The sequence below is a fragment of the Dermacentor silvarum genome, chromosome 5, assembly GCF_013339745.2.
Source record: "Dermacentor silvarum isolate Dsil-2018 chromosome 5, BIME_Dsil_1.4, whole genome shotgun sequence".
Taxonomy (NCBI): domain Eukaryota; kingdom Metazoa; phylum Arthropoda; class Arachnida; order Ixodida; family Ixodidae; genus Dermacentor; species Dermacentor silvarum.
In genome coordinates, this window is record NC_051158.1 from 91,050,445 (window position 1) to 91,122,533 (window position 72,089).

Consider the following 72,089-nt stretch of genomic DNA (forward strand, 5'->3'; position numbering starts at 1 on the left):
GCATGCTTAGAAGTATTTAAGCTGTTAGACAGGGGACGCTTAGGAGTGAAGATCAACGGCGAATATCTCAGCAACCCTCAGTTTGCAGATGACATTGTCCTAATCAGCAACAATGGGGACGAAATACAGCAAATGATTGAGGACCTTAACCGAGAAAGTGTAAGAGTGGGGTTGAAGATTAATATGGACAAGACAAACATGATGTTTAATACCCTGGCAAAGGAACAAGAATTCAGGATCGCCAGTCAACCTCTAGAATGTGTAAAGGAGTACGTCTATGTAGGTCAATTACTCACAGGGGACCCTGATCATGAGAAAGAAATTGACAGAAGTATAAAATTCGGTTGGAGTGCATACGGCAGGCATTGCTAAATCCTGACTGGGAGCTTACCTTTGTCGTCGAAAAGAAAAGTGTACAATAATTGCATTCTACCGGTGCTAACAAATGGGGCAGAAACTTGGAGGCTCGAGAACAAGGACCGCACAAACAGCGATGGAACGAAGAATGTTAGGCCTAACAATAAGATACAGAAAGAGAGCGGTGTGCATCAGAGAGAAAACGGGGATAGCCGATATTCTAGTTGACATAAAGCGGAAAAAATGGAGCTGGGCAGGCTATCTACTGCGTAGGATGGATAACCGGTCGACCATTAGATTTACAGAATGGATACCAAGAGAATAGAATCACAGTCGAGGACGGTAGAAAACTAAGCAGCTTGATGAAGTTAGTAAATTTGCAGGCGCACGTTGGAATCAGCAAGCGCAAGAAAGGGGCAATTGGAGATCGCAGGGTACAGTGGACAGTGGACATAAATACAGTGGACAGTGGACAGTCGTCCTACAGTGGACATAAATATATGCTGATGATGATGAGCACCACGAAATGAACACAGTATAAATTAGACTGAAACCATTCACAGCGCAAAACGACAAGAACACAGAGAAAAGATACATGTGCAAGCACTAACTAGGAACAGGCAACTTTATTGAAAGCACACATATTATTACGCGCTTACGCACGGGACAAAAACCAAGAAATCGACAACGAGAACGACAATGTGTTCGTGTCGTTTTACGCTGTGAATGGCTTCAGTATGGAATATCAACATGCCCCACGTACCGTCCTTTTGTAAAAATTAAAGACACATTGCACCAACCATAGACAAAATAATAATGCATCGCGATCGTCCTGGTGGCAGGACTGTATATCGTATCTTGATTTAAAATATAGAAACAAGTATACATAGCAAGTGATAGCTTAGATTTGAAACGTAGCTTTAAGATTGCATAGAAAAGTGCGACATCATGTATATTATTCATTATACTGTGACTATACCTTATCATACTGTCCTATGCTATACTATACAATAGTTATACTTAACTAGTACCACTATACTGTCACTATACACTGTCACTACAACCGCACTGTGGTAGTGATGCAGATGCACCTCTGGCAATGCTCTAATGACTATAAGGCGGCACACTCATGAGTCGAATCGCTCAAACTTACTCAGACCGACCAGCGTGTCTGAGTATGACTGAGCAAGACGGAGAATAATTCTGGTGAACTTGAGTCCAAGCGAAACTGGCTGAAGAAAATATTGGTGACTTGGAACCCGTGTGAGCCAGACGAAGCAGAATTCCGATTAGCCTTAGTGCTAGTGGGCAAATTTGATTAGAATTTTTGTGATTCTGAGCCCGAGCGAGCCCTAAGCGAAACTTTTCAGTGATTTCAGGTGCTGGTGTATTTAGGCCTTCGAGCCGCATCACAGCATTGCATAAAATTCGTATTCCACCCACTTTGGCATAAAAGCCTGAGTACGCTAGAAAAGACACAGAGAACAAATCAAACGAACCGATCAAAATATCATTTTCAAAGAAACTCATGCTGATTGTCTTATGCACTTTCGCTTAGGCGTTCAGAGCCCTCTCCATAGCGTGACGCAGGTTTTCGAAAACATTACGAAACTGACATGTTTCGTGGCATTCATGTCCCTTTGAATGTGGTCTGCACGAACCACTTTAATTGCCATACTCACGCACAAGCGCAGTAATGTGCTGTCTGAGTTAACTTTCTTGAGGACTTCGAAAGTCTTCTGTGGGCCTGCTATCTGTACTAGATCCGCAAAGGCACTCTACACTTGCCGTGCGACGCGAGCATGGAGCCTCGGGCCCTACTTGGCGTGGGGAGAAGCCCCACCTGCACGTTGCAAACACGCGTTTGCTTTTTCTGGCGCGCAATAGGGCTCCCTAAGTGTATATGCTTATTCCGGGTCTATATGCTTATTTAGTGTATGTGTGCTTGTCCATGTGTGCAATCACCGTTCATTTGTTTGTGTGATCATATTTCACAGAGAAAATAAAGTAGCTTGCCAGGACGCCAGTCAGGCCAGCTACTTCATAGCTATATTATAATTATTGTGTTGTTTGTCTCCTTTCATTTTCGTTATTTCCCAGTTTTTGGAGTTCCGTTGGTGCTGTGCAACATTGCCATTGGACTCTTCGCAACTCTCTACACTGCACTGGTGAGCCAAATTGTTGCTGTAAATTCCGATGCCTTATTCTATGCAAAATTTCGCGGTATAACATGCCAAACTTTAATCTGATTATGAGGTAAGGCATAGTGAGAGGCTCTGGAATAAGGTTGACCACCTGGGTCTCGTCAATATGGGCCCAGTGCACGGAGCGCATGCTTTCGTACCTTTCGCCGCGGCGAAATGCAGGTTCAATGCTTTGGCCGGCATTGAACCTGGGTCATAGTGTTCAGCAGCACAACGCGATGGTCACCGATCTAACATGGCGGGTAGGCACATGAAACACACGAACTATCGTGATAGGTCTTCAATCATTTCTCACAGCAACATAGTTTAGTAGAAGAAATCTACTTCACAAATAAAAAGAATATTGAACGCCCTGAATCGACGCACATGAAGCAGATGCACATCAGTGCAGTTCAAATTGCTAATTTTGCGGAAATTGTATTTCTTTGGAACCTTCAAACCAAACCGCATGCCCAAGACGCCCAGACGGTTATATTTGTGTGATAAGTAACGTCCTTTCGTTTTTCTTTTCATATTGTTTATCTGCAAAATTTTCTGCCTCACAAATTTCAATGATAAACTTGGCACACATGCGAATTCCAAAACGAGTGAATATGAAGTGACAACATGTACCATATAAAACAAGGCTTGAAATTTCATTATAGAGCTAGAAATACGGTGTCGAATGACATGATGGTAATAACTTTTTCTTTATCATCTGAACTTTCAAATTTCCATATTCCTTTTTGCTGTAGGAAAGACAGTCTTGCTGCAATAAACAATACGCGCATACTCAATGCTCCAAGTTCAATAGTTCTTACGTTTGACATAACAATGTCCAACTGCGTACACCGGCTTGAACGTGACAAAATGGCTTCTTTTCTTCGTTACTGTTTTCTTTGTCACAAGCTTTGTTAATGCCCATACTGCATTCTGCAACGTTATTGTTGCCTTCAATGCAGTAAAGCCTCATTAAGCGGAACCTCAAGAAACCGAAGGCGTAATTGTGTTTCATTTAAAAAGAGCTATGTTTACTGAAAAAGATGTGCAGTGCTGTATGTAATACTCCGTCTTGACGCTGAGGCCAGGGACGCTAAGCATCAATAAGTGAATGCAACAGGAACTCACCTTTGGCGAGGACCACCTAAACGTCCAAATAAATGCGATTCCGAAACCCTGGGTGGTGCAAAAAGTGACATTCTGAGTAAAACAAACAACAAAAAAAGCGCTTGTCAAAAGCGTTGGCGCGTGCACGTATGCTAGCATGCGTCTAGACAACTTGTATTTTGACCAACGTCATGCTTCGCTAAAGAAAGAAGAAAGTATACGTGGTCAATGCGCGCAACAAATCTCCATCCCTTGTCAACTCGGACACCATCGGCCGCGCTCCGAAAGCAGAATGATAGCGGGTTCCTTCGAAAGTAATTTCATGGTATTTGCCTTTCTCTATCGCCGGCCTCGTCGTTGCAAAGATTGATTGTGAAGTTAGCGTTAGTTGAAGCTGCTTGATGATTCTTAGAGACAAAAGTAACACCCGTCCAAGGAGTCGTACATAAGACCAGGTCACTCCTTAACAGGTAAAGGAAAACTGGTCGCACTGCCCACACTAAAATCAGTAAATGAAGCTATCACAGCTTAGCGGCCGGCTTGGCTTGTTCTGTAGTTTGCGCGCGTTCGGTGACAACTGGGTTGACTAGACTATCACATTGCTATCAAGGAGGTGCCAGGAACCCGTATCATACAAATAATAATCTTTCTTCTAGACTTGTTTGCGCTTTAAGGTGTCCGTATAATCGAGCATGTCGGAATTATCAATTGGTGACTGCACGTGATATGCATTAAACTTTATGAAGCCTTAATTGCTAGAGTTCTTGCGACAGCTTTAAAAATGAATTCCTTCTGAGAAGACTGGTGTTACAAAACAATTTCAAATCCTGGTTCTGTCTGCAATAAAGTAATTTAGTGCTTGTGCTCCCAGGTATGCTTCTAGACAGGTATCAAGGTCAGTGGTGTCCTTCAGAGACAAATACGAAAGTTTGCTTCCTATTAGCGAATGCTTTTTGGTTCGCCGAAATATAAAAACCAATTATTTCATAGGCTGTCGTTCCGTTCAAGGGGCAGTTCTGTTTGAGAAATTCTCATTTACCGACTTCTACTGTATACTCGTAAAAAGTACCCTATGCTATATAGTGTATACACTTTATTTTCATTTATTTAGATAATACGCCTTCTAATGTATTGCCGTTGGGTATTAAAATACTGCAGCAAGCAAATATTACATGACTGTATTCTTAGTTTTCCATAAACTGTCACCATTTACAATGCCAAACCTGCTCTATAAGGTATTCCAAAAAATGCATTACTAATGCTCAAGCAGTAGCACAGCCTCTACCTGTGAAAACTTCAAGGTCAATACGGGCGCTAATCGTTGGTTGGCTCATATGTGCCCTGCAGTTGCTTTACTCATCGGCCTACAATAAAGGGGCCCTGAAACGATTTTGACGATTTTGTACAAACGTACTGAATCGTTAGGGTGGGTCCTTCTAATTTTTAGGCGACACAATAAAGGGCCCCGCGTGAAGCGTGTAATTTATAAGAAAGTTTTATAAAAATGTGTATGGCTACAAGTCGCGGCACCGCCACTCTACTGAATTTTCAGACGCTTCACCACTATCTACATAGCGAGCCCGCGTGACGTCAGTAGGGCGAGCTATGCGATTGGCTGCTCACGTTCTGTCATCGATTATTTTCCTAATTTATGGTGAGCAAATGTTCTTAGTAATAGTTGGAGTATTGGTTAAATTGGTTCTATGAAACGTAACGGAAAGGAAGTACACAACCACAATTTATCACTGCGCTCAACCACTTCTGGCACACAGCAAGTGTCGTCTGCTTGTAATACAACCTGTCCCTGTTGATGGGAGCTGCGTGGTAGTGTTAGTCTGGCGGTTTCTTTTCGCGAGGAGCATGAACCCTGATGCGTTGCGGACTGCAAATCTAGCGATTGGCGACATGACATGCTTCGACATTGTGTCTCTCAGCAAGGCAAGAAACGAGCGCAATGGCTGCAGCGCATTGTGCTGTCGGTAAACGATGAGCGCCAGGATCTACACGTTTACGGCCGTTATTTCACGCCGGAGGATTACCACCATAATAGAGAGTTTCAGCGAGTCCACTATTCCGGTACATGCAGGCGAACTAGGCGTATTTCGAGATGGGTGAAGGCGCAAACGTGGGCGGCCTGCAGGGTGCGCCCACCAAGCGGATAGCAGTAACAAAGTGTATTGTACTTGGCTGCTGGCGTGAATTTTCGTCAGCGGCCTGAGGCCTTCTTAAATGTTAAAAATGACTGATACTTGGTTAAGACAAGACATAGGACCGGACAACATGTACGCACTGAAAGATAAGCAGGGTAATATCATCAGCAATTTCGTTTACATAGTTAAAACAGCGGAATAATTCTATGCCGACCTGTAGAGTCCCCGGAGCAGCCAAGCTGCTTTCATTCGAAGCAGTGATGAACAGGATACAGAGGATCCTTCTATGACTAGTGATGAAGTTAAAAGTGCTTTCAAGACATGACCAGGGGAAAAGCTGCGGGAGAAGGTAGAATAACAGTCTATTTAATCAAAGATGGAGGAGAGCTGGTGCTTGAAAAGCTTGTGGCCCTTTATACACAATGTCTCACGGCTTAAGTGTACCACAGAGCTGCAAGAACACCAACATTATACTAATCCATAAGAAGGGAGACGTAAAAGAATTCAAGAATTATAGACCCATTACCTTACTTTTAGAATTGTATACAATATTCACCGAGTAAATTTCCAGTAGAATCAGTGCAAGACTACACTTCAGTCAACCAACAGAACAGGCTGGCTTCAGGAAGGAATATTCTAGGTTAGATCATATCTATGTCATCAATCAGGTAATTGATTCATTAAATTTGATTCAGTAGAGATACCAGCAGTCATAAAGGCATTGCGCAATCAAGGACTGCAGGAGGCATGCGTGAATATCGGGGCAAATATCTACAAAGATTCCACAGCCACCTTGGTTCTTCACAAGAAAAGTAAAAAAGTTACTTATCAAGAACGGGGTCAAGCAAGAAGACACAATCGCTCCAATGCTACTCACTGCTGCTAAGAAGTATTCAAGCTCTTAGACTGGGAAGGCTTAGCAGCGAGGATCAACGGCGAATATCTCAGCAACGTACAGTTTGCAGATGACATTGTCCTATACAGCAACAACGGGAATAATTACAACAAATGATTGAGGATCTTAACCGAGAAAGTCTAAGGGTGGGGTTGAAGATTCATATGCAGAAAACGACGTAATGTTGAATAGCCTGGCAAGGGAGCAGAAAATCAGGATCGCTAGTCAGCCCCTAGAGGAGTAAAAGGGTGGAAATTGCAGTCGGCTAGCGCAACACAGGGGTAATTGGAGATCGGAGGAAGAGGCCTTCGCTCTGCAGTGGACGTAAAAATAGGCTGATGGTAATGATGACAATGATGATGATGTTTATGATAATAATAAAACTTCGTTATAGCAATATTAGCTCCGTGTTTGGCTGGTTGAGCTCTGCGCCACCAGATGACTCCATCGTGCAGGCCGCTGATGTTTACGCCTCCAACCATCCGTCAAAACACCCAGCTTGCCTGTGTTTACAGGATTACCAGACACGCTTGACGCTGCGACAGAACACTCACAATGCAGCTGCTTGGATATCTGTTGCTCGGAATCGACGGCGAGGCGGCTAGTGTAGAGACTGGAGAGGCTTGGCGCGATGGCTTCAAGACACCGGAAGTAGACGACACAACGTCACGTCGTGGCGCAGAGCCAGTGCAGGCGGAACTTAGCCCCGATCACTAAGCGAACTAGTTGAGGAGAAAAAAAACATAGCTACGGAGAAGAGCCACTTGTAATCGTCCGTAGATCTCTCAACATGAGACGCTTCACTTAAATTGTGCCGCGAATGTTTTATTGTAACTGTACCCTACGCGTCAACACAACTCGCACATATATTTTTATGCACGCTTTAAGCACAAAAAGAAAACTTTCATTCGCTATGTGCGCATCTACGTTAAGCAAAACACAAAACAGATTTACTTTTCTAACGCTCTCCCATTTTATTGATCTTATTTTGCCCATAAATATCCGGTTTTGAGTACAAGAATCACACGCGAAATATTAATCATGATGGAGTGTGAATGGCTAGTTCAATTATTGTTTTCAACAACATTTTTAAACCGTTATGTCAGAGCAAGCCACGAAATTTGGTTCACATCCTAGTTCAAACTAACGCGCGACTTTTATAAAAACTCGTACTTAAATGTACTTATATTGAGTTTGTTTGTGCACTGTGTGATTACATTGCTTGTTTCTAGTAAAGGTTATGAGACATAGTAATTTGAATTATGGAGTTTAACAGCCCCAAATCGCACACTGGGTTATGAGTGACGCCGTACTGCTGGGCTCCGACCATCCGAGGTTCTTCAAATAGCAACCTAAGTATGGTATACTGCGTTTATTGCATTTCACTCCTATCGTAGTGCGGCCGCCACTGTCGAGTATCGAACCCACGACCATGTTATCAGCAGCGAAAGCCACGAACCACCGTGGGTGGCTGGAATATTGTCCAAACCGCAGCGAATATCTTGCTCTTTTTTATTTTATGCACTTTGAAGTTCTATTACTAAAAATCGAGTCCAGTGGTTACGAGGATGAGATTGGAAAAAAAATTATACGAAAACTGCTTAAATACGTAAGTACCAGCGAATTAACTTTCTACACATGCGGAAAGCCCTAATGTGGCTGTATTACACGACTGGTTAGTCTCGTACTGGCAGCCACTTCGCCTTGAGTTCATCGAATTCTTTCAAATTGAACATTCTATTGTACATCAGGCCGCAGAAATCATTTCTGGGCTTTATGCCAACTAGAACCGGTTGTGAAGAAAATAAAAGCAACACAATTTATGAATACCACTACTACGCCTGGTTTTCTTGTCATTTCTTTTGTTCCCCGTACCCTTGTTCACGGGTATGTGGTACAAATTGACTTCGACTTCTGGTATTCATAATACAGCTGTTGCCATGCGAATATATTACTTTTCTTTATTCTTAAGTAGCCTTATTAAAACTGGCTTTTGATGCAATAAAGTATTTGCATAAAATAAAACGGCACTGACAAAACGCAGAATTGTAGTGGGAGGTGCAATTGATATTCACCTTTCCATCGCATGGAGAATTGATTGTGACCACATTAGCACTCGCATGGTCCTCTTTGGCTATAGTTGGCCTCTGCGCCACTAAACACCACAGATCAATCAAGAATACCCAGTTGGAGGTGGAACTGACGTGTGACTCCAAGTAAACCTCATGTTTAAGCAAAGGTAGCCTCCTAAATAGCCGAGCAAGTGAGGTCCGATTTCTTGTTTCGCCCAGTATAGACCGCAACGTTTTACAGCGCAAGCTGTTATGGGCTCATTCAAATAGCTGTTTCGGGTCGCGATGATGCCACCGCCGGTGGCGTTCGCCGCGTAACCTCTATCGCCAGAAACGCGAAAAAAGTACCCGATTCCCGCCGAGATCGAACCCGCACTCCCTGCGTGGGAGCCGGACACTCTACCACTGAGCCACGCAAGCGCTTGCTATCCGGCCGCGGAAAATACCCTATAAGGCAAACGCAGGGGGAGACGACTCGAGCCTCCGCCAGTATGGTGGCGCCATCTAGTGAAGGTACCTGCAAGCACGGTGCGCCCGACATGTAAGTTGCAATTGTAAGGCTTGATGGGGCTCAGCAGACTGCTGTGCAGAGATCATTACAAGCCGCAGCTCGCCCGTCGATGCCGGGCGGACAGTTCAGATCGTTCTCGTGAAAACGAGGCGAACAGACTGCCGCGAAGACCCGGTTGTGCGTGGTGCCCAAATTGGAGCTACCTTTGAGCCGCTCTACCAGCTCACGCTGTGACTGCTGCCTGTGCCGCGCAGGCCTGTGACTTTTCTATTTGCGATCGGGAATTATACTTAGTGATTGTTTTATTTGCTTAGGTGTATTGCCCTAAACTTTTTCTTGCGTCATAGTCTACAAAAAAAACATCAAAAGGGCCGAAAGGATCCGAAGATGGGCAGTGAATTCTCACAGGCAAACAGCCGTCATTCGGGAGTATAAATCTAGATTTCCTCGCAAACCACGGAGAAACATCCACAGAGGCTTAACCAGGGCAATTTTTATATTTGCGTCTTGCGAACACACATTCGTCAAGGTTCTCCTGAAGTGTCAGGTCATGCGAAAGAACAAGCGTGCGAGCAGTACCTGGTGAAGAGAAACCAACGAAGAGAGTATTATTGGAATCTATAGCTTGCTAACACACGTTCATTCAGACGCACTTTTATATGGTGATCGTTAAATGTTTCTAACAATGTTACTAAAATATACTTATATATATACGGTACCTATGGAATCTTGTAACGTTCGTTGCGGACGGCATGAATTCGAAAATAGTTTTGAGATCTTTGAACCAGCAGCCATGGTAGTTTATCTTTTTCTCAATTGCTTCTCTTTTGTATTTGAAGGGAGGTCTACGAGGCGTTGTGTGGACAGACTGCGCCCAGCTAATATTCATGTTTTTTGCTCCGGCTACTGTCATCGCCAAAGTGATCATCGACATGACCGCTTCCTACGGCACATTTCAACCTGTCACTGATTTTGATGCTCGTGCATTCATTGGCAAGTAAGTAACTTTCTTCGCCGTACTTTCCTTGTGTACTTTTTCGAACACTTCTACAGCGTAAGCTGCTATGGGCTCATTCCAATAGCCATTTCGGTTAGCGATCATGCTGCCGCCGCCGGCATTTTTGGCGCCGTAACGGCTATCGCTGGAAATGCGAAAAAAAAAACACCGCATATCCACTGGGGTGAATGATGATGAGTGGGCGAAGCTCCGGAGGGAATCATCGGTAAAACGTGAATCTTCCGTGTAATTCGCCCAGTCTCGCCGCACTAAATCGAACGATTGACTTTCATCAATGACACGCGCCATATGTGACGTCATTCCTGTTTTATAACAGCGCAGTTGATTATAATTGCACCATCTCCCGCTTAAGGGGACGCTAGCACAAACGCGTTAGAAACGTGCAGTACTCTAAGGGGAAGAGGCCACAGCGTCTTACGCAGCCGTTTACACATGCCGGAACGTGCATCGCGTTTGCCGCCGCCATCAGCGTTTATGAATACGGGGGTAAGACGGAGAGGCCACAGCGTCTTACACCAGCTTCTTACACGGGCCGTAACGCGCTAGCACAAACGCGTTAGAAACGCGCAGTCTTTCGTTAATGTTGGGTATTTATTGCCATCGTGGTGCGTCTGTCCATGTGCGCTTCGTGGTGTAGTGGTTAGCGCCACGCGTTCAGGTCCGTGGTTCGATTCCGCTACGGACACAATTTTCGGAATTTTTTTTCTCATAAAAGTAGACGTGGCTACCTACTACTACTACTACTACTATAGAGGAGGGACAGACCCACACCCCAAGGAGCTTCGCCCCAAAAAGTACGCATTTCCCGCCGGTATCGAACCCACGCCCTCTACCACTGAGCCACGCAAGCGCTTGCTATCGGCCAGCGGAAATGCCCTATAAGGTAAGCGCGCAGGCGCAGACAACCCGCGCCTCCGCCAGTATGGTGGCGCCATCTAGGTAAGGTGCCTAAGAACGCAGCGCAGGCGCAGACGACGATATGCGATTCAGACGAGGCGCGCAATGAACGCGCTCACGAGCTCCCGAGCCCCCGCCAGTATGGTGGCGCCATCTAGTTAAGGTGCCTGCAAACGCGGCGTGCCCGATATGTAAGTTGCAGTTCTAAGGCTTGATCGGGCTCATCAGACTGCTGTGCAGAGAGCATTACAAGCCGCAGCTCGCCGTCGACGCCGGGCGGACAGTTCAGATCGTTCTTGTCAAAACGAGGCGAACAGACTGCCGCGAAGACCCTTTTGTGCGTGGTGCCCAAATTGTAGCTACTCTTGAGGCGCTCCACCAGCTTACGCTGTTACTCTGCTGCGTGTGCCTCGCAGGCCTGTGACATTTTAAAACTGCACGACGCCTGTAAACAATACGACCTGTTCAGTTAAGAGACGCACGTTACTTGTGCTGTCAATGTAAGTAATAAAAGATACACTAATAACATTTATATTATTCCTTTTGGAGCAAAAGTTACAAATGTGGAATTTATATGTAGCTCTAGTGCAAACATGTGTACTTAGAGAAAGTGCTATGACTAAGGTCACATTTTAGGTGTCCGTCCCCAAAGTCAGCTAAATATTGCATTGGTGTCACATTTCTGGTGATCCCGCGCGGCGTGGCGCAAGATTTCTTAGACTGTTAACTAGAACACCAATGCATATCGCAGCACACTTTCAGGATAAATGTATCAAAAGCTGTGATGAGTACGTAGATATTTACAGAAATGGCAAGCAATAAATCATGATAAAAAATTTGCACAATAATTTATAAGGCAGTGCATCGCTATTCTAGGCCCGCCGTAGATGCCTGAGGACAAAGCCATATCGGAGCAAATATACGCAAAAGGGTGAGGCGTGTGTCTGTTCTGCTACAGCAAACTTCTGGAGAAAATTCAGCGCGTTGTAATACCAGTATTATTCGAAGATATTCACCCAGCCAGCACCGTAGAGCAGCTCCATCATACAGAAGTGCGATAGTTAGAGGGGATGAGCGTGTTAACTGGACCGTGGTTCAAATAACAATGGAACGTTTACAGTCGTGGGAGAAAATGCTGTGGTTTAGGTTTGGTTAACCCTGGTTGACCGCGAAAGCTTCTCTACACTGGCTAGGCCCATTGTCGAACTGTGGCCGAGGAGTGGTTTCGGCCAACTCTACTCGGGCAACGGTGGCAATGTCTCCTTTCAGGGCTCCGTAAAGGCCTAAATATAGTCCGACGTAGCTTGAACGCACGCACACGTTATGTCACGTAGGCGATAACAACAGCGGCGCCAGTACGTCGAACCATCAGTCGAACTATGGACCCTTTTCGCGGCGATGCCGTGGGCGCTGCCATGTTTGATCACGTGGTGACGCGTCCATTGCTTGCCTTAACTGCCTCCGTTGCATCCTTGTTTACAATGGTAGTGTATGACGCCGGCGTGGCTTAGAAAACCTCTGTTTTCGGAGATATCGTAGACGGTGACTAGGTGGACGACACGAAGTTTTGATGACAGCTTCAGAGAACATGCAAAAGCGCTTTCGGAGCTGATTAAGCTATGTCCAAACGGCGCAAGCAGCGTATATGGTGCTTGTTCTAAAAGCGGGGCTAAATATGTATTCCAAGCTATCCAAACATTTCGCTCATGAATTCAGTCCGGATTAGTGTGTTTTGCTCTTTGTTTTTTATTGGGCAAACATTTTGAAGCAGTGGCTTGTCAGTGTCTGACTCAGTGAAATTCTTCGGTGCGACCACTATCTGATCATTTCCTGTCTAATCGCTCGCGGGTGTGCTCAGTTCCAATAGATTTGTTCTTGCTGCGCACAAGGCTTGAAACGTGGCTGTTTTGTACATTGTAATACTTAGTAGCAAATATATATACTACAGCTAGTAACTCGCTTAATCTTGTGGACCATCACGAAACATTCAGCTTCGACCATTCGTGCGCCATCGGTGTAGTCTGTCATTTATTGTGCGTATTGAGTGCGCATATATTCAAGTGTGCGCCCACTCACTTCTTGATACGTCGGTGATAGAGTGGGCGTAAGTTTTCCTGCCATTTGGGACAGAAATGTGTAGATAACGTTCGCGAAACTTACTAAGACAGGAAGTGGCGCTACTCCCTTTGTCATTGTTAAGCGAGTGGTACTCACTCTTGCCGACCTTCTGGGGATGAGGCCCTTTCTCTGAAGGTCAGCCATACAAGGCTGGCGGATGAGCAAATTTCTGTATCCTCGAGGAAAGCCGTACATCTTGAAGTGCCGGTAACACGTTCGGACAGTTGCAGCAGCGGTCCGCGAACTTGGCCACACAGATTCATTCCCTTGCTTTACATGCCAGTCACTATTTTTGCAGCCGACTACTGCACACGTCTTCAATCCACATGATTATTTCTAGCATGATTGGAGCAGTGTGATATCGAAAACTCAGTTGCATTTCCGACACCTGATCACACAGAAGAAAGGTAGAAACGGTAATGGTTTCGTATTCGTGCGCGGTTGCTGAGGAGACGTATGACGCGCCGCCGTGAGCGCCATCTCGTTTCTCTAAAACAAACTGCTCCGTGAAAAGGGTCAATAGCCGCTGTTGTTATCGCTAACGAGACATAACGTGTGCGCGCGTTCACGCTACGTCGGACTATATTTAGGCTATAGTTTGACCGATGGTTCGACGTACTGGCGCAGCCAACGTAACCGGACGCGCGGCCAATGCGCTCCGACGCGCCCGGCGTCTGATGTCACTCGCCCGCGTGCCGATGGGCTATAAACGCGCCTTATAGCTCTCGTGTGGTTTGGCCTCTAGCTCTCAAGGTGAAAACTGTTGAGTCGCAGACGGCTGCGCCAGGTAGCGTAATGAAGCTTTCGCTTCAAAAAGCAGAGACCATTAGAGGCATAAGTAATTTCACATCATACTGTAAATCTCTTCTAGTTCGTGGGCTCAATTATTTTCGATACGGTGATTAAGAGAATATTCGTGGTTAATCAACATCGCCATTTCAGGCTTCTGTCAGGTGACATAGTTCTCCAACCCATAGACGTGCATCTGAGCTCTCAGTTCAAGCTCTGAGTGAAGTCCGAATTAGTGCATTGGTAGGCTGGCACAATCGCAATGCAGCTGAAGCAGGGGAAAAGTGAGAAAATCTCTCTAATGGCCTCACTGATGCAGACAGTGCTGCCTGGCTCGGTAATTAAAGGGAAACTGAGACATCCACCCAAATGTAGCAATTGCTACAATGGAAACCCAACCGGGTTCCTCGAAAGAAAGCCTCGCAGTTGAAGAAAAATTCGTCCTGGTCCGGGACTCGAACCCGGGACCACCGCCTTTCCGGGGCAGCCGCTCTACCATCTGAGCTAACCAGGCGGCTAGCAGATGGCAGGGCGAAGTCGAATTTGTCGACAACTCGAAGCAAAGGCAAGTGTATGACGGAATGGTTCAGCGGAAATCCGCTAGGTGGAGATAAGTAATTAAAGGGAAACTGAGACATCCACCCAAATGTAGCAATTGCTACAATGGAAACCCTACCGGGTTCCTCGAAAGAAAGCCTCGCAGTTGAAGGAAAATTCGTCCTGGTCCGGGACTCGAACCCGGGACCACCGCCTTATCTCCACCTAGAGGATTTCCGCAGAACTATTACGTCATACACTTGCTTTTACTTCGAGTTGTCGACAAATTCGACTTCGCCTTGCCATCTGCTAGCCGCCTGGTTAGCTCAGATGGTAGAGCGGCGGCCCCGGAAAGGCAGTGGTCCCGGGTTCGAGTCCCGGACCAGGACGAATTTTTCTTCAACTGCGAGGCTTTCTTTCGAGGAACCCGGTTGGGTTTCCATTGTAGCAATTGCTACATTTGGGTGGACGTCTCAGTTTCCCTTTAATTACTTATCTCCACCTAGCGGATTTCCGCTGAACTATTACGTCATACACTTGCCTTTGCTTCGAGTTGTCGACAAATTCGACTTCGCCCTGCCATCTGCTCGCCGCCTGGTTAGCTCAAATGGTAGAGCGGCTGCCCCGGAATGGCGGTGGTCCCGGGTTCAAGCCCCGGACCAGGACGAATTTTTCTTCAACTGCGAGGCTTTCTTACGAGGAACCCGGTTGGGTTTCCATTGTAGCAATGGCTATATTTGGGTGGATGTCTCAGTTTCCCTTTACTTACTTGTCTCCACCTAGCGGATTTCCGCTGAACTATTGCGTCATATGCCTGGCTCGGTACAGTATGGTATTTTCTCTCTCCGAGAGTTGATGTTCTCTGTACAGCATTTGAGAAGTCAAGCATTCCTCGAACTTGCACAGCCAGGGGCCAGTGGCAGCAGAACTAGCCAATAAAATAACATTTATTTTTCAACGTCATGTCCATATCTGTTCGACGAAATTCGTGCGCGCCAATAGATTCCGCGATATATGACAATCGAGAAACTGGCCTTAATTAAGGGCGCCGCCCACTGAAGCCGTATACAGTAGATACGAATCTTTTAACGAAGCGAATGAATATGAACGAGAGGTAAGTAAACTGCTTGTAATCTTGTGCCGAAAGAAGGTATATTTCTACATTACTGCTTGCCAGAAAACACAAAAACACTCCACTAACATCTGCCTGTGCTAGAGGTCTTTCCAAATGAAAAAAGCAAGTATCAGGCATTCCCCTACGAAAAGTGGCTGATGCCGGTCGTTCTCCAAGCTGCCTTTGGTTGGTGTAGCTGGCTATATATGTACTATATGGTAAATATATGGTAAATATAGATAGCAAATATCTTTCAGAGCCCACTAAACCAACTAGGTCTGCTGGTGATTTCGCTCTGTGCTCTAATGATGGGCTGATGCGGCCTTAAATGCAGTTAACATAGGGTCACCAGTCCATCATAGTGGATAACAAGGATGGGAGGATGAAGACGTCATCCGCGTCACATCCCTTCCTTTCAAAAATGCAGTTCTGGAAGAAGTTTAAAACATCACGGGCACTAGCTTGAGTTTAGTCCCCCTGTTTTGTATATAGGCACAGTGCATTTGCGCAGGTATGAGGTGAAGCGCTCGTTGCTTGTCGACGTCGTGACGCATCCGTGGTGATGGTTGCATAATGGAACACAACATGACTCAAAAAAGAGGTTTCTTGAGAAAATGGCTTTCGTCACTGAAGAGTTTTTCTGGTTATCTAGAACATATTCTCAAGACATGAATTACCATGAGGTAGTGTGTAGTCAATTGACTCGTATTCCAGTGGTGTTTGTTCGATATAGTGTTCTTGCACCGACTGGAATCAAGAAGTGCATCATCACAAGGGAGCTAATGTGTCCAGAAACCTTTCATAATGATCCTAATCGTCGCTACGTAAAGCGGCAAGAATAGTTTATCCCAAATCAACATACCGAGTGGTAGAAACGCTCTTTTCGTAATCTTAACATTTGCGATGGCTTTAGCTGTATCGGAATGAACGTTTCCGTACTCAGATCGCCACGACATGCTAAGGGCTTCTTTTCTTTTGGTGTACCGAAATTAAGTTGTGTCCGCCAATCGAGTACGATGCGTTGAAGAGGTTCTGTAGAAATCTACTGGTCATTCATTTTGAAAGGTGCATTCCACCTTGAAAAAGTTGATGCAATCTTTCACAATCGAGTTTTTTGTTTGACATTAAAAGCACTAATTACCCAACCGCCAACAAAAAGAAGTGGTGATTAATTACGTTAGCAGCTTAAAAATCATGTAGTTGCGTTAGTAAGTGCATAAACTATCGTTTCTAGGCACCAAGGGATGCTCGCGTCATGCTTGCGTATTCAAATTTGCACGAGGGTTTCGCATACAAAAAAAGGCAGAAGAAAACTGAAAGGACAGGCATGCCTAAAAAATTAAACTTCTGAATATCATCCGTGACCAGAAATCCTTAGCAATGCAGTAGGAACAGGAGGTCTAGGAACATTAGATTTAATTTGAGGCCTGCAACCTAAAACGTCAGGCTATCGGAGGTTTTTGAAGACACGTACGATAGGACTCAAATGTTTGCAGACGCTTTATCACGCTTTGTGGTGGCTCTAGGATGCATGTAGCGATCTCTTGTTTCTACCTCTGGATGACATTACTTCAGTGAATATATTTGCCTAGTAGACTTTATTTGTAACATTATGCGGCATTTCAGGAACTCTTGATTTTGATTGTTTGTGGAGTAAGGCTATGAGCTGGTTAGGGGGCCACCATATAAGGGCAACATTTCATTGAAAATAAACCAGTTCGTAGATTGCGTTTTCTCGTCCGGTGGGGTGTGTCTATTCTTGTCATTTACAATGATTAGTGTACTCAGCCCAGTGTAAAATGATTGCTTGCAGTTGCACAGATCACAGTGGTTGGAACGCAATACTCCGAATTGTATTTTTGTTTATGATCGGCCGAACACCGGGACAGTTCAGCCTTGCACCACGCCTTGCGTTCTACAGTACTTTCTGCGAAATTTTTTGGGATATACTCGTCCTTTCTTGAAGGTATCGTTGTTCCTTCGTCAAGTTCCAGGTGTTCGGAATATTAAAAGTAACAAACGTTCCTTTTTTCGAGATTTCTTAATCCATCCAATGCTTGTGGAAGCTTTTCGCTACTTTAGGCAGGAGAGAAAATTCTCTGAAATAATTCGCCTAATTCGCACTCCATGACCCTTTGGCCAGCGGCATGCGAGTCATCCACCTCATTATTGTTTACATTTTTCCGTAATAGGCGGAATAATAGTAAGAATAATTCCAATTGTGACTCACAATAGCTTGTTGTGCACATACGCCAGCTTCCAGTCTTCGTTTTCGGTGACTGGAACATCTCTTCAAGCGCAGTCAAGTCAAAGACAACTCGCTGTGATTCGATCGTGTCGAGCTTCACAACATTGAAGTTGAGCTGTCTCCGAAGCGTTATCAAAATGTCTGGTATAGGTATACGAAACATTGCAAGTTTACATTGAGTGAAAGTGTGAGCTATTTCTCCGTAAACGCTGGCTTTGGAATTATTTCCAAGGTTTCTAGAGTAAGCTCTGTTTGTTTTCGTTATCGAGCAACTCTAAAACAAATTTTATCTTCATGCGCAGATGCAGCGGGATTCTACGGCGCTGGTACTGATGGGGGTCCACTGGCTATATAATGTGCACAGATCTATGTGTGCTTGGTTATGTGCTTCTTTTAGGGGCCTCATCTTGGGTGCCCCTTGTCCAAACACGGGTAACCTTGTATTTGAATACTGTGGGCCACTGGATGCCCACACACTGGTAATATATACCTTAGGAAGCACTGGGATAGAGCGAGTTGATACAGGTATATTATTTTGAACAGCCCACGAGGGACAAAAATAGAACGAATACAGAAGACAAGCGCTACATAAACTAAAGTTTATTGGAAGGTGTACACCGATTATGTAGCGATTGACCCCTAAATGAACAAGGGAAGAACGTAGAAGAAAATATAGATAGAAAATCACGAAAGAATATGCCCACGCATGTGAATGCCAATCGTAATTGTCATGTAGTGTCACATTGCGCGGACTCTAGGAACCGTAGCTCTTTACTTGTCAACGAAATGGTTGCCAGTTCACATTTGTCCTTGGGTGTTTGCCCGTAGATATTCTGGCTTTCTTCGCTCTAAACTTGTAAAAAATTGCCGTGCCCAATTCTTGATATTATCAATTATTTTCAAGCATCGCACTGGATTTTTCCCACGATGAGACCTTCTGGGCAACATTTCTTGGGTCCGCTGCTGCAGCTCTCTATAGAGTAGGCCTCGATCAGGCAGTTGTGCAAAGGTGCATGGCGTCCCGCACCCTGGCAGAAGCTCAGAGGTAAGATTAAACGAAACTGAATTCCTTCCCATTTCAAGATTATCATAAATGCTAGCATTGTTATTTGTGAAGCAGGTCACTGACCAAGGTCAAAATGAAAATAAAATGACGTTTCGGGATCCGTACGCGTCCCTTGTTCACAATGGAATGGCGGCTGAGCAAAAGGCTCTTAAGTAGTGTTGAGCCCATGACGCAAAGTCCGGGAGTACACGTGAGTCAAAGTGCCAGATGATCTGTTAATAGTATTGCCAGCATTTTATTGCTAGCATTTTATTTCCCCAGTGTACAACAACGATTAACTTATGTTGCAAACGTTCGCAAAGCAGGTTCATCTGGAATACCCGAGCAGTTACTTTTTGCCGCCAATATATTTCTTCGAGGAACTTTCATCCCCAGTGGCGTTGCCGAAGAATTGTTCTGATTGTTGCGCTTTCGTTTTCCTCATCCTGATTATACTGTTTATGCATGTTTGCTATTGGTATCTTACAGACAGCAAAAAAAAGCGATTGTGCTTTAATAATAGAAGATGATAGGAATGAGATGTTCAAATTCTGCTCAATTATTAAGAACAATTCGCAACCACTCATTCAAGTAAACTCTGTTTACACAGCCGTATTACTTCATCTAAGTGAATATTATCGTGTAAGGTTTCACTGATGTTGTTTCATGGTGTTACTCGTGCATTCATGCATCAGTTTTTTTTGTATTTCAAAGCTACGGATTCCTCAAAAACTGCTAAAATTCTTTATTAACGACGACTGTGGTATATCGCGCGTAGTGTGGCTGTTGCTGCCATCATTTAACTGAATCATGACGCATCATACGCTATACGCTGCTCTTCATCAGCAGAGATGGGCAGTGGAGGATTGCTCATATAGTTTGCCACCACCAATGTGTTTGCCGGAAAATTTAACGTTAGCAGCGTTTAGAATTGTTGAAAAAACCTAAGAGTTTCCTATTTTCCACTTTGAAAGCTGAACCTTTTGTCGATACGCCTGTTTCTCAATGTCATGTTTTGAAACATGCAGCTTTGCTTAGCGAGTTAGGAAATAATATTATTTGGTAGGGCAGATTTTCACATAATAATGCGACGACTGTGCAAACACAGATGGTGAACTGACCGTCTCTGCACGAACTGTCAAACTATGGACTGCTAGCACACTCAGGAATTGCAGCACATTTACATTTCTTGTCCTCCACATGGAAATAAGACCACAGTAGCCAGATATTTATTATTCAGCTCTGCGCTGCTTCGCTAAGCAGAACTCTCGCATATCCACCTTGTCGCATTTCGCACAATATTTGCACATATTAGCTTCATAATGGGAAATGTGGCTCTGCTGCGGAATGCACGACCCTCGCAGTGCAAATGCGCCACACAATCTCACCTTGTCTACCCATGCTGTTTTCAAGCGAAAGTTATTAGGTTTGTTGACATTTATGATTAATTGTTATGCAAGCGTTTTTCTACCATTAAATCATACCTTTCCTGCGTGATAGTTCCACAAACACCTCAAGTTTGCATATTCTTTCACAGTCTAATACTGTATACGCCGCTATGTCTGAACTTCGTTCGGCTCTTTTTGATGCACTTAGAATTAAGGCACGGCACTGGCGACTAACAGACATAATAAATAAATACGAAATTATTAATATTCTACTTCTGGTTCATTACAGGACGGTTCAAGTAGGAACATTCCTGCTTGTCACAGCGAACGCAATACAGATATGCATGGCTCTAGCCATAATTTTTTGGTTTAGAGGATGTGATCCACAGCTGCGTGGTGCTATTGCGAGTCATGATCAGGTGAGCAAAATGCATATGCATTTCGGGGAGCATATACTTATCTGGAATAAGAAAAACGTGGCGTTTAGTTTTTTGTGTGAAAGGCAAATAGTACTATTTGTAAATATTGATTTGAAGCAATGCTGCACCATCATTTCTTCACAACAGGTTCTTCCGTTCTATGTGAAAACACACCTGATGAAATTCAGCGGGTTCAGCGGAATCTTTCTTGCTTCTGTTGTTAGCGCCGCATCAAGGCAAGTTACTACAAATGCAAAGGACTATTTTCTAGATAACGTAAAACAAAAGCATATCCCTATTAAAATATTCGTAAGTCCCATAACTCCCATATCTAATAATCCTATATGGAACGCATAGGATCCCATACAATAACCCGTCTTCCCCATATCTCATATGATGTTATTGGATATAGGAGTTATGGTGAATACGTTTTGTTTCAGTAGGGATATGTCACCGCGCAAGTTCTGGCACGTTTTAATGCTACTGTGACATGGTGATATACTTTTCGTGCTTTCTATTAGCATATGGGCCGAGTGCTAGTCCGTCTTCAAGTTGAAGAAGAATGTGAGATGCTCAACTGAGAACATGAAACCAGCGACTTATGCACCTACTCAGAATGCGAAAGCAAAAACCATTTCACAAAAGATACCGTAGGTTAATGAAATTCTAGGGGGCGGACGTAAATAAGGGGTTGAGCAGGTGTACATACTACATATTGCGCAAAGGTGATCTATAGGAAAAACAGCAATGCACTGAACATGCCGGAATCTTATAGCTTAGAAAAATGTATCTGGTTTCTGCTATCGCATTCAGTTCAGTAAAGCGAATGTACTCCTGTGAATAAAAATGCAGCGAGTTCCACGAAGTTAAACATGCTGAAACAGCAGAGCTGTGGTCGTTCTGTTCTGCGATCGCCGCGTATGTTTCATTTTTTAGCTGTGGTATTCTTTGTTTTAGACCGAACGAACGACCACATCTGGGCTGTTTCGACATAGCGCGTCGCATCCCCCGCAACGTTCTAGGAACGCCGTCGCCCGTGAACACCGACGCGTCCTATCCCCCAGAAGTAGCGCCGCTCGGGCTAGCCTATAGCGGCCGCGAATCTAAAGCTCCGCTGTGGTCGCCTCCTCCCCCCAGCGCGCCTCTGGGGGAAGTCGAGCGTGCGCCGTTGATGACAGCGGCCGTCATCGACGGCGCACGCTCGACTAAGAATAGCTCAGCTGTTGAAATGTTCTAATCGACTACGGTGCTTGAAAAGAAGGAATGACCGATTAGTCCTACCAAAAAAAGTGGACAAAGAATAAGCCAATGAGAGTAACGAGGCATAAATGCGCAGTGGAAATATAAAGCTAAACATAGAGCATTGCGTTTGTACAAGTATTCGAAATTATGGCTTACTTTTCGAAATTGTCAAATTTTCCTGTGTTTTCGAATACAAGAGATATCAACGCTCAATGAAAGTAAGGCGTAGCAAGTGATGACTGTTCCAAATTGTGCTTTTACAAAATACCTGTGGTTGTAGAGCATAGGCGGTTTCTGAGCCTACCCACGCAGCAGATTCTATTCTATAATTTCTGGCCATTAAATACAGGATTGCCTCGTTATCTGGCGGGCGCCAAGCTTGCTGTCTGAATTGAGCAAAGCGCAATATTATTTTGATAATGTTGTATAACTTGCTTGCATATGTTTAAAAAAATAGCGCGTTGCTGTAGCATACCACTTGAACGCCTCCGATGAACGTGCCTCTAGATAAGTTCTGTTTTTATTTCCTTACAGTCCTTCTCATAGTACACCAGATAACTGAAAGATGTTTATTGTTCACAATCTGTGGAGCTGCCCGGGAGTCCAGTTTTGAAGAGCATTACTTGCATGCATCAGTTAACAAATTTAAAATTGTTCTACCAATAAGACTCAGCCAACATTTTCGTTTGATCTATGTTGCCACCGCTAAGGTGGGAAAAATTCGGCTGCCTACTCATCATTTTGAAGGTAACTTTCCTGTGGTAATTGTATTGAATACAATTTTAAAGTTACTCTATTTAAACACCCTTACAGAACATCCGCTGCATAAGGAATAAACTTTTTTTCACAATCGTAATGTTCAATTGCGATTTTAAAATTGTGCGAGCAGTAATGCTATCAGGCGTATGCCATGAATATGGCCTGTGAAACTTGTACAGGGTAGTTACAAAAAAAGGTGGCGCCTAAGCACACAGTCCATTGTCACCAGTTGTAACGGAAATACCTTTAGTACAATAATTTGTTAGTACAGCATGCGACCAAGCGGTTACCGTGAAACCAAGAAGGCAAAGAAACTTCGCAGGTCAATGAGTTGATATTCACGTATTAACTTGTCACTAGCAAGAGGATACAACATAGGGTACTCAAGGCTTCTTGCGTAGGAAATTTCACCTTTGAGATTCCGGTACCGCAGCTTCGTAATAAAACCAGGCGATTATTATGCATTACAAAACATAAAATATTCGTTACGACAAAACACTCAGAAAATCGCTTATGCAACTGTTGTTGGACCAGCCAGATATCACTAGGAACTGACATATTAGGATAACGACAGTGCATACAATATTGAAATAGCTTTGGAAGAATGAAAATTCGGTTCTGTCTGCCATGTCATCGGGAGAAAGCCTGGAGTTTTGTTTAGCATAGTGACGTTACGAAATAGGTTCCTAATGAGTGTTACCTCGAAAACAGGGCCCCCAGAGAGCCTTTACTAACGCAACGAAATTCTCGAGCAAAGATCTCTCTAAAACATAATCTTTAAACTAGAACTTGCTTATGGTTTGCTTCGGCGAACTGCCGCCATTCTGATATTAATTTCAAATTGCGCTATTGTTTTTTTCTAGCACCACATCGTCCATTGTCAACTCTCAGGCTGCTGTCGTCTACGTGGACATCCTCTCTCGGCACTTTAAAAACCTCGAATCGAATGTCCGCTGGATAACTTGCAGCGTAGGTCTGTGTGGGAACTATTAACTTTTCTCATATTTATGGCGGCGAACTACCTATTTGGAAAATATGAAAGCAGTATTTCCACTTTAGTACACCAGAGGAATGATGTCATCAGCAGTAGTTTCAGTTTCAAAATAATTAAAGTAATGCCCAAAATTATGACCTTTATGACGGCGAATGTCAATTCCCCAAAACGCCTTACAGTTCTTTTCTCTCTGCAGCATTTCTTATCGGAGCTCTCATGACGTGCTACAGCTGCGTCATTGCCTACATGGGATCTGTAACAACGGTAAGCACGTCCATTCGCCATTCGCACGAAATGTAGCCCTCGCTTCTTGGCCAATCGCCCGCTGTTGGTAGGCGGCATAGTATGGAAATTATCATAATCAACACGCGGCGATGAACCGAAAGAGCTAGGTGGCGTTGGCTTATTAGTGGTTTATTGGTTAGGGCATCAGGCTGCTGGGCGAATGGGCGTTGTTCGAATTGTCCCGCCGCACGCGATTGTGTAGTTTTTAATTTTTTTTAATTTTTTGTGTTTGTGAGGAGCAATCTACTGGGCGAGAACCCGAAAACCAACTCAATGTTTAGGTGACACTACGAGATGGTAGGCAAAAAAAAACTTCGACTAAAAAAATCTTAGGGGACCTAAACACTTATGAATAGTTATTGCGAAAGCATTATTGCCCAATTGAACGGCACTGAGCTGTTCTTTGAGTTTTGCGCTGCCAGTAATGTACCATAGCGGAACGGCAGCCCAAGCCAGCAAGCCGCAGACACCTGGGGTGCCAACGCCTCATGCCACAGACGCGGCGATGACCTCTTCCATCATCATCATCATCATCAGTCTATGTTTATGTACACTGCAGGACGGAGGCCTCTCCCTGCGATATCCAATTACCCCTGCCTTGCGCTAGCTGTTCCCAACTTGCGCATGCAAATTTCCTAACTTCATCACGACACCTAGTTTTCTGCCGCCATCGACTGCGTTTTCCTTCTCTTGGTATTCATTCTTAACTCCAATTGTACATCGGTTTTCCATCGTACGCCTTACATGGCCTGCCCAGCTCCATTTTTGTCTTAATGTGAACTTGAATATCGGCTATACCCGTTTGCTGACTGATCCACACTGCTCTCTTCCTGTCTCTTAACGTTCCATCGCTCTTTGTGCGGTCCTTAACTTGTTTTCGAGCTACTTTGTTAACCTCCGAGTTTCTGCCGTATATGTTAGCACCGGTGGAATGCAACTGATTGTACTTTTATTTTCAACGACAGTGGTGAGCATCCCAGTCAGGATTTGGCAACGCCTGCCGTACGCACTCCAACCCAATTTTAGTCATCTGTAAGTTTCTTGCTCATAATCAGGGTCCCCAATGAGTAATTGACCTGGATAAACGTACTCCTGTACAGACCCTAGAGGCTGACTGGCGATCCCGAATTCTTGTTCCCTTGCCAGACTATTGAAGATTATCTTTGTCTTCTGCCTATTCATCTTCAAACGCAACCTTAGACGTTCTCGATTAAGGTTATCAATCATTTGTTGTAATTTGTCTCTATTGCTGAATAGGAAAATGTCATCTGCGAACCGAAGTTGCTGAGATATTCGCCGTTGATCTTCACTGCTGAGGCTATCCAGTCTAAGAGTTTGAACACTTCTAAACTTTCAGTAAACAGCATTGGAGAGATTGTCTCTCCTTGCCTTACCCCTTTCTTCTTAGGCAACTTTCTACTTTTCTAGTGCAGAGCCAAGCTAGCGGTGGATTCCTTGTAGATATTTGCCAAGATATTCACGTATGCCTCCTGCACTCCTTGATTGCGCAATGCCTCTATGACTGCTGATATCTTTACTGAATCAAATGCTTCTTCATGATCTATTAAATGCATGTAGAGAGGTTGATTCTAAGCCGCAGATTTGTCGATTACCTGATTGATGACAAGGATATCATTCAGCATAGAATGTCGCTTCCAGAAGCCAGTCTGTTCTCTTGGTTGGCTGAAGTCAAGTGTTGCCCTGATTCTATTGGAAATTATCTTGGTGAATATTTTAAACAATACTGAAAGCAACCTAATTGGTCTATCATTCTTCAATTCTTTAACAGCTCCCTTCTTATGGATTAGTTTAATGTTGGCATTCTTCCAGCTCTCTGGTACACTTGAAGTTGTCCGGCATTGCGTTTAAAGGGCCGCAAGCTTTTCGAGCCTGATATCTCTTCCATTTTTGAATAAATCGACTGGTATTCCATCTTCTCCAGCAGCTTTTCCCCTGGTTATGTCTTGCAAAGCCCTTCTAACTTCATTGCTAGTTCTAGACGGAGTCTCTTTATTCTGTTCATCACTAATTCGAATGAAAGTGGCTTGGCTGTTCTGGGAACTATACAGGTCAGTATAGAATTCTTCCGCTGCTTCTGCTGTGTCATCGAAATTGCTGATGATATTACCCCTCTCATCTTTCAGTGCAGACATCTTGCCTTGTCCTATGCCAAGTTTTCTTCTGACTGATTTCTTGCTGCGTCCATGTTTTACTGCTTCCTCAATCTTTTCCAATTTCGAATATCCCTTACTTTCTTGTTTATCAGTTTTGACAGTTCAGCGAATTCTACCTGATCTCTCGAGTTTGACACTTTCATGTTTTGTGGTTTCTTTATTAGGTCATTTGTTACTTGGGAGAGCTTAGCTAGTGGTTGCCCTTGGTGCCTTACCTCCCGCTTCAATCGCTGCTTCTGAAATCAGCCAAGTTACGGTTTCATTGATTACCTCTAGGCTGTCTTCATCTTCCTGTTCTATAGCTGCATATTTGTTTGCGAGCACCAGCCTGAATTGGTCTGCTTTTACCCTTACTGCGTCTAGGTTTGCCTGTCTCTTCTTGAGTAGTTTTATTCTTTCTCTCTTCAAATTGAGAGAAATCCTAGACCTCACTAACATATGGTCACTGCACTTCACCCTACCTAACACTTCTACATCATGCACTATGCTGGGATTGGCAGAGAGTATGAAATCTATTTCTTTACTTGATTCTTTGCTAGGGCTTTTCCAGGTCCGCTTCCTGTTGCTGCCCTTCCTCACGAAGGTATTCGCTAGTCGGAGCCTATTCCTTTCCGCGAATTCTACCAAAATCTTTCCTCTAGTGTTCCTAGAATCGATGCCGTAGTTGCCAATTGCTTGCTCACCAGCCTGCTTTTTCCCCACTTTTGCATTAAGTCGCCCATGACTACAGTATATTGAGTTTGCACCTTTCTCATTGCTAATTTAACATCTTCATATAACTGTTCTATTTCTTCATCATCGCGACTAGAGGATGGGGCGTAGGCTTGTACTACCTGCATTCTATACCTCCTATTCATCTTTATCACGACCAGTGCTGCCCTATCATTAATCCTGCAGAATTCATTAATGTTGCCCGCTATATTCTTATCGACTAGAAATCCAACCCTGAATTTGTCTCGTATCTGGAAGACCTATGTAGCAGAGGACGCGGCCGTTAGTCAGCACTATATAAGCCTCACCAGTTCTTCTAACATCACTACGGTCAATAATGTCCCAGGTAAAGCCTGATAATTCATCAAATAGCCCTGCGAATCTTGCCTCACTCGAGAGGTGCGCGTGATGAACGTTGCCAGGTTGAGTTTCCAGTGGCGGCCTGTCCGGACCCAGAGATTCTTAGCATCCTCTGCCGCTTCGCAGGTCTGACCGCCGCCTTGGTCAGGTGCTCCGCAGCCACTGGGGACTGAGTGTCATGGGTTAATTGTCGGAGTCATTAGGGAGGTAGTGGCCGAATGCCGCTCCAGGGAGTCCAATTCCTGTTCTGGTGAGGGAGTGAGTTTGATGAAGCCTAATGGACCTTCCTTATTTCGTTACACCTGGACTAGTATAGCTCCACTAACTGTCGGCGATATTTTTTTTTGCTGGTGTCAGGCAGCACTGCGTGCCTGAAAATGTAGTGAAATGAAGGAGGGTTGGAACTTACAACCTTCAGAATAGACGCCGGGTGTTCTACCTCTGCTCCATGCCATCATTCTCTCATCACGTAACAACTGGCGCGCTAACGACCAGCAGGTGTTCCCTTTTGCCCGCTTTTCCAACGCCTCCTCGATAGCACAGGGCCTGTGCACTTGGATCCATCATTTCATGCTACCTTGCTCTACTGCCATAGAATTCAATGCGGATGCTGCCGAGTAAGCTGCGGTGATTTTGACTTAACCGCTTTCGTCACGCCGGGCTTGACAGTGGAAATTTTGGTCCAAGTGGCAGGACGTCATAAAGCACAGTGCACAGGTCTGCTATCTGGGAGGCGTTGGCTCTGCGCCGTCGAGGAACGCTCGTGCCGAGAGCGAGGATGATGTGACGATGCCCTCTTCCCTTATGCAACACCTGGCGCGCTTTTGCAGCCAGCAGGTGTTTTCCATTAACCCGTTCTGCTACGTCGAGCCGCAGCTCGTGACGCGGCGTCGCAGCGAATGGCAATGCAATTTTAGGTGCCTCTTCGCTGCTACAGACGACAGACGCCGGCTTTCCCACTCAATGGGTGATTTGACACGTTGGCATGAAAATACGCTCCTCTACGCTGCCTTGCGTCCTCGTGAAGAAATTCGCGGTCGTTAAAATTCCTTCAATCCCCTATATAGTTCTCGCTGCACGTGGGTTGCAGTGGAACGGTAAATCAACGTCTGAATTCAATCCTCAAATCACGCAATTACCACGTGTCTCATTTCAACATACTGTTTGCTGTATAAAGTATTACAATGTTGTTGGTGTAAGCTCAAAAAGGGCAATGTAGTGGCTGTGAGGCTAAACGTTCTGAAGCGTTCTTCATTATTACTGGTACGGTTGACGATGTTTGTTACGGTGGAAGCAGTAAAGGCGCATTAGAGTTATTTTCGAGCGAGCCTATAACTAGGAAATAAAGTTTTTCCAGTTCAGTCTTTAACTAGGTGTTTTTTAGCTGCACCATATTCTGAAAAATTGTGTGTAGCAGGCAGTACAATTCTAACCTTGAGCTGAATTACTCGTAGGAGCTGCAATTACTTTTACGAGAAATGAAAATGCCTAATTGAATGATTAGCATAATTACAAAAATTCACATTTATATTAATACTTTACGGCACATACTTCAATTTCCGAATAGCAACTGGTGAGTTGGCGAGTTCGCAAGCCGTATACACTTGGAAATATTCCTCTGGACTACACCAGTTTTGAGATAATTTTCAAAGCATCGAAAGAAATACATTGGCATTCCAATTACTTTTATGTTTCAGTGCATAAAACAGCTTTTCAAAAAAGAAAGAAGTAGATGAACAAAGCATTTTTACTACAAGTTTGATCGCACATACCTGGAATCCGGTGCCATCCTCAGAATTCATTGCAAACTCACTAGCTACAATCCGTAGATTGAAATATGTGCCATATATTTATGAGTAAAGCCTAATTAGGGAGATTTTGTTAATTATTCAAAGAAGAATTTTAATTTCTGGTAGATATGATGGCCGCCTCAAGGCTCAAGGGTTAGAATTGTACTACCTGCGACAGACAATTTTTATATCTTGGGTGCAGCTGTAAGAATAACACTATATAAAGCAGCCACTTCAAAAAAATACAACACACTGCTGAAACACGACTTTACGATCCCTTCGACGCTTTTCCTAGGCAGTTTTCACAGATTAACGTGAGCGCTTCCTTTGCAGCCCAATCTCGATGCAGCGGAGTTTTAAGCTGTTTATAGAAGTAAAGAGTGCATCAAATGCGCCCAACACAAACGCAGTCGTGGAAACATGGTAATGCGAACGCGCACAGGCATCATGAAACGTCTCGTGACTTCGAGGCAGCGCATTATCTATTGATAAATCTATGGGATGCTTTAAGCACCACAATACAGGAAGTCCCCCCCCCCGCCATCCGCCCACTACTACAGGCTAAACAAAAACACCTGGAATCCTCGTGGCTAGCCCATGCAAACAAAGCGCACAGAGAAAGTGTTTTATATCGGCGTAAGCTATCGCTTGAGACGTTTGACGTCCTGAAGTTTGGCTGGTTTTCATTGAATGGTTTGTATTGTGTGGGTCCACGGCAATGTGTGCGCTAGATCAGCGTGTTAAAGCTTACCGAGTGATGAGCAATAGTAAAACAAGAATTGCCGCAGAAGCCAACGTTTCGAGAGGTGTACTTATCTCCGTCAGGGCAGCAGCTGCTTTCCTTAGTTGCGTTATTATGCACGCGTACCTGAGTCTCCCAAAGCCTGAATGGTGAAGGAGGATTATACTAAACTGGTGCGCCACCTATGTGAAAATCAACTTCTTGAAAAAGGGGGGGAAAGAAGAAGAAACGGAAACGAAGATTGGGAGGGGGCTGCTGTTTAGTTGTTACAGAGAGGCAACAGATAGGGGTAAGGCTGCTGCTTGACAAGCAGGGCTGACAAAACAGGAAACGGACGAAACATGCAAGCAGCGCTGACAACCCGGCGGACCCATCATCCCGCCAAACAGGAAGATAAGCTGCTCTTCTCTGATCAGGTTGATAACGACCGATAGGAGTTGATAAGGATCTGATCGATTACGACAAAGTTGATTACGACATATAAGGGTTGATGAACATGGCATCGAGGCGGATAAGGTTGATAACAACCACTAATGGTTCATAAGGGTCGGGTATAGTTCGATAAGGTTGATAACGACCGATAAGGGTTCAGAGGGGTTTATACTGGTCGGATTAAGTGTGATAAGATTGAAAATGACACCAGGCTACATGAATAATGCAAGTGGCACAATGCTTACACATACTTAGACAACTCCTGTGACGTTCCTGCATAAACTATTTTTTTTATTTCACTTCCGCTTGCTCAGCGTGCCGCCGTATTCTCCTCCTCCTCACCTATTGAGGGAGAGTGATCTACGCGTACAAAGATGCACCGCGAAGAAAAGCAGTTGCTGCTGTCACGAACACAAGTCCCCTTGTGGAAACGTTGGCTAAAGCGGCATCTCTTTGCTCTTTCACTGTTAATCCCTCCAGGCAACCATGTTAGTGGGGACCGCTCTTTTATTTTGGGTTTTACCCTCATCTACTGTATTCCAACATAATGAAGTTGCAGAGAATTGTGCACCACTCTGTGCACGTGACACGGGAAAGCTAATCAGTTGCCTCAATACAGCCTACTTCTATTGTCAAGAGGATAGAAATTTCCACTGTCCTCCCTCCAACACGCTGTCAAGTAAATTACATGTCGGTTCTTTTTTTTTCTTCTTTTTCACATTACTGCAGCTCCTCATCATGGCATACGGAGTTGCCACCGGACCCTTCGTGGGACTTTTTATTCTGGCCATAGTTTTTCCTTTCGTGCATTCAAAAGTAAGTAATATAAACAAAATTATCCTGCTTATCAACCTCCAAGTCGCAAGAAGTAACGAATGCGACGGGATTCACCCAGTGAGACGCGGAAGTAAGGTACACCTTCCAGAAGCGCTTGTATTTAAAGTGAACGGAATTATCAACCGGTCAACAGTCGGGATGTGCAAGAGACGTTTAGAGTATTTGTTACAGGCATCTAGCGCATCTAGATGTTAACAACTAGATGTTACAGGCATTTAGAGGATCCGTTACAGGCATAGGTAGCGCTACAAGTTAGATAGAGACGTCTTGAAGAAGAAAGAACAGAATAAGGAGATGTATAGAAAAATGCTCGAAGTAAAAGCATGTACGTCATACCTGATTAGCGCAAGCAAGCTAGGTGACTATTTTCCCTACCCCATTTTAAAAGGGATACCAATAAATAATCATTACCTGCATGAGCACGAAAAATGAGTCCTTCTGCAGTACAGGCATTACGCATAGCTCATTTTGACAATGGAAATTCGCTGTGTGGTTATATTTATTCAGTGCTAAAGACATTACCGTCGAAAGTCAACATGAGATGGGCTCTGCCGGACGTTTTTCCGACCGCACTGCCCTCTTGTGATTATAAAGAGACTTCAATACAGGCATGCTTACTCTAACTGCAGAACCCAAGCAGTTTCCTTGCTATACGTAAGCCAGAAATCGACAAATGCAATATTGCATGTGCGAGAGGCTCTTCCACCCACGGCCTCATTCTACAATATATTCAAACAATTGTTTGATTATCGTTTTAGTCATTCAATTATTAGACTTGTCAAATGTATGCGTGAGGAACACAACGAGGAGCGATGGAAGAGATAGAGCGCCTGCTACCAACAAAATGTTGCCTGATAAAACTAGCCTTATAAAGCCTAATAAAATTCGCTTCGTACTCAGAGCACATTCTGTTTTCTCCTTGCTCGATCAACTCATAAAATTCAGTTCGTCGTGAGCAGTCAGTTTCTGCAGTCCTCCTTTTGTTTAGGCTATTTGTTACACCTCTTTCGTTGAAAACTCTTTTGATAATGGTGGCACGGTTAATTAGACCGCCCCTTTAAACAGTCTCTAAAAACACTCATGTAAACTAGCTGCTCGTTTGTGCACTTGCAGGTTTACATGGCCGCTAAAGCTTGGCTTTCCTTCTCACGAACTTAAGCATGTGAATACTACCCCTTCGGATTGGCGTTGCATTGATCTCATTGCCTGGACAAGACAATAGATACTTATTCGACTTCTAAACCATGCCCCGACTGATTCACACCTATGCTTTTTTTGTCTCATCGCAGGGAGCAGGAATATCGACCCTGCTCATGCTAGCTGCTGAAGTTTTTGCACTGTGGAGGTATATTGACAGTGGCATCAAGCCGCCACACATGCCCGTATCACTTCACTACTGTCCGGACAACACCACCTTCACGTCTTACGGCACAAACCTCACGGTCGCCTTTTCTTCGAACAGGTGCGTGTGCAAATAACTCCAATCATGCCTCTAGGCGTGAGGTGTCAATCTTGTGTATTTATTCTGGTATGAATTTACCTCTCACGGAAAGTGGTGACAACGCCGTGTTGAGGAAAAGTAGTTAGGCGAACACAGGCATACTTAAGCGTTCATACCTTCTTGAATGAATAGTCCAGGAAAGTTGCATAACATTACATTTTTCTTTAGTGGCCAGGTCTTCTTGCGACCATATTGCAGTACTTCAGCCTTACAATGAGGATTTTGCACCGCATCCAGAAGCGGGCACCTTGCTGCTGTATTCAACAAAACGACGCCGCCGCTAGAGAAAACCATCGCTGCATCTAGAATGCACTGTATCTGATTATTAACCGTGTTTGCCTAAAATTACCTCAGCCAAGACAGAAGACAGAAGTTCGACGACAGAAACGACAGAATATAGAAACAAGACAGAAGTTAAAAGGAAGGCTAACTTGACGAAAACAAGTGTTCGTGATGAAGCGTTGCGTTAAAGCCACATTGTTCGTTCGACTACTGCTCAGCGATTCATTCACTTGCGATATTAGAAATTCTTGCAACAAATAAGTATCCAGGCTCTACTAAACAACAGTTTCTTTAGAGAATCAAAGAATGACATGACGTGAAAGCAATTCTAACAAGAAATTAATATTTTGCCGCCGCACATGATGTCATCTTAATTTAAGGTAATGGTATGGAAATATATAAGCAGAACTTTGCACACTCTTGACAATGGTTGGCTAAAGAGAACAAATCTCTAGTACAAACATAATAGTATAGTCGATCATCGACATTAACAAAAGAACGGATAGGTACAAGCTCCTTATATAATTTTTGTTAGTGCAACTTCATCAACGCTACCATGCATGTCGGACGCGAAATCACAATATTGGCCAAAGTTACCCTATTATAATAGCTCAATTATTATTATACCTATAATAACAATAACAGCTCAAACCAGTAACGTGGCAAGTTGAATTCTGATATACTGGTATGTTTTTTTTTTCTCCTGGCAAAAAAATCGGAGTAACTTGTTACCACAACCTATTTCAGTAATGCACATGGTTAAGGCAAACCGTGGTGGAACAGCTAGCTTTCTGCCGCACAAAATATTAGAATGCCTTGCGTTGTTTGTTCACGTTGTTTTTTGCAGAAAGCAACATGGAAAAAACAGCGAAGAACATAATTAGCCTTAATCGCAAGAGGTGGTGACAGTTGAAAATAACATCAGTCCACCACTACAGTACTACACAAATGTCTTTTGTGCTCAAGGCATCTGTGAAACTATGGTTCTTTTACAGCTGTTAAGGTATTGGTTCAAAGATGGAGACAGCAGAATATGATGGGACAAGTTGCTGTACTGCACAAGCCACGCATTTTCTGCTAGTTCAAGCGCATGCTCTGCCTTGTGTCGAGTTCTCTTCTTCAACCACTGAGTTTTTTGACATTTCTTTCACCAAGAAAAAAATGCTAATTGGATGGGCTTTCACACGCAGTTCTCTAGCCTGCTTGGAGCAGTGGTGAATTGGGGTGGAGAGGGGAGTGGTCTTCTCGCATATGATATGAAATGTATAATGAGCATTTTGCTTATGGACTACCAGGCAGATCTTTTACCAAAGAACGAATGTTTTCTGCAGTAAACATTTCGCAGCTGTGCACGTGGTAAATGCTGGAAGATTCTTGTTCCTCCAAAACTTGATGCTTTGGGCACTCCTAACTGCACAACTTCACAAGGTCCTGTCATGTTAAATGAGTCTGCTCCGACTACTTTACTGTTTCGACCTTTCTGGATAAGTCGTGCTATAGCCTGCGTGTCACATTGCTGCCTACTAACTTGCTAATTGTTAGCATGAAAGGAAATATCCGCTGTGATGGCTCAGTGGCTTTGGCATTCGACTGCTGAGCAAGAGAAGTGGCTGCATTCCAATGAGGACAAAGCGCAAAGTACACTCGTACTTAGATTTAGGTGGACTTTAAAGAATCTCAAAGGATCGGACCTAATTACAAGCCTTGCAGTTTAGGATCCCTTGTAAACCACTGCGTAGCTTTGGGATGTTAAACCACCCCACAGCTTATGAAGAACTTGACATTTATTGATTGCAGTGGATTACCTTGAAAAGGGTGTTAAGACCAGATTCGTAGAGCATATTAGATATTTATCTCAGAATTTAGCCCGTTCGTTCAGTTATTTACTGCATCAAAAACTGTAGCTCGTTTCAAAAGAATTTTACATCTCTCTGTGTGTGCACATGTAACAGGTCTCGTGAAAATTGGAGTGTTGCTTCGAAACATCTTTTTTCACGTTGGCTTGCTGCTGCTGCTTTGTGCTTGTCCCAAGTGTTTACTATTCTGCTATCGCACCTAAGTATGAAATTTTGTTTTAGCTAAGCAAGCATTGTCATAAAAAATTTACCTGCTTTTGTCACTTGAGTAATGAATGGGAGTTATATTTTCAATGTACGTTGCTGTTTTACCTTAAGTGGCTGATGGTAAAGTTTAAAGCAAGCTGAAATTTCGCTTAAAATGTGATATTTACTAAAAGTAGCAAAAACTACGAAAGAAACAGAAATGGTTTCCTGAGAGAGATTTGGTATTGTAATGCTCTTACTTTGATCGCAAAATCCGTTTGGGATACTTCCACATTGCACATTTCCACACCAATCATTTGTCGAATTTGGTTTATGCAAGTTGGTGCCACAAATTGTTAGGTGGTGGCGTGGAGCAGAGGTAGAACACCCGGCTTCTAATCTGTGGTCGTAAGTTCGAATCCTCTTTCATGCCACTACATGTTCAGGCTTGGAGTGGCGCCTGACACCAGTAAAAAAATATCGCCGAGAGCTAGCGGGGCTATATTAGTCAAGGTGCAACCAAATTAAGAAGGCCCTCTCTGCTTCAACAAAGTCACTCATTCACCAGAACAGAAATCGGCCTCCCTGGTGCAGTATTCGGCCACGGCCTCCCTCATGACTCCCACAATTAACTCATGGCCCTCAGTCCCCAGCGTCTGCGGAGCACCTGACCAAGTAGGTTGTCAGAAATGCGACGCGGCAGATGGTGCTAAGAATATCTGGGTTCGGACAGACCGCCACTTGAAACTGAACGAGGCAACGTTCAACACGCGCACCCTATCAAGTGAGGCTAGCTTAGCAGGGCTATTTCAAGAATTATCAGGTATTCCCTGGGACATTATTGGCATTATCGAGGTGAGAAGAACCGGTGAGGCTTATACAGTGCTGGATTAGGGTTACGGAATGGATACCGAGAAGGGCAGCGCAGTCGAGGTGGGCAGAAAACCAGATGGGTTGATGAAGTTAGGAAATTTGCAGGCGCAAGTTGGAGTACGCTAGTGCAAGACAGGGGTAATTGGAGATTATTGCTGCTGCTGCTGCTGCTGCTGCTGCTGCTGTTGCTGCTGCTGCTGCTGCTGCTGCTGCTGCTGCTGCTGCTGCTGCTGCTGCTGCTGCTGCTGCTGCTGCTGCTGCTGCTGCTGTTGTTGTTGTTGTTGTTGTTGTTGTTGTGGTGGTGGTGGTGGTGGTGGTGGTGGTGGTGGTGGTGATGATGATGATGATGATGCAGTGCTGACTAACGGCCACGTCCTCTGCTAGAGAGGTCTTCCAGATAAGAGAGAACTCGGGGTGGGATTTCTATTCTATAAGGACGTAGCGGGTAACATTGATGAATTCTACAGCATTAATGAGAGTGTAGCAGTCGTCGTAATAAAGCTGAATAGGACGTACAGAACGAAGGCAGTACAAGCCTACGCCCCAACCTCGAGTCACGATGATGAAGAAATAGAACAGTTTTACGAAGATGTTCAATTACCCATGAGAAAGGGGTGCAAACTCAGTGTACTGTAGTCATTAGCGACTCCAATGCAAAAGTGGCAAAAAAGCAAGCTGGTGAGCAAGCAAATGGCAACTACGGCATCGATTCTAGAACACTGCAGGAGAGATATCGGTAGAATTCGCAAAAAGGAATAGGCTCCGAATAATGAATACCTTTTTCAGAAAGCGCCACAACAGGAAGTAGACCCGGAAAACCTCTAGTGGAGAAACTTAGAATGAAATAGATTTCGTGCTCTCTCCCGATCCCAGCATAGTGCAGGATGTAGAAGTGTTAGGTAGGGTAAGGTGCAGTGACCATTGGGTAATGAGGTCTAGGATTTCTCACAATTTGAAGAGAGAAAGAGTAAAATTAGTCAAGAAGAAACGGCCAACCTAGATGCAGTAAGGGTAAAAGCAGGCCAATTCACGCTGCTGCTCGCAAACAAATATGCAGCTTTAGAACAGGAAGATGAAGACAACATCGAGGTAATTAATGAAACCGTAACTAGGTTAATCTCAGAAGCAACAATTGAATGGGAGGTAAGGCAGGCATCAAGGCAATGAGCAGGTAAGCTCTCCCAAGTAACAAAGGACCTAATAAAGAAAGGGCAAAACATGAAAGTGTCAAACTCGAGAGACAAGATAGAATTCGCTGAACTTTCGAAACAGATCAACAAGGGAAAAGTTAGGGATATCCAAAATAATAACGTGGCAAAGGTTGAGGAAGCAATAAATATGGACGCAGCATGAAATTAGTGAGAAGGAAACTTGGCATAGGATAAGGCAAAATGTATGCAGTGAAAGATAAGCAGTTTAACATTATCAGCAATTTCTATACCATTGTAAAAGCAGTGCAGGAATTCTATACTGACCTGTACAGTGCCCAGAGCAGCCAAGCCACTTTCATTTGAAGGAGTGATGAACAGGATACAGAGGCTGCTTCTGTAACTAGCGATGAAGTTCTAAGGGCCTTGAAGGGCATGAGCAGGGGAAATTCTGCTGGAGAAGATGGAATAACAGTCGATTTAATCAAGGACAGAGTAGATATCATGCGTGAAAAGCTTCGCCCTTTCTACGGAAAGCCTGACGACTTCAAGTGTACCAGAAAGCCGGAAGAATGCCAGCATTAAACTCATCCACAAGAAGGGAGAGGCTGAAGAATTGAAGAATTACAGACCAATTAGCTTCCTTTCAGTATTTCATAAAATATTCACCAAGATAATTTCCAATAGAATCAGGGCAACACTTGACTTCAGCCAACCAAGAGAACAGGCTGGCTTATGGAAGCGATATTCTACGATGAATCATATCCTTGTCATCAATCAGCTAATCGAGAAATTTTCGGAGTAGAATCAACCTCTCTATATGACTTTTATTGATCATGAAGAAGCATTTGATTCAGTAAAGATACCAGCAGTCATAGAGGCATTGCGTAATCAAGAGTACAGGAGGCATACTTGAATATCTTGGCAAATATCTACAAGGAATCCACAGCTACCTTGGTTCTCCACAAGAAAAGTAGAAAGATGCCTATCAAGAAAGGGGTCAGGGAAGGAGACACAATCTCTCATATGCTATTCGCTGCATGCTTAGAAGAAGCATTCAAGCTCTTAGACAGGGAAGGCTTAGGAGTGAGGATCAACGGCGAATATCTCACCAACCTGCCTTTGCGCATGACATTGTCCTATTCAGCAATAATGGGGACGAATTACACCAAATGATTGAGGACCGTAACCGAGATAGTGTAAGAGTGGGGTTGAAGTTTTATATGCAGCAGACTAAGATAATGTTAAATAGCCTGGTAAGGAAACAAGTATTAAGGATCGCAAGTCGGCCTCAAGAGTCTGTAACGTAGTAGGTTTATCTAGGTCAGTTGCTCACATGGGACCCTGATCATGAGACAGAAATTTACAGAAGAATAAAATTGGCTTGGAGTGCATGTGGCAGGCACCGTGAAATCCTGACTAGGAGCTTACCACTGTCATTGAAAAGAAAAGTGTACAATCGTTGCATTCTACCGGTGGTAACAAATGGGGCAGAAGCATGGAGGTTAACAAAGAAGCTCGAGAACAAGTGAAGGACCGCACAAAGAGCGATGCAACGAAAAATGTTAGGTCAGACATTAAGAGACATCAAGAGAGCGGTGTGGATCAGAGAGCAAACGGGAATAGCCGATATTCTAATTTTCATTAAGAGGAAAAATGGAGCTGGGCAGGTCATGTAATGCGTAGAATGGATAACCGGTGGACCATTATAGCTAAATAATGGATACGAAGAGAAGGCAAGCGCAGTAGAGGACGGCAGAAAACTAGGTGGGATGATGAAGTTATGAAATTTGCAAGCGCAAGTTGGAATTAGCTAGTGCAAGACAGGTGTAATTGGCGATCACAGGGAGTAGGCCTTCGTCCTGCAGTGGACATAAATATAGGCTGATGGTGATGATGACCCTAAAACTACAAAAAACTTGAATGTGAAAACCAAACAAAACGAGAGTACAAAAATATGCTAAAAGACTAAAGTTGAATCAATGCTTCATGCTTTTGAATACTTCGACACGAAACCATTGTCACGTGCGAACGCTAGTCGCCAGCATTGTTCTACAAATATCCGTAATTTCATCGCCCGCAGAGTGGTTCTCTTTGAGGAAGATTAAGAAATATTATTTGCTTGCAGTCTCGTCGATTTGCAAACGGGCGGCAATTGCTTTGTGGCAAGAGATGTTACTGAAGATTCAGCCTCATAAACAAACGTTTCCATGTCAAATCTATTTACTGTTTTGTAGTGGGGTCACAAAATTATCTTCGGAACTTTTATGCAGCATTGGTTTTGTGCTCTTCTGCAGGTCACAGAGAAATGCAGCGTCCACTGCATTATCACCATTATGGAGCTCTCTCCTAGGCACACTGGGAACAGTTCTGCTCGGCATACTCATAAGTGTAATCACAGGTACATGCTTGCATATTTTAACGAATAACCTACAATTGTGTATTTTGCAGAACGCATCAGGCTCAAGGTTTTTGTCAGAATTTTATTAATCATAACCACATAAAGCGAACAGACAACGAAGCCAAGGATAGCATCGGGGAAATTAAGTGTAGTTGAAACTGGAATGTAGAAAATAATGAAGAAAAGGGAAATGAAAGTGGACGAAAAGATAACTTGTCGCCGGTGGGAGCCGAACGCGCAGCCTCCGCATTACGCGTGCACGCGTAATGCGGAGCTTGCGTGATGCGGAGCACGCGTAATGCGGAGGATGCGGGCTCGGCTCGCATCCTCCGCATTGTGGAGAACTCTTGCTTCCGAGAGACCAATTTTTTTAAATCTCGCATCACTTCTTTTTTTACTTTTTTTTCTTTTTAAGAATTACAATTAGAGTTGTCGGTTGTTGCAATGGTTCACTTGTACTTAGTATTTAAACATAAGCACTTGAAGCGTAAATGCCTAATTATTGGGGCCGTTATCGGGACCCAAGTGTTGCGCGGATGCTAACTTTCAGCACGGCTACGGTTATACAAGCCAGCTATAATTTACTTCTTTTGCACGGTAGTGCAAACGAAATAAAATATTCTGAACGGAGCAGTTCGAATTTTTCTTCGAAAATGCTTCATTGTGTTAGCGGTTAGTCTTAAGACTCATTTCAAGTTGCATTATGATTTACTTTGAATACCTGTAATCCGCAATAAACTAGTAATTGCTCCAGAGCCCCTCCTGTACTAATAACTTCGTGTCGTTTAAGACTGACATGAATTACATTGAAAATAAAGTCCGCAAATCGGGAAATTTAGAGGGACCTTTTTTTATATATTCCAAAGTTGCACTCTAAATATGATGAATTGTACGTCTTTTGTAATATTGTTGCACGCACGCGTGAGTGAGAAGAACGATGACCGGTGAACGTGCTTGCGGTCCCGGGTTCAAAGAGAAGAGGACGACGTTGAGTTGATCATCCAGCTGACCGCTCTTGCGCTCACCTTCGCGACCTACAATAAACGGCCCCCTTCATCCGTAAGGGTGATAAACGGTCTCCTTCGCGCGTAACAGAGTGGTGGAGGTGCGGGGTACGCGCTCACAACGGAACCGTCACTGCTGCAGCTTCGTCGAAGCCGTCGACTTGCCGGCCTCCCGCCATCTGCCGTGACCGTCTTCGACATGCCTGAAGAAGGAGCCGCTCCGAGGGCAGCGCCTAGCAGTCCACTGCAATACTACCGAGTTCCACCCACATTCGGAGGAAAAGCGGGAGAAGATGCCGACGAGTGGCTCGTCCATTACAAACGGGTGAGCAAGTCCAACGGGTGGGATTCAACCGCTCAGCTCACCAACGTGGTGTTCTCTCTGACCGACACCACACTCGTGTGGTACGAGAACCACGAGGACACGCTTACGACGTGGGAACTTTTTGTTGAAGAGCTCAAGGCGTGTTTTGGGGACTCAGTCGCCAAAAAGAAGCGTGCTGAGCAGACACTGTCGCAACGGGCACAGCTACCAGGTGATACATGCACCACGTACATTGAAGAAGTGTTAAAGCTGTGCAAGGTGGTCAGTGCCCGCATGTCCGAAGAAGATAAAGTAGGACATTTGCTGAAGGGAGTGGCTGAGGACGTGTACAATTTTCTCATCGGTAAAGAAAGCCTAAGTTCCGTGTCCGACGTCATTCGGCATTGCAGAACCTTTGAAACGCTGAAGATGCGTCGGATTACGCCAAAGTTTGGTCGGTTGGCAAACGTTACGACGGTTGCCAGTGTGGACACGAGCCCTTGCCTCGACCTTCCTTCGACCATCCGACAGATTGTCCGCGAGGAACTTTCCCGCCACGAAGAGATGTCGCGTCCAACAGCTAACCACCATGACATGTACACGTCGCGTGAGGCTATGACTGCGCCACATTCGGCCCCTTGGCAACCAATGGTTAGCGCAGCGGCCGTAGAGTACAGCGCGGCCCCACAGTCTCGGATGACAACACGCTCTCCGACTCCGCGCTATGACCGACGCGCTCAGCACACGCCTTCTCGACGCCCGATGTATCGTCATGACACACGCCATGAACCAGCCCACTACACAAGGGAAAATGACAATGCAGCTATGGTAGCGCAGAAAATGTTTAAAAGTTTCTAGGTTCAGTTTTTCGCTCCGGAATTTCGTGTGGTGCATCGTTTTCGGTAAAAAAAACGAACTAGGCCCCAGCAGACTCCACCCGAATCCATGACGTCCCGGCCATCTGGTGCGTTAACTTGAAGGCGGCGTCGATACCAGCAATTCATTTTCACGCCTGTTGGGCTTATCAAGCCTCCTGACGCGGTCAAGATGGCTTTTTAATGTGACTGGCATTCTTTGCCTATTTTAGGCGTCTAGGGTCTGTCTCTCTTTCTGTCTGTTTGTGTAGCCTCTTATGCAAACCCCGTTATTTAAAATAGCTACTACCAAAAGCCACTAGGTAGTCGGAATGCTGTCGTGGTCGTGCCATCCTCTTCCTACGCTCGTCAAGCATTCGTTGTGATACCATCGGTCTGAAGCTTGTGTGGTCATTCCAACATCGTCACTCCTACTTCGTCATATGACTCCCAGGATGTTCTTGTCGTCACGCTTTTTACACCGACTCAGTATCCCATGTTTCTGAAAAGCTTGGTCGTGTGCGCTTGTGGTCGTGATGCCATCGGGGTCAGGCCATCACCGTCATTGTAGCGTCGTCATTCGATTCTTGTCACGCCATCGTCATGACAGCATCGCCGTCACGCCATTGTTACAACACCCTCGTCATCAGCATATTGACCTCGTAGTATTGTCACGCCACCGTATTTATTCAGTCGTCGCCATACACCGATCGCCTTCTCCGTCATACAGTCGTCGTGATACAGTGGTCGCCTTGCCATTGTCGTCATCTCATTGTCATAGAGACGTCGTCGTCACAACCATCATTCTAATATCACCCTCTAATTGTCGCCATGCCACTATCGTTACAGCACCTTGGATTCCATTATTGCCCTTCTTTCTTCTCCGTTCCATCATAGTCACTCCGACATCGTCACGCAGACATGATTGGCCGATCTTAGCTAGCCAGTGTTTTAGCAAAATTGGTCGTAGAGGAGAAAGTGTGTGTCGCATGTAGCCGAACCAAGAAAGTCTCAAAATGACCACTACAAGTTCTATAAAAACGTGTCATCGGTGACATGCGCCATCATTGCCTTCCTTGAATCCTAGTGCATTACCATTGAGAGTGATCGTGAAATAGTTTCTGTCACAATCTTCTTGGTGTCTTGATTTAGTCCTACTACTCAGCTTAATTTTCATTAGTAAACTGTTAGTATACATGCGTTATAATTATTTCTCTCGCAGGTGAGCACAGACAACGTCATGCAGACGTAACCCACCTGAACAGGTGGTGTGTTCAATTCTGGCGTAGCGTAGGAGTTATGGAACCCGATGAAAGCTTCTCCAAAATGGTAAATATTTTACTTCTACTCAATATACGTTGTGCGGTACATAGAGACAGTTGTTGCAGCATTATTTACACTTCGAGATTATGTCAATATGGACATATCACGAAAGGAGATTTTTACACATTTCACTTGTACTGTTTTTATTCTTTTCTACATTGATTTTACAACTGTCGCTTGCGGGAACACATCCAGAGCCTATAAATAATGTCAATGAATCATTGACAAACGTTTCTTTTTGACGTGCAAAGCTGATTGTTGCTCTAAAAATTTTCGGAGGCTGCTCAACGTAGAGTGAATTCAAAACAGAAAAATCACGTAAATTCAGTGAAATGTGCACGTACTACTTTGTTATTTTGCCTATATCAACTATAAAATACGACGTCTCACTCAAGAATTTGCCGCATATGTATCAAATCCTCCTGAGATCCCTTGCACAATATATTATTCATTGCCCCCTTTCAATCCTTTTGCATAATTACATATTTACAATCATTTTACTTAATTAAATAAATTCTATCTCCTGCATAAGTCTGCCGAACCGTCGGCAAGTGGTTTAGAAATATTGTTACCGTCCGCGTTCGAGAATATTGACGCGAATTTGATCTAGAGCGTTCTGTCGCCAGAGATGTGGGAAACCACCATTTAGGTGTTTCGAGTTCCGTGAGATGCCTGGAAATGGCAGGAAGCACCACCAATTCGGCCATACCCACATGGAACGACTCATACCCGCATGGAATTCCATGCGGGTATGAGCCAGGGACAAGAAAGAAAGAAAACAAATGAATGAAAGAGAGGAAGGAAGGACGAAAGAAAAAACAAAGACAAGGAAAGAATGAAATCACATGCGGCGCATACCCGCATTGGGTATGCGGGTATGAGCCAGTGATACGCGGGTATGAGCCACGGACAAGAAAGCGGTAAGGAAAGAAGGAAAGAAAGGAATGAAGAAAGAAAGAAAGAGAGAGAGAGAGAGAGGGAAAGAAAGAAAATTCGGCTTCCAGAGTAGTACCGGTGCGGGTAACGGTGCGCCGGGTCACGTGACGCCCACGAACAATCAGGGTCGTTTGGCTTGTCGCGAGGAGAAAAGGGGGTTGGCGTGCACTCCGCCGTGCTTCCCTCGCCTTGTATCAGTTTCGGCGCCCTGATGGGAAGGCCGCGCGTGGTGCGTACCGCCGAAGAGCAGGCCGAGTTTGAAAAAAAATGTGGTTGATCCCTCTTATATAGGAATCGGTATAGAACACGAAAGTGAAACGTGTCTTCACAGAAGTAGTGTAATGTTTATTGCACATTGATATATAATGTCTATTGGTGTTTTGTGGCTAAAGCGCCCTTAGGCGTTGATGCACCCACGCTGACCACTGGTGGCACGTCTCCTCCATCACGACTACCAACGTCGATGACCATGAGCAACCGTCGTGCATATGGAAGCTGCACTACGCTGCACACGCTAGCACAACGCGAAAGACGAAGCACGTAACTGACACACTAATACAACGCGCAAGACAAAGCACGTAACTGAATCGTCACCGAGTCAAATCAGCGCGTACAGCGCGTCGTAATTGCAGCCTCCGCGATCAACTTCAGAAACATTTTCAGAGCTAATTGCGGAGGCCACGCTCCGCTGTGCTGAGTACGGTGAACGCCACCTAGGTGGCGTTGGTAGTGCTTCTTGATGCCAGCGTCCCTTCGAATGCTGGCATCGAGGCGTCGTAGTACTGAGACCACCGAAGCGTTCACTGTCGGTGCGCGTTAGTGTCATAATGCAGTACTTCTCTTTTCTGCTCGTAGGCGGCGGCACCGCCCCGAGCAAGAGCGCGGGTACACGGAGGAGTGTTAGATATATAAGGCGCGTCTGTGTAGCTCTCTGCAAATGCGTTTGTGGCGCAATGGGTTAAACGCTCGGCGATCTATCGTCGCGGACCGAGAGGTCGTGGGTTCGATTTCCAAATTTTGCATGTTTGTGGAACTTTTTCTTCTGGTTTCTTTCTTTGTATTATGTTCTATGACGTATTTCCGTGACGGAAATACGTCAGTGAAGTCTTGGTGGACCCCGGCATAAAACACTTTCGTGTTAAAACGGTGCCGCAAACTTGCGCGGGAAAGCGCTAGTCATCGACGTGCCGATTCTAGCGTGAGGGCTTCCGAAGCCAAGGCGAAACGTCAGCGAAGAGCCGCGTTCCCCGAGTTGGGGAGTGCGGTGTTGAGGCCAAACGCAACGAGTTTAGGGCAAACAAAGCGGAAAGCCTGCGACCGCATCGTCTAGCCACAAGCTTCGCTTACCAACATTTTCTCGACAGAGGAAGGACTGTTAATTTTTCGCAGTGGAGCTGTCCTCAGTCCAGCGTGCCCGGTCGATGACGGCGCCGTCACGCAAGAGTAGAACTGGAGAGGTCACGAGACCCGCTCACCGGGAGGCGAAGAGCCGACTAAACGAAGCGCGCGCCGGGAGGCGAAAAAAAGGCGCCAGTGTATAATTGCAGGCGTTTGCGCCGCGCGCTCTTCGCACAATGGGCGCCGCTCGGCGGGCGCTTGGCTCCCGGTCTAGCGGTAAAGACCGCAAAACAGTTCATAGTTGATTCGTTAACATTGGCTTGAATCTGATCCTATAGAAGCACTCCATTCATCCTCGTTGGGGACTTCAACATGGATATAGTTAAGTAATATTGGCTAATCGAAAAAAGAAAGAAAGGAAACGAAAAAAAAGAAACATACGCAACAGACGCGGAAACAGAACGAGAACTGCTCCGCTGTATTGACTGATTTCACTTCTTGGAACCGGCTGCTATTTTTTTAACATAGCAAGCAGTTTCTCACGCAAGCTAAATTTAAGAAAACGATTCGTAATCATTAATAAAGACCTCGTTCTATAGCGATCAGTGCACTTGAATTTACTCATCCCCTCCTCATTCCTCATAACCAAAGAGTCATTTCGATTCGCTAAAGCATGCAAATATTTTCACATTGCAAACAGCTTGATTGTTTACAAGCGAAGCTTGTTTGTGGAACAGCTTTTGTTGTTATAGGTTTCAAAAATCAGTTTTGCAAGTGCGCAAAGTATTATCGAAAGTTCAGTTCGTTAAAGAATACCATTGGGAACAGAAGCAGCAGCGCAGTCAGAACACATATAATTTCAGAGCGAGTGAAATCATGGGTAAATGACCAGAAAGGCAATTGACAACCTGCAGCAATTGTTCAACTTTGATGACCATGTTGGTGTAAGTGAGTTTGCATGCGTCTTGGCAAGGTTTCGGTAATTTCGGAAGGTAGTGCGAAGTGCATCTGCACATATGAGATTCACTCTATACTAAAAAAGAAACCCCACCCGCACTAGTAACTACACGTGAATGCACGGCGTTGAAGACGATGATTCTACAAGTTTCTCGGTTTGATCAGCCGTTGTGATGGTGCGGGTCCTGCGACTTCCTCTGTCGGAACACTCGCGAAAGGTTTTGGAAGGATCCGCGCGGTTGCATGATCTCGCAAGCCATAAAATAGTTCAAGCGAATCGGGTGCGTACGTACATGCTCTACTGGGAAAGATCGTGCCGTATATCGCCCTGGAACTCTACCAATAGATCCACGTCGGTGCGGTCCAAAAAGCGTGCGCAGCGCGCGGCTGTCACCTGCAGGGATCGGGGGCGCCAAATCTTCGACATAACGCACTGCACGGCTATCGCCTGCTTGTCCTTGAGCTGCGGCCCGGTACAGCTAGAAGACAGCGAGGACACGAAGCACATGTACACTAGGCTAGTATTTATAAAGGCGAAATCCGTATATGTCTCATGGTGAGGTCTCCGCTTCAAGGCCGTTTCAGAACCGCGTCGTCGATACGAAATGGTCCTCTTAGGATAAGAGGGGATAATGCGCAAAAAACCGCAATTAACGGTGGAATAGTCACCTCCCCACTCCATAACCCCTTGATTCACTCTTAATTCACGCTTGATTCACTCTTTATTCGCCCTGTCACTGCTTGGTTGACCTTGATTCATTCTATCATCTCGGGTTTACTTCGATCACACTTGGTTTGCTCTATCACTCGAAATTTCCAATTTTCATCACTCTTGACTGACCCTATTACACATGATTCACCTTTATTTACTCTTAATTCACCATCATTTACTCTTGATTATCCTAGCTCCCTTTATCTCATCATTAACATTCGTTTTACTCTTATCAGCCAACTAAACCTCTTTAATTTACCATCAATTCATTCGTAATTCACATAAATTCACTCTTAATTCCCCTTATTCACCACTCTGTAAACTCATTATCACCTCAGTTCCCTAGCTTAATAGTTATTCCACCCTTATTCGCGGTTTTGAGCGTATTATCGCTTCTTGTCCTAAGAGGACCGTTTCCTATCGAGGACGCGGTTTTAAAACGGCCTTGAAATGGAGACCTCACCATGAGACATACAAGGCTGTCGCCTTAATAAACAGAAAACGGCGGTTCAGTTCTGTGCTAACATTCCCGATGGTTGTCAGTCGCTTCGCTGTGGCGCGTGCCCTGAATTGACTGTAACTACGTATATGGGCGGGACTGTTCGCTTTGTTATCCACAGGCATGGCTTTAATTCTGGAGATGAACGGTTTACCTCTACGTCAAGCAGGAAAGAAGAGAAGGTCGATTTAGTACAGCAGCGTAAACAATGGCCTCGCTGAGCTGCCAACAATGTTGGCACTGGTGTCCGCGTTTTCGCGAGAGACTTAGTAGTCAATATGAGCTTCGATAACGGCGACCAAACACATTAGGTATAGTAGCGCCTGTTCTTACTTGTTCTCGATTCTCTTTTGACTTCATCACACTTAGGCTGCACGTGACATAAATTGTTGTTCGACAAAACTCTGTGCACATAAGTTCTCATTTATAGGGCGCGTAGTAACCTGGGTGCAACAATGCGCCTCATATACGCTGATATAGATGTTCTGCAACGTTTGTACATTAGGCCATATCTGTGGCGTCCTGTTTTCACATTATTTGGAGTAAAAGACCTGCAGTGGTCGTGCACGTCGATGTAAACAAAAGCATGACTTTAGTATACCGGCAGTACAACGCAGCAAACTGCACTCTAAGCCTCTTCCATCAAGTATGCGAAATGTGTAGAGAGTGAGTAAAAGGTATACTTTAGCGAGCTACAAGTGCAGAAATAAGCGATTAAGGTGGCAGTCCCACTCCGGCGGCACGAGCCCCTCGTTTTCAGTACATTTGGAGCAACCATGGCGGTTCTTCTTCTTAACATATAAAGTTGTGGTATAAACCATAAAAAAGCCTAATTCTTGTAGATTTTAACTATATATAATATAAAGAAATTGATTATAGTGATTGAGAAATAAATGTTCAAGAACAAGCATGAGATGCATGGTTTTTGCGAACTGTGTCTCAGTTGTCACCATATTTAGAAGGAACTAGCGCATTTACTGCATTGCTGCTTGCTCTGTAGCTTCAGAACATATTTGTCTATTGCCTAGACGCAGCAAAATAATTTAGAATATTTACTTTTTGGATAATTTGCTTTTGAAAATTGCCAAATATCGCAAACTTCTGTTGTAAACAGCCCGGCAACTACACGCTCTAGGAACCTAAATTTTGGATAAGTTACAATTAATATAATTTCCACCGAGGACGCAAAATTTCACTCACGTACCTTTATTTGTTTTCCTAATAATGCGGCCGAAGTTAAGTCATATTTAGAATTCTTGTATTACTTTGCCCATTTTTGTGGGAAGGTACTAAAGCTACGAAGCCGCGGTTTAAAACTAATAAAGGCACATGAATGAAATTTTGCGTCCTAAATGGAAATTTCTTGAACTATAATTTATCCCAGATTTAGCTTCCTTGAGCGTGTAGTTGCCGGGCTCTTTACAACAGAAGTTTGCGATGTTTGGCAATCTTCAAAAGCAAATTACCCAAAAAGTAAAAATTCAACATTCTTTTTCTGCGTCTAGGAAATAGAAAAATATATCCTAAAGCTACAGAGCAAGCCGCAATGCAGTAAATGTGGCAGTTTCTTCTAAATATGGTCACAACTGAGACACAGTTCGCAAAAACCATGTATCTAATGCTGTTATTGAGTATTTCTTTCTCAATCACATTAATGGAATTTCTGTATATTATATATAGCTGGAATCTACATGAATTGAGCTTTTGTATGGTATATACTACAACTTTATATCCTAAGTAGAAGAGCCGCCACGGTTGCTCCAAAAGTACTGATAACGGGGGGCTCATGCCGCCGGAGTGGGACCACCATTATGTTCCACGGCCGCCGCGTTGGCAGACGGATATCGGCGGGTTGCCCTAGCGTGACAGTGCGCTTATCCACCCTTCTGCTTGCACAAGGGCTCCCTCAGACCTTTTCGCCCAGCAGTCGGTGAGTGCTATACAGGTTTCAGGAAAAAATATGGTGCCCTGCAAAGGCACATAATAGTTATTCGCGATCTTGGCAAAGCCCAAACGACGCACATTCAACAGGGCGGCAGGCGCAGAAATTGGCAGCCAACAATTCGGCTCCTTTCGAAAGGGTTTCTCAAAAAAATTAAGAAGGCAGTTTGCGGCACTGCTTCCGAATTCCCTCGTTGGAAGTATCTGAAGATTAATCCAATCTTGGTTTGAGTCATGCCTCGATTGCTAGATTTCAATTGAATGCTGGAGGGAAAATTACGACCACCAAACAGAAAGGCGCTCGAGGTCACGCTGACAGCTATTTTAGTGACGTTATTCATAATTAAGTCATATTTTATGTCACTGGACTTGATTATGGGGTGCCTTTGATTTTGAATCAAGATACCATTTATTGTTTAGAAGTTCTCACGTTGTGTATGTGGTTCACGTCCCGGGACCTTGAGGCACTGCATCCCTCCCCTTCCTCATTTATAGTTAAGTAAAATTACGATAGGTTCACTACTGTTCACTACTGTTTTAAGTCTAATCAGGGCCAGTTCCATTCAAAATGCACTTGGTGTATTATCAACTTCTAAGCGTTACATACACATTTTTTTGCAGAACACAGAAGATAGGAAAGGCGAACCACAAATAATGAAGACACTCTTACCTTTCCAAAGAGAAGACAAGCAGGAATCGACGGTCTGAAGAGACAGAGCCAAATTATTTGTTTTCACACCAAATCACCTCACTGCGCATTCATAGATACTACGTCATGTGCACGATAGTTTAGTTGTAACGAAATCCTCAATAGATCAAAAATTGTGTATATTAGTATCAGGATTCTCGTTTTGGTTCGCGGCACCTGGATTCAGTGCTCCAGCAAGGAGCGATTCAGTGGCTTCAAGAGGTGCGCAGCATACCACATATCACATGGTGATCTGCACGTAGCCATGTATCATGCACCATACTTAGTACGACGACGACATTGGCGTTATCGCGGTATTTGAACCTTATTGGCTGAACCGCAACTCGGGGAATTCTGTGCCAAGACCAATCCGATGTATGATCTTGGTGGTGGCAAAGTATGGCTTCAACCATACTTTAACTACAATTGCTTAGATCTTGAGCATTGCTTGAGCTGCCTATAAGTGAACGTACTCTAGGCACTTTAGGTCAGGAAAACACTACTGGCTAATTTAAACATTATACCGAGTTTACTGAAGGCTAATCACCTAATAACGCTATTCACCTGACGCTAGTCACCAAATCATGAAGTACCCGCCGGGGTGGCTCAGTCAGCTAAGGCGTTGCGCTGCTGAGCCCGAGGTAGCGGGATCGAATCCCGGCTGCGGCGGCCGCATTTCGATGGGGGCGAAATGCAAAAACGCCCGTGTGCTTGCGTTGTAGTGCACGTTAAATAACCCCAGGTGGTCAAAACTAATCCGAAGCCCTCCATTACGGCGTGCCTCATAATCAGAACTCGTTTCGGCACGTAAAACGCCAGAAAGACATCATGAAGTCGTTATGACGGTAGCGAGCTCTGTGATTATGCACGACATTTTGAATGACTTCTACGTTTTTGTTTATGTTGAAATAAAGCCATTGAGCATTTTTATTTCTGAGAATTACGCCATCTTATGAACGGAATAAGCTTTCTTGGATAATTTGTACAAGCTAAGTAGCTAAGCTGTAGTCAATTGTAGTAGTCATTAAAAGTGTGCGTACATACTTCCGTATTTGCGCTTTGTCGGAGTTAGTATATGAGAATTATATTGACTTTACACGGGATTAAACTTCTTTAGGGCAATCGAAAACTATTCAGGGAATCTGTTAATTCTTCGCGACACAGTTGATGAGCCAGTATAATTTTGGTCACTCTAACGATGCACTAGTGGCACTCGGGATCCAGGCGTACCTTTCTTGAGTAAGGTGGTCTTCAATTGTGACACAAACGCTACAGAAAGTTTAGGTATGCTCATAATTTGTACTCGTCGCCACATGGACAGCAGTGCATGACGAGAGAGTGGCACGAGCGCGTTCGCGCGGTTGCGCCGAGGGGCGCCAACCGTTTCCCATTGGTCGGCTTATCAGGTGTACTCTACATCGTTTGAGAAACAGGTGGCCGTTAAACCGAGGTCCGACGCGAGCGGCGATATGCGCTTCCTTTTGTTGTTGGCTCTTTCACTCTCACTATTTAGAATATCCAGGATCCCAGCCATAGAACAGGTAATAGACAAAAAAAAAACGGTAGACACCAGGGTAGTCGCACAAATAAAGGTTTCTAAAGCATTCGATAATGTGGAGCATTCGGCCATATTGGAGAGTCTCAGAGCTCTCAATATGCGCACGAAGACTTACAATTATGTAAAGGATTTTCTTACGAATAGAACGGCAACGATCAGCTGGGGAGGGCACTTATTGGAAGGTATTAAACTGGGAAGCAAGGGTACGCCGCTGGGATCAGTTCTGTCGCCCACCTTGTTTAACGTCGCGATGATGGGTCTCCCCGGGAAGCCGGCAGGCATAGAAGGACTGAACCATACGCTCTACGCGGACGATCTGACGCTATGGATGAGCAGAAGCAGTGACGGGCACATCGAAGAGACGAGGCAGAGGGCAATCAAAGCTATCGAGAAATATCTGGAACCGATTGTCCTCAGGTTCTCGGCGGAGAAGTCGGAGGCCCTTTTCCTAACATTGCAGGCGCGGCGACGGGGAAGGGGACAGGACCCGGGACACGGCAACGAGCTGCGGTAAACGGTAACATTATTCGCACTGTCGACAGTATCAGGGTCTTGTGTTTGTGGATTCAAGCAAACGGCAAAAACGCCGAGACGATCCATCGACTAGAAGCGAGAACCAGCCAGACGTGCCGATTACTCAAGCGAATAGCGAACTAATACGCGGGTATGAAGGAAGCGAACCTCCTAAAATAGCAGGGTCGTGTATGTATCCCCCTACCTGAAATTCACCAAAGCAGAGAAAGACAAGGTCGAGATCATTATTAGGAAGGGGATCAAGCCGGCACTCGGTCTTCCCCCGAACACATCAACGAACAAAATCTTAAGTTTAGGGGTGTCCAGCACCTTAGACGAGCTCATTGAAGCGGTGACAGTATCGCAATATCAGAGACTGCTGCCCACTCAGACTGGTAGAAGGATCCTACAGCGGCTGGGGTTCGAGCCCCAGGCATGTTACAAGCAGACAGGCAAAGTCCCACCGCGAGTCAGGGACAAGCTGAGAATACTCCCGTTGCCCAAGAATATGCACCCGGTGCATCACGAGGGCAGGCGAAGGGACAGATCTGAGGCGCTGCAGAAAAGGCTGGAAGGCAGGCAGGATGGGATATACACGGACGCGGCCGAATACAAGCAAGGCAAAGTATACGCAGCCGTAATTACACGCGAAAACGGAGGCCCTATCTCGTGCTGCAGCGTCAGACATTTAGGAGCAACGGAGGCGGAAGAAGTCGCCATTGCGCTGGCTTTGACTCAAAAGAATGTGAGAGTTATTGTTAGTGATTCAAAATCTGCAATCAGAAATTTTGATGCGGGCAGGATCTCAGCAGCAGCTGTACACATATTAGCCGTTAGGCAGCCCCCGTCGGAGCAGGTTTCGCTAATCTGGACACCGGCTCACCAGGGTTTGCGAGGGAACGAGAAGGCGCACGCGCTGGCCCGAGGTCTCACTTTTCGGGATCCCAGCGCAGTCTTCACAACACCCTCAAGCGAGGAACCGCTACACACCGCTGACTAACTGAACACTTTTCAAGAAATTCTTAACCATTATAAGCTGGGGTGTAAAACTTACCCGAGAGCGGATAAGAACCTTACCAAAAGCGAGGAACTTATGTGGAGGAAGCTGCAAATGGGGGTATTTCCGAACCCACAACTGTTGCGCAAATGGCATCCCTCGGTGTATAGCCCTCGGTGTAGGCACTGCGATGGCATAGCGGACTTAGTCCACATCGTTTGGAACTGTCCTAGCTTTGATGAGCCAGATAGATCTAGAGAATCCTGGAAGTCCTTGCTACTCAACGAAGAAGAAAATGCTCAACGACAAGTCATCCGTGTCGCCATGGCCGCCACCCGGTCCCAAGGGACCCCGGCCGACGGTTAGGGAGGATGAGTGTGGGTTTAGGCTGAAACCTCTACCCCGTCATCTATTTGACGGGTGCAAATGAAGTCACTTCTCTCTCTCGCTGTAAAACGAAAGAGAGAAGCCCGGTTGCCACATGAAGGCTGTTTCTGCCGCGAAAAAAAAATCGGTGCAGTCACACATGTCACAAAGTGGTTTTCGGAGGGCTCATTTTACACAACTCCGAGTTCAACAATATGGCTGGTGCGACAGCCAATGTTCCTTGCTGCCAGATTGTGTGACACACGCCGCATAACTTTTCTAATGTGATGAACAAATCTGTGCGTTCACATATTATTCATCAGTTTTTCAACGCAGCTAATAATACAGGTATTTTCTAATCTAAGAACGCTTCGAAGTTTACATTTATTTTCGAGTGCGCAACGGCAGTTCCTCAAGTTCAGTGCGAGGAGACATGGCAGACGTGAACAGCTATTCGCAGCTGGTCGTTCCGCACTGTGTGCTGTCTGGTGTGTCTTCTGTGCCCGCGTGGGTTCTGCCTGCGCTACAACAAATTTCATTAGGACTTGGCCACAAGCCCTACAGCTATCCTTATCGCATTTGCAGTAGTCGGGATTTCGCTGCACGAAGTCGTCAAAGTCAGCGTATAGAGACCCTAGCGCTACCTGTGCTTAGCCCCAGTTTATGAAAAAAAAATTATTCGTGTATGTTACTCGTAACTGCTCATAACTGGTTCCTGCTCCTACGCAAATTCTTGCACCAAACTTAGCAGCAAGCACCAACCCGAAAGCTCACGTCAGCCTCTGAAGGCAGCGCAAATGATCGCACTCTGCTTGCTGAACGTGCAATGGAATTTGTGTTGCGAACTTCATTATTAGCGTTAGCCTGGTTCGTTCATCACGGCACGGGTGCTGTGATATTGTATAGATGTCTTCTCTGAATATTTACAAAGACGTAAAAGCCGACTCCACAATTTGTTTAGAAGCTGCAGTCAATTTCAGTGGCTTTCGATGGTCCCTACGTGGGAGACGCCCACTACGCCCTAAGCGCGTCCTGCAGGGCCCCAAATAAAGTTTGTCCAGTCCAGTCGATGACTATCAGTCAGAGCAAACACAGCTGAGTAGAATTTTGGAGAGTAAGAGTCAGAACAAGCTCTGCTGAGTAGCTGAGTCTAAGTGAGGATGAGTAGAATTTTGGGGAGTCTGCACACGCATGCCATTCACACCTTTTTCAGTGTTGTTGGCAGGCGCTGGCACTGCAACATCAAAAAAATTCAAAACGGCTATTGTTATACCACTAATCAATTTTGCCTGGAACAGCCAAAACCGATGTAATGAGTTTGTTTGATTAAGATCATGTGAGCAGTCAAGAAAGAATTTAACTTAAATCGCACTCGTGCTCTTTTTTTCGGCAACTTTCCTAAGATATCCAAATATCAATTAGTGTGGCAACAAGGCCCATGGTCCCCAAATTGTACGCGTACTCGATCCATAGCCCAGCGCAGAAGCAAAAATTCTGGTTTAGTTTACTATTTTGCGCACTCTGTAGTTTTCTCACTATCTCGGGCAGAGCCCTATAAGCACTAGGATGTAGTCACGTTTGGTTAAGAGCAATGCTAGCGTTTTCAATAACCTCATTTGTTCTCAAGTGTACGGCCAAAGTAAAAACAACAGCAGGAGTTTAAGCAAAACATAGTCACAGAATAAGTTTATCGGTTCACAAAATTTGTCGCCTGACTGCCGTTTTCTGTCCGACTGCTCATTAGCCCCGGAGAAGCTTTTTTGTGTATGTTAGTTGAGTATACAACTCAAGCTACACGAAAGCTGCTTCTTCACCGCTATTTTCCCGAACGTATGAACCACTCACAAATTCCTTGGTCTGTTATAATGTAGAGGGACCAGCTACACTTGCTAGCCGTTGCTCTCTTGCCGAGGCAGAGTTTGCTCTACCCAAGGAGGTTTTAAAAAATGCTGGAGTGGAGCTGCCATCTCAAAAGTGAAGCCAGGACCACCACCATCTTACCATAGGCAAGCAGTAACGTGTGGAAATAGCTGACAAGGAAATTTATTTACCCGTAGGCACGCGTACAACTGTTGTATGAACGTATACAATGCAATATTATGTACCACACATGCAATACATCGTACTTCATATAAACAGAACAGATGAGCAAACAAAACAGTAAATTGCGTCTGCTTGACATTAACTTTGCCACACATCACAAACACTACGACAGTGTACATGCAAAATCATAAATGTCAGCCTCGGATTCATGAATGACATCCGAAGCACAGACAGGTACAGTTTCTACTCAGCAAACAAAGTTTGGGCATTATTCTGGCTGTAGCAAAACTTTGCCTCGAGACACGGTTAGGTACCGCGTAGACCAGCGGCGAAGAAACTCGGCTTCACCGAGCTTGAAGAGCTGTTCTTCAAGATGACCCCATATTATCACCCTTAGTTTGCGCACTCTGGGGTACATTGCTCTATTTGGCTGGCGGGATCGTTCTGCAATGTTGCGGAAGCACCACAAAACGTAGCTAACGCTGTAGTAGACGAGACTCGCAAACCGATCTCGCCGCCGTGATGCCCGCACGATGGATAGTCCAAATAATCTTCCAACCAGCTTCCAGAAGGTGCGCGCTACTACGCACTCCTTTACTACATGCGTGTTGGTCTCTGTTTGTGCGCAATGTATGCATATATCATTCGCTACCATATCCCAGCGTTCAAGCCTGTCTCTTGTAGGTAGAATACCCCACTGATATTGCCAGTGAAAGCCCTTCACTTTAGAAGGCAAATCAGGTGAAGAAACGGCTGTCCATGTGCTTGTAGTAGCTGTCCCTGAAGGCACAGCCGTCTCACACATTTCACAAAGCCTTGAAACTGGTGTCGTACGCCACTTTGTATTCCTTACTTGCACAAGCTGGCTCTGTAAGCGCGCAGCCGCCGCATACTGCGGTGCTGGCGTTACCGCTGTCGGAAGCAAGTTGCCTGAACTTTGTGGCATGAGCGTTCGACGGTAATGACCCAGCCAATGAAGGAGAAGTGGCCTACCTGGGTACTCATCATCATCAAGTAGGTCACATGTACTCTTAGTGCACAGCAGTCTACCAAATGTAAACTATACACGGCAAGCTCCATCCTCCGCTGGCTTTCGGAAGACGCAAAAATTGTTGTGCTACGTATTGTGTCTTGTTTAGCCAGAACCATGAGAAAATAATTTTGTTTACTACACGTACTGTTGGTGACGGCGGAAGAGCCACTCTTGCAGCAAACCACAGTTTACTGCACAATACATTCTTAATAAAGAAAGCCCTTTCTGCTAGCGGCAGTGGCGACGCAGTCACTGCTTCCGACTGTGCTTTAATACAGCTGATAATGTCTCTCCACGTGTGAGGTGAAACACCACTTGTAGAAAATTTTATGCCTAATATTTGCATATGCTCGGTCTGTTTAATATTTCCTGGTAATGTTATGGCACTGCGTCCTAAGTTTAATGCTTCGCATTTCCTCATATTTATTTTACCCCCTGACAATGATGCATACTGATTATAAATACGAAATACATCTACAAGACTGTCCCCATCCCGTAAGAACAAAGTAATGTCATCCGCATACCCTGACACTTTTATGCACCCATTGCCCGGCATAAGAAGACCCCTTAAAAGCGAGCTCTCGCTAAAACGCCTTAACAATGGGTCAATGGCAAGCACAAACAATAGAGGTGACAAAGGACAGCCCTGCCGCACTCCCCTTGTCACATAAAACCTAGGAGTTAAAGTGCTGTTAAGTAGTATCTCGGCTGTTGTTCCCGAATACAACATCCGCAGGATATCTACAAACTCTTCGGGGAATTTATAGCATTGTAACACCTCAAATAAGTACAGGTGTTCTAAGCGCTCGAACGCTTTGGCTTGGTCTAAACTTACCAATACTCCTGAAGCTTCACGCGCTGTTGTGTATTGTATGATATCACGTGTTAAGTGGAGAGATGAAAATATACTCCGACCAGGCACGGAAAATGTTTGATGCACGCTGACTATTTTAGGCAATAATACCTTCATGCGATTTACAAGAAGGGTTGTGAATATCTTATAGTCTATGTTGAGCAGCGTTATGGGCCTCCAGGATGAGGGTTCGGCAAGGTTGGAGTCTGGCTTTGGCAAGAGTATCACGCGGCCCCGATTAAACGATTTAGGAATACCTTCCCGTGCAAGAATTCCGTTAAGAAGAGATACCAAGGCCGTGCTTACTTCTGGCCAGCAGGACCGGTAAAATTCGACTGGTAAGCCATCTGTACCGGCTGTTGATCCACTGTTCATAGATCGGGTAACATCAAAGACTTCTTGCGAATTTGTTGGAGACAATAAATTCTTGCCTTCTGTGTAGTCTACGTGGGGTAAATTATTACAAAAATCATATATTTCTTCACCTTCTTGCCTTCTGTGTAGTCTACGTGGGGTAAATTATTACAAAAATCATATATTTCTTCACCTAAAAGTTGGGCATTGTAAATATTTTCCGATGAAAATGCATCTGAGAACCAGTTCCAAAATATTGTTTCGATATCTCGTCTCGCACCGCTCTGTGTGCCATCCTCTATTATAACCTTTTCAATATATGAGCTGTCATTTTGCCTCCTACTGGACGTACGAGCCAGCCGCAGTACCTCAGGATCAGAAATTGGCCTGTTTGACATCCACGCCTTTGCAGAGGTACGAGAGTACCAGCTCATAAGCCTATGGTATCGTTCGCGTTGGTGATCTAGGTACTCGTACATTAGCTGTGTTTGGGAGCCACCATCTCGTACTATTCTTATCCTTCTCAGGCACTCACAAAGCTGCTCAGTCTCTTTTGTTTTGCGTTTGCTGCTGCTGCTATGCATGCCGACCTCCACCTTTCTTGTAAAGTGTCCCACGCTCTGATATTACATTCATAATCGCTTACTGATGTAGATATTGCGGTTTTGAGTTCGCTTAGAGTCACCTGGTCACGCAAAGAAGCAATGTCTAGTTTCCACATATCGGTGCGTTCACCTGACCTTCCTTCGAGGTTCAGCACGACAGTGAAAGCTCGATGATCTGAAATGTATCCTGCGTCTGCAGGAAGATCGAGGATGCTGCATTGGACAATTTGCGATGTTAATTCAGGGGGGAAATACATTCGATCTAGACGACATTGCGATTGCCTTTGCTGCCATGTGGCCCCAAAATTTTCGCCATGCATGTGTACCCAAACATCTGATAAATTCTATTCTTTCACTATACGAGATAATTCAGCTGCATGCACATTGGAAGCGTTTTGCCTTGCCCCTCGCGAGTCGCGCATAGGGTCGATCACACAATTAAAATCGCCAACCATGAAAAATGGATGGTTGTCTAACAAAAAAGGGGAGAGTTTAGCAAAGAAGTCATTGCGATCTTGACGTACGGCGGGCCCATAGACATTCAATGCCCGAACTTTCCTCTCGCCCCAAAAGAAATCAAAAGCGATCACACGACCTTCTAAATCAAATAGGCGGTGACTTCCGTGTAGAAGCACCCTACGAAAACAACAACTCCTACACCTCGACATCGCCCAGGGCTATATGAAAAATATGCTTTTACAGAAAATTCATCACAAAACTTTTTAACTTCCTGCTGGTTCCTTAAGTTACACTCCTGAAGAAAGAGGAGATCGACTTTTTTCTCGCGGGCAAAATGAATTACTTCTCTCTGTTTGTCTCTGCTACGAAATCCCTGTGCGTTAAGTGTCATTATGTGCAAATACATGGTGAATGAGTAAGTTGCGTACAAAATCGACTAAGGAAAATGGCTCACCATAGGTAAGTTGCGCACTGAATGGGCGTCGTACATCGTTGCAACAGCCAGACCGCGGCAAAGTAAAAAAGAGCATAGGAGCATCACAGCAGCGAACGTGAAACAGGCACTGATTATGTTCCTCACACAGGTTAGTCGGAAGCAAGCTGATTCCTAAAATACCAAGGTTGCAGAGTCTCGCACAGGGACGGGAACGCGATTTCTGCGCCAAGCATCTTTCCGTGAACGCTGCGTCAACTTCGTAGTGGGGAGTAGAGGAAAAGCGGCCCTTACGGGCAGCAGGAGCGGTGTAAGGCGCCATCGTTAGTACGTCTGCGAATCGGAGACAACGTCCATGGTAGTCGTGTCTCGTGGCATTTCCTTGCATTTCTTGGAGGGTGTCGCCGTTGGTTCTGATGACGTAGAACTCTCTGATGACAGAATTCTTTTGGCGTCTTGAGACGCCGTTTGCGAGCGCGTGCGTCTCTCCTTCACCGCCGCACTGGTAGTACTCGCAAGCGCTGTCGTTGTCTTGACAACCGGCGTGATCCTCGACGGACCGGCCAAAACTTCGGAGATGCCGAGATGGCGTCCATCTGCGTCCTCGCCAGCGTTCGGTGTTGTAGAACATGTAAGAAGCCGTTCTCGCTGTGATCGCGTAAGCGGGGCGTCTAACGCAGGCTCCTCGTCATCTTCTGTTGCCGACGACGACATTATGGCAGGTAGCGTCTCGTTGCTCTCCGCGTCAGAAGAGGGAGAAGACGCTGCGTCGCTCGCACCGGTGGACGCTGGCGTCGGCACCTCTGGTGCACTTTCTTCTTCTCCTGGTTGATCAGTGGTTTGCGTCTGCGCTGTTCCTTCAGGTGCGTTGTCCTCCAGAGCTGGTTGTGCGGGCGTTGCTGGTGTCACCGCAGCAGCATACGAACGTGGTTGCACGCAGTCAACAGTGGCGTGCTCGCCATTGCAACGTCTGCATGGTGCATTGCACGTTGCAGTGGGATGGCCGAAAATGGCACATCGGGCGCATCGAGAGTACGTGCAGGAGGCTCCAAAATGACCTTCTGCGCCGCACTTGGAGCACACTCTCCTCATTCCTTTGTATTGCAGCATTACCCGAAAGCCAGTCACCATGATGAAATTCGGTGGAGATTTTAATTTCTCGAGCTTGACCAGTCGGCTGCCATTGCTGATGTCCGTCCTGTCCTTGAAAACAACATCGTAAGTGCCTCGGCACTTCCCATACGGTGCAAGTGCAGCAGTCAGGACGTCGTCACTGACACAGGGTGCAAGACGATTCACCGTCACATAAACCACTGGAGTGCCCATGCGTTCCAGCGGTACGATCTTGTTGGCGAGTAGCAGAGAGCCTTTCGCCGCCATCTTGGCTGCCTGAGCCACGGAGCGGACAGCTGCCAAGAACTTGTTGCCGCCGTTATGTTGCAGATACTGCAAACCTCCGGCACCTACGACTTCTTCGACGGAGTCGATGATGGCGTCAACCGGCGTTGAAACCGGCACATTGAAGAGAAAGCACTGGGCTTTCGTAGGGCGTTGCACGAGCGCTGGCCTGTCCATGACTGCATCACCTAAGCAACCACGACGCAATGCGTGGTGCCCAGGCGGATGACACGTATGAAAAGATGCGCCGAGAAAAAACGAGATCTTCCGAAGCACTTTCTTCCCACTCCGTGTTGTTTTAAGGCGGATAATTTAGCCGTGCAGATATCGTTGGACGTCTTCCTTTCTGTCACTGGTTTCAGAAGAAAGCCTTAAGTTATTTTCAAATTTTATGGCACATCATGATATTATTACACAGCCAAAGGTAATATATTAAGCGAAAGTTTCGAGCTTTTAATTTCAAATGAGCCTAGCATTTGCAATAACTGAGGAAAAGGAGGTGAGCTGCTAGCAGATTTCAGCGGTCACGGCCCTCTTTAAGAGTAGAAGTATAGCCAAACGGTGGCTTCACCTGTACAGGTAAGAAACTGCGAGGGCTGCCACTCCAGCATTTTTTAGGGGCGAAGCTCCTTAGGGTGTGGGTCTGTCCCTCCTCTGTAGTAGTAGTAGTAGTCGTCGTAGTAGGTAGCCACGTCTACGTTTATGAGAAAAAATGTGGTTGATCCCTCTTATATAGGAATCGGTATAGAACACGAAAGTGAAACGTGTCTTCACAGAAGTAGTGTAATGTTTATTGCACATTGATATATAATGTCTATTGGTGTTTTGTGGCTAAAGCGCCCTTAGGCGTTGATGCACCCACGCTGACGCCTGGTGGCACGTCTCCTCCATCACGACTACCAACGTCGATGACCATGAGCAACCGTCGTGCATATGGCAGCTGCACTACGCTGCACACGCTAGCACAACGCGAAAGACGAAGCACGTAACTGACACACTAATACAACGCGCAAGACAAAGCACGTAACTGAATCGTCACCGAGTCAAATCAGCATGTACAGCGCGTCGTAATTGCAGCCTCCGCGATCAACTTCAGAAACATTTTCAGAGCTAATTGCGGAGGCCACGCTCCGCTGTGCTGAGTACGGTGAACGCCACCTGACGTTGGTAGTGCTTCTTGATGCCAGCGTCCCTTCGAATGCTGGCATCGAGGCGTCGTAGTGCTGAGACCACCGAAGCGTTCACTGTCGGTGCGCGTTAGTGTCATAATGCAGTACTTCTCTTTTCTGCTCGTAGGCGGCGGCACCGCCCCGAGCAAGAGCGCGGGTACACGGAGGAGTGTTAGATATATAAGGCGCGTCTGTGTAGCTCTCTGCAAATGCGTTTCTGGCGCAATGGGTTAAACGCTCGGCGATCTATCGTCGCGGACCGAGAGGTCGTGGGTTCGATTTCCAGATTTTGCATGTTTGTGGAACTTTTTCTTCTGGTTTCTTTCTTTGTATTATGTTCGTGTACATTGTAAGCTGACGTATTTCCGTGACGGAAATACGTCAGTGAAGTCTTGGTGGACCCCGGCATAAAACACTTTCGTGTTAAAAAAATTCCGAAAGTTGTGTCCGTAGCGCGGAATCTAACCAGGGACCCCTCGCTTCCGAACGCGCGGCGCTAACCACTACGCCACGAAGCGCACAGGACACATGCACCACGATCACAATAAATACCCAACATTCACGAAAGACGGCACGTTTCTAACGCGTTTGTGCTAGCGCGGTGTAAGAAGCTGGTGTAAGACGCTGTGGCCTCTCCGCCTTACCCCCGTATTCATAAACGCTCCTCGACTTGAACTTGACTTGCCACCGCCTTGGGCAGCGTGTTCGAAACGCGTTGAAGGCGGTGACAAGTCAAGTTCAAGTCGAGGAGTGTTTATGAATACGGGGGTTATACTCTCTCAGCAGTCATGTGATGGCGTCGGCAAACGCGGTGCACGTTCCGGCATGTGTAAACGGCTGCGTAAGACGCTGTGGCGTCTCCCCCTTACTAGAGATATAGTGTACTAGAATATTGGGTAGTGGGCTCTCTGCCCTATGCGGCGCACGCTTCCGACTGAAGCTGCGCATGTCGCCGGAGCCGGTGGCCGCTAGGGGCGCTGGAGCTAGTTGCACCTGAAACCCGTGCCAGCGCGTGCGCTCCCGTCACTGCCATTCGCTTGCTGCAGCCTGCCTGCATACGAGGACGTGGATTGATTTGATTTTGATTGTTTTTGTGAAGTGCAACGTTCGTCGACTTCTCTCTTCAACGTCCTCGGACATCCTTTGTGCTCGTGCTGCGGTGCGCTAAGTAATTATGGCTAGTCATCAGCGCAATTACTGTTTTGCACCGGGGTGCCGGACAGGCTATAGTCGAGTGAAAGACGCGCCGAAGGCGTCTCTTTTCAGCGTCCCACAAGACGAAGAAAGGAGAAATCAGTGGGAAAGAAACTTACACCGTGAAGACAAGAAGCTTGACCAAGCATGTGCCGTGTGCGAATTGCACTTTGAGCCGCGTTATATAATCAGGGACTTCGTTCACGTCGTTAACGGCAAAGAGGTACGCATTCCGCGTACGAAGCCAACATTGACAGAAGACGCTGTTCCGACGATTCTTCCAAATCTCCCTGCGTACCTCACAAAAAAAACTCCGAAACCTAGGAGCAAGCGAAAGCGGCAAGAATCTGAACCGTCGACCAGCAGCATTGAAACTCGTAGCACGCCTTACGAGCCGTCGTCCGTAAATAACTCACATGACCAGTCGTCGCACGAGAATGTTGACCTACTCGGCTCTAACGAAGTGACACGAGCAGCATCCAGCCCATCTGAGGTACAAAACAGTTTAAAGTTTTTATTAGAACTGAAAACTCCGTCAAAATACTGGACAAAGCACAGCTTCCCAAACCTAGATGGAGTACTCTATTGTACTTCGGTATTGGACGAGGAAGCGACCGTCGTATCCGAAAAAGTGGTTATGTTTGTCTTCGACAGGCTACCTGACATCTACGCAAAAATGTACGTAAGAGGACGACTAATTGAAGAATGTTGCTTGAGTTCTTTGGAAGAAGCAGGAAACTTGCTAGAAAAAGCAGAAGCCATCGAACTTTGTGTTGGAGCCCTGGATGCTGATGATTACTGTCCAGCCTTCTTGACGGCAGGGATTAAGAGTCAGCTGACAGTAAAGCAGGGAACATACTTCAACAGCAAATGTCTCGGCATAGTTCCAAACAAAGGTAAGAATTATAAATATGGCATCAAATTTGCATTAGACTTACAATGTGAATATCATAATGTATTGTTTGTAAACCATATTTTAACCAGGTTCTTTTCTTTTCAGGAGGGCAGTGCATCCGGTGCAAGTACTTGCGCAAAGTGCTTTTGAATAGACGATCAAGAGTGAAGCGAGCACCTTCCAGGCCATTGCGAACCATAGTTCAGCGGCTGAAATGTGCAGCACAAAGAAACAGACGCCTTGGCGCACGTATTGCTACAATGAAAAGAGACATTGACAAGATGCAAAAGCTAAATGCTTCCCTAGATGAAGAAACTGTTAATGAGCGAATTTCTGAACTCCCTCAGAAGCAACAAGAGTGTGTCAGACAATGTTTTGCAGCAGCAAAAGTAAAGAACAGGGGTATTCGTTACAGCAAAGCGTGGATTTTGGAATGCATCATCATGAAGATGAAGAGCTCCCGCTTATACAACCACATTCGGGATAACAAAATACTTGTACTTCCAAGCAAGTCCACTCTGAAGCGTTACATGGCTGTTTACCGGTCTGCCTTTGGGTTTAGCAAAAAGGTTTTAGAACAGCTCAAAGAAAAGACTCGAGATATGGACACCTTCAGGAAGCATGGTGGCCTGCTTGTTGACGAGCTAAAGCTTTCGGAACACATGTGTGTTAAAACATCAGGTCACATCGAAGGTTTTGTGGATTTAGGAGACTTTACTTCATCCACAGACCAGGGCGTGAAGTCAGACCACGGGATGGTTATCCTGTTTGTGCCATTTGTTGGCAAGTGGAGTCAAGTAATTGGCACGTTTGCCACCAGTGGAAATATGAAGGGGGACTTGCTAGCCAAGGTAATTGTAGAAGCCACAATATTAACAGAGAACAGTGGGCTTTTTGTGGATTTTGTAACTTGTGACGGCGCGACTTGGAATCGACGCATGTGGAGAATACTAGGTGTCCGAGGAGGAGCAAACAATGTGAAATGCGGAGTGAAGCATCCCATTGACGACAGTCGCCACCTATACTTCATATCCGATTTTCCTCACCTTATTAAATGCTTGAGGAACAGCCTGCTGAAGTGCCCCTTCAATACACCGGATGGACATGTAAGTGTGTCTTGTTTGCTTAGTTATGTTGACCTTTCGAGAAATTTAATCACTGAGCTCAGGGGTTGTCTAATTTTAAGATACAGAAGTGATATAAATTCATTGTTTCCTATTCTGCTTTTTACTCCTCCAGGTTTCAATGCAGCCGATCAGACAGGCTTTCAATATTGACTCCAGTAGCGTGACACTTAAGGCCATGCCAGGCATTACTAAATGTCATCTGCAGCCAAATGCCTTCGAGAAAATGAGAGTTGGCTTTGCATTTCAGCTCTTTGGGGAAAAAGTGCTGCAAGGTCTTCAACTCTACAAGACTGAAATAGAGGCAAGAATTGGAAGCATCAGAGCTACACAAGAATTTTTCAGGTACTTGTATTGAGCACAGTCTAGCTTACAATGTTCAATCTACTTTTTTTTCTGATGGCAACAAAATGTGCATGTAGCTTTGTGGTTTACATAGTCACCTGATGGCCACTCTTAGCTCTTTGGTATTTTATGATACATCAATTTTAGGTAGGTCCTGCCAAAGAAATTGACAAATCTCATGTTTTTTCTTGCAGGAGGATCAACTCCCTGATCACTGTAATGACCTCGAGATACCCAGCCAAAGCCCTGCGGCCAGACTCATCTTCCAGTGCAACTATTGCAGACTTTTTGATATATTTGACAGCTTGGGAACAGCACGCAGGTGGAGCTGGGGGATTTGTCAGTGAGTCAACAGCCGTCGGTTTGCGAGTCACCCTGTCAAGCACACTTGAACTTCTGTCGTACCTTAATAAGTTAGGCTACAAGTACCTAATGACATCTCGACTTAGTCAAGACCCCCTAGAAAACTTGTTCAGTATTGTTCGCCAATCCTCTGGCTGTAACGACAACCCTACGCCCACTCAATTCCTAATTACCATGAATTGTATGTCTTTCTACAGTTTGGTAAAAACGGTAAGGTATGGAAATTCTGATCCATGTGCTTTGAGTGCTCTGCTAGAAATTGAAGGAAGTGGCAGCACTCGTCCTCATAAGACTACCATTTGGGATCGGGTTGACAGCCTCATTGATGCAGGAAATTTGCCTGCAGCAGAGGCAGCTTTGTCGTCACCTGGCGATCATGACCAGCATGTAGAGAGAAGCGATTCACGCCTAATTTACTATGTAGCTGGTTATGCTGCACGGAAGTGCATAATGAAAACAAACTGTGACCCATGTATGCAATCTTTGACGGTGTCGTCCATTGCAGAAAACTCTGACGTTGCTATGTATACAAGGCAGAAGGATAATGGAGGTCTTCTTTATCCCTCTAGTGCACTTTTTCATTTTGTGGAAATGCTTGAAAATCTGTTTACAGAATGTTTTAGCAAGCAAGAACTGCATGCTGACAGTATTATGGATATACTCACCCTCGTGAGGGCAAGGTGCATGAGCAACATTGGTTGCAATGAGCACGCAGCTGAAGTTACAAGAAAAGTTATCAGCTTCTATTTAACTACACGGCTCCATTTTTTCGTGAAAGGCATCAACGCAGAGCAACGAAGCAGAAGGGAAGCAGCTAAGCATCGGAAAATAAGTAAAACTGTATGAGAAAGCTGTGCAGTACATGTTTAAGACATTTTCTCCATTTTTTTAAATTTCAATTAGAGTTATGTTTGTTTTGAATGAAGAGGGGGCAGGCAGATCTAACAAAAAACATGTTAATGTGAATGAAGCCCATATGTGCTTTGTATCTGGTGTGTGCTCTGTGAGAAAAAAATAGTTCGTTTTATTTTGTCAACATTGTTATTGTAAAAAAATATTTCCTGCATGCACTAACAGTGAGATTTGTAATATTTTTGGAATCTGTGCAGTTAATTCTTTGAGTATTCATCGGTTGGGCTGATTTTGCTTATTTTTCACTGCAAAAATATTGTACATCGTTTTTGTTTCAACGCTGTTCCTAATAAAATGTACGAACTTTAAAGTGCATTCGAAAATAAAAGCAATTTTATGCGCTCAGAGAACAATGTCGCCTTCTCGCTGAAATCATTGCTGGAAAAATTGTATAGAATTAGAAATAAGCTTGTTTGATATTTTAAGGAAAATAATTTTTCATAAATATATGCGCCGTATTCTTTCCAGCGATGTGTACCCACACGTCGCATTTATGACGCAAGAAAACTGTTTGCAACTTGACCAAGTGCGGTCAGCTTGGGCAACGGTCCACTGCTAATGAGAGCGGCGCACGCTCGGCCTGGCCTTAGCGGACCGCAGTGTACGATTACACAGTGATTACTGGTACTAGATGTAGATGACACGAATCATCACGCTCACATTATCGTCACAACTGCTACAAACTACCGTAAGCTGCCCACTTTGGTGCGAACCAGCACCCAATTCATGTACATACTCGCGAGATCATCGATAACGCCTCCCGAGCCGTCGCAGTCACAATGGTCAAGTTTTTCTTTTTATATTTATAGCGCAAAATGCGAATTGACGCCTTTTCGGTAATACAGATAGCAACAACTTATTTAGATTTACGCTATGCGGTAAAATCCCCCCCAGAACCCGCATAGCGTAGGCGCAGGACTGCAAAATGTTTCAGGTGAGAATGTTTGTAGCGCCATCTCTCGGAGGCGACATCAAGGGCCTCGAGCGGAGCCGTCATCTGAGCCCACTACCCCTATTCTAGCACACTGTACTAGAGAGTACTGCACGTTTCTAACGCGTTTGTGCTAGCGTCCCCTTAAGCGGGAGATGGTGCACTTATAAAGAAGGGCGCTGTTATAAAATACGAATGACGTCACATATGGCGCGTGTCATTGGTGGAAGTCAATCGTTCGATTTAGTGCGTCGAGACTGGGCGAATTACACGGAAGATTCACGGTTTACCGATGATTCCCTCCGGAGCTTCGCCCACTCATCATCATTCACCCCGTGGATATAAGGTGTTTTTTTAAACCTCCTTGGCTCTACCTGATGTCATAAATTGGGGTTACAGGGTTTACGTGTTTAACCGACGCCTCGACAAACCACACAACGTGTAAGCAATATTACTTTTTGTAGCGTTAGCTACACTGACCTAGCCAAGCCCGTTTCGCGTGGCACATCAAGAGCCGTGCTGCGCATGCGCAAGGATCAGTGATGTCACACGGCTTGCGCACCGGAGCCACCAGAGCCGGCACCTCTCGCGCACTCCGCCGTCACCGCGCGCGACTCACCGCCGCCGGTCTGCGCATTCCAGAGGAGTGACGTCGTAGCCGTGGTAGACGCACTGGCGCCGGCGCGCGCTCGCTGTGCATGCAGTCGCCGTCTGACACTGCGCTGGAGCCGCTGCGCTTCTGACTGGCGTTTTCCAGTGTGGTATAGCCATGGAGAAGGTGAGCGCAAATGCTGCTCAACAGCGCAGAAGAACGGAGAAGCTTGACTGATCGGATCCCGAAGTAGTTGCCTGGCAATTAGCGGTTGAGCGTAGGAGGAATGAATACATGTGCCACATAATACGTTTACCGCGTGTGTGTCATTGCAGCAGCAGTAAGCATGACAATCAAGCTAATCCTTGACAATCTAGACAACCAGGAAAGCTAAGAATAATCAGCTGAACCTTTGCTAACGCTACGTATATCCTGGCATAGCCGAGCTAAGCCACTGCAACTTTTTTGTACGAGCTTCGTCTGGAGAGGCGAGAAGTGCGTGAAAACACAACGCGTGCACCTTCGAGAGCGGCGCAAAGTGACCGGTCGGTGCGTGATTTATTTCGGAAGTGACGCTATGAGTGTTAAATCTACTCAACGTCTGCACAACATCCACGTACGCCAAACACGCACACAACGACCACAGTTGGAATCGCTGCAGAGTAGAAAGGACTGACTGAATTCTTCCCTAGGGAGACGAAAAACGGGGCAAGCATGCAAGAAAAGAGAAAGAAGGATTACAAAACGTGTCCGATGATTACGATGATCCCTAATGAAAAATTTGAGCGCAGCTGTATACGTGTTTTAATTTCTGTTATATCGAGGCAAAGAATTTCATAAAAAAATCACCGCACCGACTGGCAGTGGGCCAGTACGGTCAGCGCCTTGGCAAAAGGGAGGGGCACTATGGGAACGCTGTCATGATGAGCAGCATCGGAGCCCGCGGTGGAAGAAGACGACGAACGCGCAAGCAGTGGCACGAGCGCTGAAGGACGCCGACGCTCAACCAAGGAACGGGTGCCTAAGACCTGCGCTCTAAAAGATGAAGTGAGGAAACTTATGAATAAAGCATATGGCTGTCCTCTGTGGGACTTTCTATTTTCTTGAGTGTCCAATGTTGCATATGCTTTCCTTGGCTCACCTAGCGTAAGCCGATGGCTGCATAGCTTCTTTCCCTGAGTATTGTATCAGACTGTTCTTGTCCTCCACGCATGACTGCCACAACACCTGTTTCCCAAAGTAATAGGCTTGCCCGCTAAGGAGTCGTATCGGCGCTTCTGAAACTTTTCTCGGCTAACGTTGGGACACAGTTTTTGGGCTACAGACATCTCCATCACACTCAATTAGGGCGAGGTTGTTTACTTGCTGCGTGCTCCTCCGGCTGAGAACGTTGTGCTAGACAGCCTTGGGCGCTTTTTTGTTGTACTATTATTTAAGGCAAAAGCCCTAAATTTCTATGTTTCAAGCTCGCTGGATTTCCCGCTAGGGGGCCGGGGAGAGCATATGTGCTTTGCACGGGCGGCCGCTTCTCGTTCCTTTCAACCAGGATCACGGCAAGCGGCCAGCATAATTTTGCCAACTGCTTAAAGCGGCAAGACGAGAGCAGTCGGTGGACACTAACGTCCACCAAATTAGTGCCCTATTTATTGATTTCTGCGAGGGCCGCACACCCGCCTGGCTTAGCCAAACGCCGCACAGGCTGCCGCAACCCAATCCAGGAAGGCACCGTTGCACCTGTGACGCGCGTCGCGTGCTCGCGCAGCTTGAATGAATCTGTGACCGTAGCACGGGCGCCCGCACACGCGGCGACTAAGCTCTCGAGATCACCCAAACAGCAGTAGATGCAATCGAAATACCAAGAGAGCAGCTGGAAGATACAAACAAAATGCAGATGGATCCGACTGACGTAAACAACAGAGAAACTACCTGGAATTATCGAGCAAACAACGGAAGAACAATTGGACGTGAGATCATCTGGATCACGAGGGGCAGAATAGGCAAGAAGGACGCAGAGAATAAAGCGACACAAGAAAGAAACCTAGATAAGGAACAAACGACCGGAAAGCCACCGCCACCGCGCAACAGCAAAAGCTAAGTATGCTGCCTGTACCAATCGACGAATACAAGGTAGTAAACCGCCCACAAGACGGCCTTGGCCTTGCAAAGTGGAACAATGTGGCCATCATGCATGCCCTTCGGCGAAAAAGTGTGCGTTCAAATCTATGAAATCGAGAACCTGATTTTTGCAAGCATGGCCGTCTGGGAAGACGCCAAGAAACTCGAAAATATCAGCAGAATACAACTTGACGGCACATTCTTCGCCGTATAAGTCAACGCGACAACCCCGGACGATATATCCAGAGGTGTAATCAGCAGACTCTTGCACGGTACGAGTGAAGGAGAACTCAAGCCAAGGCTTCGCACACCAGCAAGGTACACGGACCTCCACGCCCGTATGCTCGGGCAATCGTCCGCGGCTGTGATCTTTTTCCAAGGACAGCATGTTCCTCATTACATCCGCTTCCAGAGTATCGACGTTTGATTCCGACCCTACCGCAAGTCGGTGTAATAGTGCTGGACCTGCGACAGCACGGGGCACCACCGGGATGTCTGCCCCAGATCACTGCCAGCCTTCTGCTATAAACGTGCAAAAGCGATCAACTACCTGATCATGAGTGCAAACTCGCCTCTAAGTTATGTGGAGAAACTACAAGCAAAGATTCCAAGAAGGGACTGAAACCCAACCCACCGCCATTCAACATACGACAGCAACGCATGGACAGGCTCAAAGCGAGAGACAGTCGCTTGAGCTCAGGTGGCGAAGAATTCCCGGAATTCGGAAGCCCAACCGCCTGCTTGAGCAGGAGTGCTGGCAGCGCCCCCAAACAATGTAGATCAAGATCTATATTCCAATCGCCGTCCGGATCACGATCACGCTCACGTTCGCACTCCCTCAAATGTGTGAGCTACTCGAATGTGGCAAGTGGATCTAGTGGATCGAGACGCAAGAGCAGCTAAAAATGTCGTCGGTTGAAACCGCGGCCTTCCAGGCTCTCGAAAATAGGGTGCAAGTTCAAAACAGTCAATTGTAAAGCCTACTGGCCCATCGACAAGCTGATCCAAAGCTAACAGAAACAGCAAGACAACACAAACAGGCTTCTACATAAGGGCGAGGAGCAAAGGGACCTCATTAACAAGCTGCATCAGAAATGCACGGAAGTCCAAGAGAACATTGGACAGCCGCGACCATCCCTTCCCAGCGCAGATGTGGAATCCGTAGTTGACGCAAGAATCCAAGTCCTCCAAGAAATTCTCATAAAAAGCACCCACACCACAATTGAGAAAATCGTCCAGGCAGCAGTAGGAAATTTTGCCGGAAGCATTGCAAACAAGATTAGTACGCTAGATGCCAAGGTCAGCGAGGCACCCGAGGACCAGGAGTGGGCCGTCCAGCGGGCCAGGGCCATTGCCGAGGATCTCGAACGATTTTTGTCCGGCGATGGACCCCTGGCAGCCTAGCCCCGGGCACCAAGAGCCTTAACCGCTGGACAAATAAAGTTTATTCCTATCGTATGCCAAGGTGGATGGCCCTGCAACGCAGCAAAACAATTTCATAGCCTACGTGAAGAAGACCTAAGTAACCAATGAAAACCTCAAGACCTCACTAAATGACATTCAGCCCGACAGAAAGCGGGCGCGAGCAAACGGCCGAAGTACCTCTCACCCAGTTTCACCTACCCGCTAGCGCCAGGAGGGTACAGAACTTACTCAAGATGGCGGTTCCTGATCATACGACGACGAATGCGCTCTAGACTTTCCCCACATGGCAATGGAACTGTCGTTGCTACCAACGACGGCATACTATCTTACAAGAATTTGTAAAACAATTAAGACCCACCCAACCTCATAGCACTGCAAGAAACGTGCATAAAACGTCCGGCTACAAGGGTACAATGCCCACGTACAAACAAAACG

General features: G+C 45.5%; 1 protein-coding gene across 1 annotated transcript; it reads left to right on the plus strand.

The window, feature by feature from the left end:
- The first annotated feature begins 23,713 nt into the window (after positions 1–23,713).
- Positions 23,714–50,216, plus strand: LOC125945892 (sodium-coupled monocarboxylate transporter 1-like). Its single transcript, XM_049668275.1, has 7 exons — positions 23,714–23,822; positions 24,040–24,107; positions 31,067–31,153; positions 32,464–32,636; positions 39,318–39,421; positions 42,806–42,912; positions 49,911–50,216. The coding sequence occupies exons 2-7, from the start codon at positions 24,060–24,062 to the stop codon at positions 49,995–49,997; spliced, it is 606 nt and encodes a 201-aa protein (XP_049524232.1). The 5' UTR covers positions 23,714–23,822; positions 24,040–24,059; the 3' UTR covers positions 49,998–50,216.
- The last annotated feature ends 21,873 nt before the right edge of the window (positions 50,217–72,089 follow it).

What these genes read in the sequence shown, in the direction of transcription:
- LOC125945892 (XM_049668275.1), top strand. Translation starts at nt 24,060, where the DNA reads ATGACGTGCTACAGCTGCGTCATTGCCTACATGGGATCTGTAACAACG. An exon ending in TTCCTTTCGTGCATTCAAAA is followed by an intron (nt 31,154 to 32,463) that starts GTAAGTAATATA and finishes GTCTCATCGCAG; the next exon opens with GGAGCAGGAATATCGACCCT. An exon ending in ATGAAAGCTTCTCCAAAATG is followed by an intron (nt 42,913 to 49,910) that starts GTAAATATTTTA and finishes ATTTTTTTGCAG; the next exon opens with AACACAGAAGATAGGAAAGG.